Below are 72,089 nucleotides of genomic sequence, written 5' to 3' on the forward strand. Positions count from 1 at the left end.
CGTCAGGCTTGGTGGCAAGCACCTTTCCTTGCTAAGCCACCTCACTGGCCCTTATTTGTTTGTTTGTTTGTTTATTTATTTATTATAGCCACTGCCACCAATGGTGAGCTTCTAAACAACAAAAGTAAATATGTCCTTTTCATCTTCTACATCTTCAGTACCAGTAGACACATACATGACGTAATAGTCTAATATATTATGAGTGTCTTAAAAATGTCTCGAGACAGACTAAAGGATATATCCCGGGAGCCCTCAGAGATCCTGACCCTGTCCTAGAGGAGATACAGATTTCAAGGAGCCTATATCTGATAGAAGGGACACCGAAGACAAGAACAACCGCACAAGACATGGATAGGAACCCAGGCAGCTAATGCAGAAGAAGTAAGTACCAGAAGATCCAGAGTGGATCTGGTCTCACGCCAGCTCTGCTCAGGCAAGTGGTTTCATTCTTCTGAGTCTCACTTTCATCTCCAATGAAGGGACTGATGGTGGGAAGGCATCCCCCTGCCCCACCAGAGAGAGGCTCTGAGCAGATGGGAAGTAGTCCAGCACGCTTTCTGAACAATGTGATGGGTTTCAGGAGAAAGGAAGACATCATAGGCACTAGGAAGCCTTTGAATCTCAGTAGGACTGTACAACCATGCATCCTCCCACCATCTGTTTGAGATAGACTCTGGGGAAGAGCAGGCATGCAGGGAATGTCCACAGCATAAATTAATAAATTTGCCTTGAGTCTAGTGACCACAGAGATGATGGTGTTCACATGTATGGAATTCTCAAAGAAGAAATAATTTTTTTTTTGTAAAAATTATGGAATTCAGAGGCAACATATTGTTAAGAGTGTGGACATTGGAGCCAGAATCGCTGAGTTCAAACCTGAGCTTTCTTGGGCTAGCAAGATAGTTCAGCAAGCCTGGCGACCTGAGTTTGGTCATGTGGTGGGAAGAGAGACCCAACCTCTAAGCATGCTCTAACACATACTCACTCTCTCAATCTCAAACAAATAAATGTAATTTAAAGAAACCCCAGCTTGCTTTAAAATTAAAATGCTTTTATTAAAATAAATATGCAAGAACACCAGCCTTCTCTTTTTATCTGCTTTGTGGCTCTCTATGATCTAAATTGTTCTGCTCCTTCCCACCCCCACCTCTGCTGTGATGGACTGAGCCCTCCAAAACGGTGAGTCAAAACTGATTCTTCCTCCCTCAGGTTGTTTCTACTAGGTACTTGGTCACAGTGACCCAGGAACAACACATGGGAAATCGGTATGAGAGAAGTGAGATCACTGATGTGACTAAGCCTGGCCGCCAAATGCTTGTGAAGTCTTTGGAAGTAGTTCCAGAGAGGAATTTGCAGTGTATTGGTGTGTGGGCTGGAGAAACTATCAGATGCTGGAAGCGGAGCTAAGTGGCCAATTCTGATGGGTGCTCAGCAGCCAGAAAGCAAATGGAAACACAATGTGAAGACCAGGCTGCTGAGGTTTTAGAGGACAGGAAGACTGTATTAGAGAGTTGGACCTGAGTCCACTCATGCTATAGTCTGGAGAAGGATCTATATTTTGCCTGTGTCCTGAGACTTTGAATAAGGCTGAATTTAAAGGAGATAGACTAAGTAACTTGGTATAGATTTCTAGACAGCATAGCATGCAGGCTGTGGCATAGTAATTGCTAGTTGCTTTTAGCCAGGTTTATATTGAGTACAGGAACAAAAAAAAAAGCAATGTGCAGACTGGCTGGAAGGGAGGTTGATTTTGCACATACACAGAATTACAGAGTTTCGGGGCCATGAAGGCTTCCTTGGCAGGCCCACTGTGTTCCTGGCAACTCCAGCACCCTAGGGTCTCCAGTGTAGCTTAGACTTCACCCTCTCAGTTTTATATATTGCCCTCTTGGGGACTCCCTGCAAGAAAACCGATCCTGATATATATTGCCCAGTCTCACAGACCTTCCTTGAAAATCTTTGTAGAAGCCTCCATGACCCAGTAACTCTTGAATTCCACAAAGATTTTCAAGGAAGACATGTGAAGCTAGGTAATGTATAATAGGCTCAGATTTCTTGTAGTATATAGAGTCAGTCCAAGAGAGAGGCCAAAACGGCTTCAGACAGCAAGGTCATAAAAGTGGGGCTGCTGCTGGGCGTTGGTGGCGCACGCCTTTAATCTCAGCACTCAGGAGGCAGAGGCAGGCAGATCTCTGTGAGTTCAAGGCCAGCCTGGGCTACAGAGTGAGTTCCAGGACAGGCTCCAAAGCTACACAGAGAAGCTCTGTCTCAAAAAACCAAAAAAAAAAAAAAAAAAAAAAAAAGTGGGGCTGCTAAAGCCCGGTTTAGTGCGCATCAAGACATTGTAGACTTCTTATGCTGGACACGGAGTAATAGGATTTAGGGTTTCTTTGCTGGACTTTGGTCTTTTTTGCTCCAATCCTTCCTTGTTACTCTCTCATTCATTCCTTTTGGAATAAGAATGTTTATGCCATTGTATATTCAGGGTACGTCACTCTTTTGTTTTTTAATTGTATAGGTGTTTGCAGCAAATAGTTTGCTTTAAGTTTCAAAGAGCCTTTGAGTTTGGACTTTTGAATACTGTTGGAACTGTGAAGACTTTGAGGGCTCTTGTATTAAATGCATTTTGTAACATGAGAGGGCCATGAACTTTTGAGGGTCAAGAATGAAAGAGTTATGGGTTAAGGCAATGTATCTGGATATCAAGATGACAAGGGGTAGACTTGCAATAATTAATCTTCGTTGTCAATTTGATTGTATTTATAGTAATCAAGAATATTGGTGAAGTACACCTACCCATGTACCTATGAGAGACTTTCCAGGGAGTAGTAACTGGAGGTGAAAAACTCACCATGAAAGGTATCAACAGCACTCCATGGTAGGTTGGACAGAGATCAAGAGAAAAGAGAAAGTTCCTTTCTTGGCTTCTTAGGGCATCATGATATAAACTGTCCTACCACAGCCTTTCCACCAATGTTGGGCTGAACCCTATGATCCACAGTCAATTCTTCCCCCCTTAAGAAGATATGTATGTAATTAATAAGCCAGTTGTGGGTTGTGATTCAGTCTTTAGTAAGACTTCATTGTCTGGTATTGCCCAGAGGATATGGCCTGTATAATAACAAGTCAAAAGAATGAATATTGGAGATGAGTGTGAGGCTTAGTGGTAGGGTGTTTGCCTAGCATGCACACGGCTCTGAGTTTGATCATTCCCTACCCACCATCAATATTAGCACAATGAATAAGTCCCTTTATCTATAAGGCCATAAGGCAATGCTTACAGGAAATATAATTGTGTGGTCTCTAGCCATGTCTTACAAGCTGTATTCTAGAGAGGTACTTCACAGATTCCAGAAATGTTTAAGAGATTTCATTTAAAAATAATCTAAGGTATTAAAAATATGTAGTTCAGCAGGCATAGTGGCACATGCCTATAATCCCAGTCAGTATCTGGGAGGTTGTGAGAGGGGGATCACAAGTTCCAGGCCAGAATGGTCTACACAGTAAGACCCGGTCCCATACAAACAAAAACAACTGAACGTAAAGTAGGATCACAGAGCAAGGACGGAGGGTGGGCCCCACGAAGCCACCTCCTGAGCCAGACTCATCCCCTAGCTTTCATTAGCCTCTCAGCTTGGCTTTCTTCCCTCTTGGTCTGGCTCCCACTGTAACATTTTGTGTCATGGTGGAAACCCAATGTCTCTGTGAAAAGAAGGTGCCGAGAATCCTCAGGGAAGTGGCTGATTCTGTCCCTGGGGCAGGAGCCTCCAAGAGGACAGGCCGGGAGCCTCCCTGAAGTCCAGCAAGTAAGGGAACACTTGGAACCAAAGTAGCCAGAGCAGTGAGCATCGTAAGCCTCCCCGGTATTGACAGATTTTGAAGAGACACAGGAACCAGCAGCAGATGCTACAGTTGTGTGAGCCACAAAAATGAAGTAGCATTGGGTATAAATCAAGGGATGAAAATCAATAATGAGTCCAAGGAAGAGGAGCTTAACTCCCTGCTCCTAAGTGAATCCCATACACAGTGACTTCCTTCCACAAAAATGCAGTATAGAAAGAAGACAAGAGACCGCTGTCCAGTGAGTGCATCTGTCAAGTGCTATCACAGACAGCGATCGAGGTCAACATCATGTTGATATTGTGTACCTGTTATGGTCTGGATATAAAGTGCCGCCCGCCTTCCCAGGTCACATGTTTAAACACTTGGTCCTCAGCTGGTGGTGCAGTTTGGGAGATGTAGACCATCTTTAGGGTGGAGCCTGTCTGGAGGAATTGGCCCCTGGGTGGGCCTGGCCTGCTTCCTGTCCTGTCTGTTTCTTGATCTACTTAGATGTGAGCAAGCAGCCTCACCCTCCTGCTGCCATATCTGACAGCTGCCCCTACAACCATGCCTTCCCTGTCAGGAAGGAGTGGACCCCAAACTGGGAGCCCAGTTACTTTTATTTTGTTACAGTGACAGAGAGGTAACTGATACAGTACGCCTTGATGTGTGATGGAAATGGCACTTACCTCTGTGATGTGTACTTCAAACAGTGTCTGGAAAACAAGCAAACAAAAGCAAAGTGAAAACAACAGAAACTCAAGCACACTCTAATAGCGGGACCTCTTACATCATGACTGACCTGTACTCAGAAGTGCCAAGACCATGAGAAATAAGGAGAGTCTGACACACTGTCACAGCCAGAGCAGCCCAGAGTGACATAATGATGAGATGCACTGTGACTCCTGAATAGGATCCTGCACACGAAAAGGTCACTGGATAGAAACTGAATCTGGGACGGGAGAGATGGCTCAGAGGTTAAGAATACTTACTGTTCTTGCAGAGAACCTGGGTTCAATTCCTAATACTCTCACAGAGCTCACCACTGTCTGTAACTCCAGTTCCAGAATATCCAATGCTCTGACCTCCACAGGCATGCATGTGGTGTATATACATGCAGGCAAATCACTCATAAACATAAAATAAAAATAAGTAAATCTTAAAAAAAAAAGAAACTGAATCTGCACAAAAGGGGGGAAATCTAACTTAATGATAACGAAAGGAAATCTAAAGCATGGGACTTAGTTAACACTAGTGTATTTATTGATTCATTCTTTATAACAAGTGCACCAAAGGGATGATAATGGTAGGGGATACTGAGCATGGGGTGAGAGTATAGGGCATATAGTTATTGCTGTAATGTTCTTTCACTTCATATAAATAAACTGTTACCAGGCTGGTGAGATGGTTCAGTGGGTAAAGATGCTCACTGCCAAGTCTGATGACCTGAGTTCAAGCCCTGGGACCCACATAGTGGAAAGAGAGAATCTAATTCCTGCAAGTTTTCTTCTGATGTGTGCCTCTTATAAAGTACCTAGATATGTAATAAAAATTGTTATATAAAAAAGTTCATTAATAAAAGATGAGGGAAAGAGAGAAGGGGACAAAGGAGAGAAAGGTGGGACAAGAGGAGGGGAATGGAGGAGGAGCAGGGAGAGGAGGAGGAAGAAGAAAGGGAGAGAAAGGAGAATGGGGAGAGAGGAGAGAAGAAAAGCTTTCACTATTCCTGGTGCAGACAGTAACCGAACATTGGAATTCATTAGGATCTGGCACAATGCCCCTTTGAATGAATGGTGCTTTGGAAGAAAATGGCCCCCAAAGGGAGTGGCACTATTAGGAGGTGTGGCCTTCTTGGAGGAAGTGTGTCACTGTGGGGGCGGGCTTTGAGGTCCCTTTTGCTCAAGCTTCCCTCAGTGTGACATTCAGTTGACTTCCTGTTGCCTGCAAGCTGTAGGACTCCCAGCTCCTTCTCCAGCACCATGTCTGCCTGCATGCCGCCATGCTCCCCACCGTGATGATGATGGACTGAACCTCTGAAACTGTAAGCAAGCCACCCGATTAAATGTTTTCCTTATAAGAGTTGCCATGGTCATGGTGTCTCTTCACAGTACTAGAAACTCTAACTGAGACAGAACGCTCAAACTTCACTCCTTGCAGTATCCACTCCGTGGTAGTGTCTTTAGTGACACAGCCTTCCAAGTATCTTCCTTTCCCAGTGGATTGTCACTTTTCTCTCCTAGCCTCTCCATGCACTTTCCTCTACCCTCTCGTGTTCTGCAATAGAGAACCTCAAATTAAACTGACAGAAGACAGATTTCAAGAGAACAAATAGGTTTTTATTTACGCAAGAACACACGAGGTCACAGAAGAATGTGACTAGAAAGAGGCTATTAGAATTTAGGGCATATGTAACATCTTAACAGCAAAAGGCGGTACACTTATGGGGTAACAAATGGCTTTCAGGAAAGATAAGCAGGCCCTGAGGAGTATAATGGGAGATAGTCTTGTGACAGTGTGTGTCTCAAGAGCTTCTCCTGGGCCCAGACTTCTGTCTGGTAGCAAGACTCACTCATCTATGATTGTGAAATTCCAAGAGAGGGGAATCTGTGACTACAGAATTCCTTTGAGAGACTCCTGTTAGGTAGATAAAGATCATTAGCCAGGTAGGGAGACTCCAGGAGACATTGTCTATGGATGCTGGGTCTTTAAATGTCACCGAAATAACCTGTACTAACTGTGATAGGATTCCAGAAGGCATGAGCAGGTGGAAACTGGCCGGAACCTGGACATCTAAGACATCAGTGTGGAGGCAAGAGCAGCATTGGGTAATGCTCATGACACAATGGTTCAGGATATGTGGAAACAGTGTGGTGGGGATTTGGAATTCAAAACTTAAGGTTCACAGAGTCAACATGCCTTTTGGGAGGCCTTCTAATCAAGACAGTTTCTGCTAGCATCCACGGGAATAATAAAATCATGGAATGAAATATGGTGGTATCATAAAGCCACAGTGATGTTGAATGGCAAGTGAGAGCTCAGGTGGGTAGCTTTGACACTTGGCATTTAAAGCTGCTCATGTAAGATGGTCTCAGTGATAGTTTTCACTATAAAACTAAAAGAAAAAGATGGACACACAGTCTACTAAAATGAGGTTCATTCTCGGCTTTCCCTTTTAGTTAGCCATCATGGCTGCCCTTCCAAGCCCTGCATTCAGATCAGTTCCTTCCTTTCATGAAATAATTGTGGCAAAACACTGAAGCCCAGGTTTGCGCTGTGGTTTGCTGCCCTGTCTTTTCAGAGCCTCTGTGGAGCTGAGCTGGCAACTGGACAGTCTCAGGCTATTACTTCCACCATCTTTTTTTTTTTTTTTCTAAACAAAACCAGTAACTCTCTCCCAACAATTATGGCAACTTTCCCAAGAGGAAGAAAGTTCACCCTAGGCCCTCTTTCAGGTCCAGTTTGCAGGTCAGTTTGCACTTGGCTTCAAAGAGAGCTGCTTCCTTACTACTTTGGCTGGTCCAGGCTGCTGAGATCCCCTCTGGGGGTGTAGAAGTCTAGGATCAGGATGCTTGCGGCATCAAAACTTGGAAACTAGAGGCCACTTGGCCAGTACTATCAAAGTCAAGTGCTTGACTGAAAAGTCAGCCAAAGGGGATAGCTTTGAAGACACACACCTTCTCAGGGGTAGAATTCTCTGGAATTTGAAGGCAGTTGCTGAGCAGTCTTTTAAGTTTAATTCTCATATATATATATGAGAATTAAATATATATATATATATATCAGGCAAGACGATTCAGACATATAATCCTAGCACTTGAGAGGCTGATGCAGGCGGATTGTCACAAATTGGAGAATGGCCTGGGCCATATAGAGAGTTACAGGCCAGGCTGATTTACATAGTAAGACCCTGTCTCAAAAACCCAATTATCCAAACAGCCAACCGACCAACCCACCAACCAACCAGCTAACTATCCAAATAACCAACTAAACAAACAATCAACCAATTAGCCAACCAACCCACCAAGCAACCAATCAACAATAAACCAACATGGAGTTTCCTGATCTTACAGCTGCTCTCTGGACACTAGCGTGTTTTAGCCAATCTCGGTGTAAGCTCTGTCCCCCAGCATTCCCAATGGATATGGAGATACGCCCCTAGCACTTTCCAGAAAAAGATATGCCCCTAGACTTTTCAGTTCAACCACCAGCCCATTGCAGTTTCCAAATGGAAAACTTCATGGACCCTCCTGTTTCTGCCTTTCCAGCCCTCAGTTTGGTTCTCCCTCCCTTTATCCATTGGCAATCTTAAAAATGCCCCCCCCCCCACCCCGACAAGCCAGGGACACAATATCCCTCTCCAAAGCAGTAGGAGCAGCTGACAAGAGGAATGAGTAACTTTTTGGCCTTTCAGCTCCACATTGCATGTTTTGGGAGTAGTTGTGCACCTGTTGGGATAAACAGCATTCTCTATTCCATCAACCGGCCAAGAGGCTGAGCTAGGCACTCCACCCTCTCCCCTTTCTTTCAAGGGAATGCTAACAATTCTAACAAGGGGTGGGGAAAAGAGAAGCATTCCCTGACATTCCAGGTTGGCTACCTTGCTGTGCAACTCAGGCTGTGCCTGGCTGGGCTTGGCAGGGCAGATGCTATTTGGAAGGGGCTTTCCTGTCCTTGCTCTCTGGGGCTCTTTTGGCTTGTTTCTTGTTCGTTAAGCCTCTTTGTTTGACCCTGGCTACAAAGAGACTTCTCCAGGCAAAACAAATTCTGGCATAAGGAGAATAATACAGTGTGTCCATTTTTCCTGGAGTGAGTGTGTGGGTGTGAGCGTGTACATATGGCCTCTTCAAGTTTTCTTTCTAAAAGTCTGTTCATCCCATGCTGGTGGAAGGTGATCTCTGATAGGTTGGAGCTCTGTTTTGTCTGAACAGGTAGTACTTTGGGCTGCCTGATCATGCATAGAGCGAATGGATGGAGCGTATTGGCGGGGAAAGATAGTCTAGTATTCTGTCCCGTGAGCTTGTTTTGTGAGACACACTTTCACTGCCTAACTGAGTGTGTTCTCAAAATCACCATCTTCCTGTCACAGCCTCTTTTGAGATCTCAGGAGTTCAGCCCTCCGGCCAGCCCACTCAGTGTCCAAGGAAATACGCCCCTCCTCTGCCTCATCAGGCTCTCTACCTGGGACAAAGTCAATGTCCCAGAGGCCTTATGAACCTGACGTTCCTGTGAGATGCTGTGGCCTGCAGCAGCCAACGCATGCAGTGTGTGGAGGTGTTTGTGAGGGGCTGCAAGTTAGCAGCTCTCAGCCTTTCATATGGAGTGTCCCAGGTTGTTATTGCCTGCGAAGGGGACCAGGATGGGATACCACCAAGCATGCCACTTTGGTAATAGAAGTATTTTAGGCTGAAGGTATTTAAGTTGCTGGATCCTTTATTTGCCCGAAAGCTAAGCTTCCTAAAAGGCCTCTAATCGCTTCTGTTCCTTCACTGGAAGCAATCCAGTCCCTTCTCTCCTTAGGGGCCAGAGTCTCCAAGTCACCTAGACAGTGTCATAAGACTATTTTTCTCCAGGCCATTCGCCTAAGAAATCTGGGTTCTCTTTTCAAGTCCTTTATCTGGGGGTAAGTACCCTCTCTATCCTCCCTACCACTTTCTCCTGAGTTAGGTGTATAAACCTCCAGTTCTTTCCCACCGTTGACATTCTCATGTAGAGCTAGGAGTGGCTGTTCTAAGCAGGAGAGTCTTCCATGGAGATTCCATGCTGGCAGTTTGTCTTTTCTCCTGATAATCTGTCTTTTCTCAGTCTAGTTTACAGAGCTGCAGCCAAGGGACCTAGGAGGGGGGCAGGGGAAAGGTCTCTGTGTGCTTACTAAATCTCTCAACAGCATGGAAAACCTTCAAAGATGGGAGCCAGCACCTAGCAGAGCCCTAGTTCCCAGCACCTACACCAAAACTGGTGAACAGCTAACTGAATGTTAAGCTATGTGCTGCGGATGTAGAAACTGACCTAAAATTGAGATCCACAGTAAGGATAAGGATGATGGACTTTGGGGGAAAGTCAAGGGCATCTTGGAGGTCAAGGCAGGATCTGTGTGCGCAAGTCTTGAGCTGTCCCTTTAAGATGTGCTGTGGGCTGAGTAGACTTGCCTATTTACTAGGTTGGTAATTCTCGTGTACACACCTCACCCATTCAGTGATCAGAGTTGTGTCCTTTAGTCTGGTGCTTTGTGGGTCAGCGGGGCCCATGAGGGCTTTTCCTCACTCTCCACTGGACACAAGAGAATAGTTAGGTTGGAAGCCAAGTGCTCAGGTTTCCAGGGTTTGGCCATCCAGTTCCTCCTGGGATCCTGTAATTTGAATCTGATTCCTGACCGGGCCCCAAAGGGAGATTTTTATCTTCCGTTGACCACTTCTTACAGTTTTGTCTACCCTGTTGCCAGCCAGTTCCCACTCCTTGGTAATGTCTGCATTTTGGTATTTTACCACGTCTTTTACTCCCATCTACCCAGCTGATAGGTAACCAGTTGTGGTTTAGTGAAGAATGTCGTGAGAGGTGAGAACATTCCACCCCAACTTCTGTGACAGGATCTTGCCATGTAGCCTTGGCTAGCCTGGTACTTTCTATGCAGCCCAGGCTGACCTCAAACTTTTGGAGATCCTCCTGACCAGGATCATGAGAATGTATCACCATACCTTGCTTAGAAGGAGTCTTAATGGGAGATTTCTGGGGTCCAGAGCTGACTTGGTATTTGAAGAGCACATGGCACTCATTCTGATTTGCTCTTGGATTTTATAAGAAAGACAATGTTGTAGTGTTTTTATGCCCTCTTCTCTCAGTATTCGAGACAGACTGCTTTTCCTCAGAGGACAGTTCAGCATCTTTCTGCTTGGCAGCCCCTTGGGGGTGGGCCTAGGGGATGGGAGATGATCACAGGTGACCGTCACACATGACACTGAATACCATATTAGATGCTATATCAAGACAGCATTACCTTTCAATTCTTTTTTTTTTTTTTTTTCGAGACAGCGTTTCTCTGTGTAGCTTTGCGCCTTTCCTGGAACTCACTCTGTAGCCCAGGCTGGCCTTGCACTCACAGAGCTCCCCCTGGTTCTGCCTCCCGAGTGCTGGTTAAGTCAAAGAGTCTAAAGCTGGTTCTGAAAATTTTTTTATTTTGTCTTGTTTTTGGTCTTTTGAGACAGAGTTTCTATGTGTAGCCCAGGCTGGCCTGGAACTCACAGAGATCCTCCTGCCTCTGAGGGCTGGGATTAAAGGCATAAGCCACCACTGCCCTGCTTCTGAAAACGTTTTAAGTGTTTCTCTAATACTGATCGTCTCTATTTAAAACCATTTCTCCTCGTCTTCTTCCTTCTTCACCTTAAAAACATTTTTTTTGAGACCATCTTGCCATGTAGCTCAGGCCGGTCTCGAGGGAGCAAGCTCTGGGTTCCCAACTTTCAGCATTTTGCTGCGATTCACCCATGACACTTTCCTTCACTGTCTGGAATCTGTTTTCATAGTTGCTCTCTGTTTATGATAAACAACCTTGGGTTTTGATTCAGTATTTGTGTCAAGGATTTTAACATACGAATGAAGGTAAAAACTGAATTGATTTAAAGACAGTAAAGTATTTCGGGGGTGACCTGCTGATGTGCAGGGGGAGCATGGATTTGGGCTGGTCCTAATTCTTCTCTAGCCATGGCATCCCCTGGTCAGTACTACCTCATTTTTCCCCTCTCTCTCTCAAAGGGTATTTCCCGCTTTGCCCAGCTTGATTCACTGTCTGTTCCTCTTTTCTACTCTTCACCAATTTCTACTGCTGGGGATTTCCTTCTGTGACTTTATCCCTTTATGCTCTTCCTTTTGCAACCAGTGTTCACAGGTCCCCTCGTTTGTCGTGGAAAGCTAGAGTGAATGATGCTGATACAGCGGTGGGCCAGGCATGCTCTCTGCTTGGTCTGGCCATTTTAAACATTTCTTTTAGCTCCTGGTCTCGGTGTGGATCACTTTCTTTTCCTGTGTATAACTGTTTGATCCTCTCCGCTCATGGCCAGCTCGTCAGGGGTGGGCTCATTGCAGCATTTTGTATGGAATCCCGGCTATGGTGAGCACACAGATGCTTCCTAATGTTGCTCATAATCTGAGTAATGTGTCAGCCTCAGTATTGTCAGAATCATGTGAAAATTATGAACATCCATGAAGACACAGGTGGATCCAGGCCCTGGATTCAATCAATCAATCAATAGACCCAAGTGGAGTTATAGGTATACACACACACACACACACACACACACACACACACACACACACACACGCACACACACACACGCATTCTTCTAAATGTAAGAAAAACAAAAACAAAAAAACCTCTGTTTTGGTAATGCCATTCCAAGGTTTAATACCAGTATTATGAGAGAAGGGCTTACTTATTAACACCGGAATGCAAGATTTGGACAGTTGGTTGCTTTGTGCTAACTCTGCGGGCTGCCGGAGTCTGAAAGCTACACCCATCCCGTCTGACTTACCCCATACCAGCGTGTGTGCTCTTTCTCTGCCGTCCCGTATTTCTGCCTCCATTGACGGGCTTAAGAAAACATGCGCTTGTACGCTACGCATGACCAAGGCTGTCTCCTTTGAATCAGAGTCTCATAAAAAAGAGAAAAAAGGGGGTGGGTGGGGGAGCAAATGGGAAAGCCATGGAACATTCTCTATTTCTTTTAGACCAATGCTTATTTTCTTGGCAGGCAAATGCTTTTTTCTCACCTTTTGACATACTCCTAATGGTCCCATTAAAATACATTTAGCGTTTCCTCCCCCTCCATCTGCCAGCACCCTGTGTCATTTGGTGAACGTCAGACAGGTTTTAAGTTCCGAAAAGTAGGGAACAGGCTCGAGTTGGAACAGGATCATATGTCTTCCCCCGCCCCAAATGCACCCCTCCCTCACTGTATTGCTCGGAGTCCAGTTGCAGCTGGACCTGGAGGCTGGGACAACAGGAAGATGTCATTGCAGCATGATGCTGAGGAGGTATTCCCAAGGAGGCTGAGGAGACCTCTTCCATTAGGAGTCCACTGGAGCACATATCTTGACTGTTATTCTTAGACATTCCCATGTGGCCTTGTGTAGATGGTCGCCAACATTCTTTCCGTTTCTCTGAGTAGGTGATTTTCTGTCATGGCTGGGGGTTGCTGTGGAACCTCTCAAATTCCCTTCCCCGTCTCCCAGAGTGACACAAGATTCCTTCCAGGAAACTGCCTTTCTCTGCTTGTGGGGTTGAGTGCTGCATGGTGTGGTTTTGCGGCTCCTGGCTCCAGCAGCTAGGGAGGAGCTTAGAAGGTTGTTGGGCCAACAGTTGAGAACGGGTCCAATACCCTTTCTTGCTTCTGAAGAATCCTAGGGGGTAGGATTCGCAGATATTCAGAAGATGCCCATCATGGTGGCTATGGCGGTGACCTGCAGAAGCACCCCAAGAGAAGGCTGGTCCAGGGGAGAGCAAGAGGAAGCCTGGAGCCAGATGCTGCAGTACTGATGCCTCAGAGCAGAGGAGGGAGACACCCTACCCTCTAACGTCTGACAGAGTTGGCCTCTTGATGTTGTTTCTTAACTACAAGGGTCTGGGTCCCCAGAAAACACTCAAAATTAGGGTATTTCCTCTCAGCAAGTTGAATATCTCTAATTCGAAAACAGACCATCTCAATTTTATCTTTCCTTTTCTAGAAAGAGTCTTGTACAACTCATGTTGGCCTCAAACTCATCATGAGCTGAGGCTGGCCTTGAACTTCTGATCCTCCCGCCTCTATGTCTGGATAGTGTTGAGCTTTCCGGCAGGTACCACTCTGCAGTGCTGGGGATGGAGCCCAGAGCTCTGTGTGTGCTAGGTAAACACTCTGCCAACTGAGCAGCCTTTCCAGCCCCCTGACAATAAATCTGAAATGCTCCGAAATCTGAAAGTTTTTAAGAGCTGACATGATTCCACAAGTGGAAAATTCCATGCCTGACCCTATGTGACGGGCTGCAGTCAGAATGCAGGCATGCCAAAAACAATGTCAAAATTACCTTCAGGCTGTGTGTGTGAAGTGTATACGAAGCATTAATGTGTTTCGTGTTTAGACTTGAGTCCTAGCCCCATGATATCTCCATAGTACACGGATATTCTAAAGCCTCCGTCAGTCTGAAATGTATGACAGTACCAAATATTTGGGATAAGGGACACTGGAGGCATACTGCTGACATCTGGAACACCAAATTCACTGTGGTGGATGCCCGCACATGGTAGGTTGTTTAGCAGTCCTGGCTCTACCCCTACTCCCCCATGACAGTAGCATCTTCCATCTGACCGTGACAATCAAAAACATCTCCAGACATTTATAAACATCCTGTTTGGGCAGAATTAACCCCAATAGAGCAAAGTGCTGTATTCTGTGGAACATGATACACACTGCTTTCTTTCCCCACCCCCACTTCCACATTGATACATACCGTTTGGGAAGAGAGCAGGTGGAACATCAAATCATATGTTTTTAATATTTGAATTCCAGCCTCCTTTATTAGATTGAAGCTCACAGAGTTGTCATTCTTTTTGGATGTCAACATGGTTGAATAACAGCCATTTTGTATGGCTCAGCCTAATACGAGGCCATGAAATCAGATTTGTACAACCTCAGTCATGAGGGGCCTCAGGACAGGGTCATGCCCTTTGGTGTTTATTAAACACCCTAAGAAGCATCCCTATGCAAGGAATTGCATGATTTGAGGTGGGCAGGTTGGGGCGAGGGGAGGGAGAGCTAGAGAATGTGCTCGAATAAGTCTGAGAACAGAGCCGAATGGTTGAAGAGTACAGGGGGAGTGGGGGATAGTTTTACACTTTTCCCTGGCTGTGGGAAAGGAAAAACACAATCTCACTGGAGTTGTAGGGCAGGAGGCTCTTTGGGAGCAGAGGCGAAGCTGGAGACTATGGGATGCAAGAGGATGTGGAGGAGAGTGGGCTTACCCGAAGGGAGGCTGCATTCATGAGTCTTAGGGTGAGCACTAACTGGATTCTCCTTCCGACATACGGGGCCAGAGTAAAACACTGGCAGGACTCTGGAAACTCACACCAGCCTCTCTTGAATGTACTCTGAAAACAGAAGCAATGACCAAACCTGCCCTGGCCATCTTCCCTGGTCTTCCCAGAGCCTCTTCGTCTGACTCAATTGGAGTCACTGCAAAGTGTGAAGTACACGGGCAATGAAGATATAGAATTAACAAGTGTTAATAATTATAGTGGGCTGGGGATGAAATTCAGTCGGTAGAGTGTGTGCCTGGCAAGCGTGAGGCCGTGGGTGTGGTAGTGCACACACCTGCAATCTCAGCACCGGGGAGGTAGAGGCAGGAAGATCAGAAATTCAAGGTCATCCTCAGCCACATAGAGAGTTAGAGTTTAGCCTGGATTAAAGACTTTGCCTCAAAAAAATTATAATAACACACACACACACACACACACACACACACACACACACACACACACACGTTTACAGAGCTTGAGTTCCAGGTACACACATACCTATGTGTGCTAGTAAAAATACTTTTAATTAAAAAGGAGATGCCATGTGCCTTGCAGGCAGCTGTGGGCGCTTTCTCTCACCTGTGGCGTTGATTTAGGCTTTGGCTCCTTTGCTGGCTCCCTCTTTCCCTCCTCCTTTGCCTCTGCTCTCCCTTCCTCATTCCGAGCCTTTTCTCCTTTTCTCTTTCTTCCTTCCGGATCCAGCAGTCATGGTATCGCCAGGACAAGTTCCCCCCACAGAACAGCCCCCCCCCCCGCCCCCGTCCCCCATCCTTTCCTTTCCTGTTCTTGCAGGTCTGCCTGTGTCAGGTCTCCGAAGGCCCCTTTGAACCCTGGCACATCGCCCCCTGCTTCCCCATCTGGTAACAAAACTGCTGTTTGCAGTTGGATCCGGTAGCAGGCTGAAGAGAGACTGAGGAGGCAGTTGGAGGGCTGTGTGGGCTTGGAGGCCAAGGCTTGGGGACCGTAGAGGGATGAGATTACTCACACAACAGGACGGATCCCAAGAGGAGACCTGGTGTTCAGTGTGCAGACAGCGTCGTCTCCACCTTGGCTATGCCACTGGGCTCGAACTCGGCTCTTCCAAACTCATGGCCTAAGATGTGCCTTTTTCCTGAGTTCTCCCAGAACAATGGGCTGTAACTAATGACTGAAAAAGTCTAGGAGTCTTGGGTCAAAAACTTAATCTCCCATGTAGAAATGAGGAGTGGCCCCCACTTCCACTTTCCTTTTGCTTTCATAGGTCCTAATTTGGCACAATGTGCTGTATTCAGTGGGTTGCCTCCTCTAGTCAGGTACGGATTCCCCTCTCTCTCTCTCTCTCTCTTTTTTTTTTTCTTGGTTTTTTGAGACAGGGTTTCTCTGTGTAGTTTTGGTACCTGTCCTGGATCTCACTCCGTAGACCAGGCTGGCCTCGAACTCATAAAGATCTACCTGGCTCTGCCTCCCGAGTGCTGGGATTAAAGGCGTGCACCACCACCGGCCTGGCCCTTTTTTGTTTTTTTTAAGTTCTTGCCATGTAGCCCAGGCTGGCCCAGAACTCACTGTGTAACTCAGGCTGGCCTCCACCGCAAGATCCTCCTGCCTCTACTTCTTGACTGCTGGGATTATAGGTGAGTACAATACCCAGCAGGGCCAGGCTCATTTGCAGACCAGAAAACACATGTGGATTTATTAGAGCTTTCTTAGGATAGCAATCCCCAGTCCTGACTCAACATCTGAATCTACCCGTGCAGTGTCTAGGTTGGAGGAAGGACGCAAAATACAGAAGACAGATATTTAGAGGGCCACTCTGTTTGACTCATTGTGTGGTAGGAGTGGTCCCCGAGACCGGCTTTGTTTTCTGATCAGTTTGCCTGGGTCCTGATCAGGGGGCAAAAAGAAGAGAGTTTGTACACATCCAGAGGTCCAGACACAGACTTACTGGAAGCCGATGGAAGATAAGCTTGGAGACTCTTCACCTAATTTGCTTTTATAATTTTTAGATTCATTTTAAAAGGAGTGTGTGTGTGTGTGTGTGTGTGTGTGTGTGTGTGTGTGTGTGTGTGTGTGTGTGTTGGGGGGTATGTGCATGTGAGTGCAGGTACCAGTGGAGGTGAGCCCCTCTGAAGCTGGAGTTAGGGGTGATTGTGAGCCATCTAACATGGGTCCTCAAAATTGAACTCACATGCTCTGTAAGAGCTGCACACGCTCCTACCCACTCTCGAGTCTCTTGCATCTATAATCTTACATGTGCTTTATGTTTTTACAGTTGTGTAAATGTTGGGTCTTGCCTTGGTTGTCGTGCCTCATGCCTGTAATTCTAGCATTTAGACTTGGAGGAAGAAAGATGTCTATGAGTTTGAGACCAGCTTGAGCTACATAGTGAGTTTTAGGCCAACTTGGGATAGAGCTAGAACATGTCTCTTCAAAATAAACCAACCTCAAAAACCCTAACAACAACAGAGATAACAAAACAAAAAACCATTTTAGGTTTAGTGAAATGTGGGCTTACCCCCACATATCACAACACTACTTAGGTAAGTGTCTCTCGTGTTTTCAATAAACCAGGCAAAGGAGAAGAACGAGTCTTAGGAGAGTTCTAGGGGCCAGGAAGGTGGATGAAGAAGTGGAGTTTGTCCATCCAAAGAATCAAGGAGTTGGGGAGATGGCTCAGTGGAGAAGACCGCTTACTGTACAAGCGTAAGGACCTGAGTTTAGATGCTCAGAGCCCTTGTAACAAGTCAGATGTGCTTGCAAGCATGCCTGGAAGCCCAGTGCTGTGGGGTCAAAGAGGTGGATCACTGGGACATGACGACTGTCAGCCTAGCTTTGAGTTCAGTTAAAGACTCTTTCTCTCTAGGGAATAAAGGAGATAGAGATACAGAGAAGGAGGGAGGAAGAAGGAGAGGGGGGCAGAGGGAGGGAGGGAGGGGGAGGAGAGAGAGAGAGAGAGAGAGAGAGAGAGAGAGAGAGAGAGAGAGAGAGTCTCAACATTCAAGATAACTTCCCCTGACCTGTGTAGTATACACATACATGTCTCTCTCTCTCTCTCTCTCTCTCTCTCTCTCTCTCTCTCTCTCTCTCTCTCTCTCTCTCTCTCACACACACACACACACACACACACACACACATACATTAAAAAAAAAAAAAGAAAAGAAGCAAATCTGCATAGGACCCTGCTACCCCCAACTTCATTGAATCAAATGTACGTCAGCTCCTTTGTGAAATCTATTCAAATTCTGTTTTCTTCCTTTCAATAGTGACATAGAGGAGGGCGTTGTGGGCGGATGGATGATGCCGCTTTCTGTTACTGTATGAAAACATCCCTAGAAATTCTACTTTGGGCTCACGGCCCGTGGTCAGCTGGTCCTGCTGCTTTGGTCGTGTGTTGAGGCAGCACATTGTGGTGGGAAGGTGTGGAGTAAGATCCTTACCTTGAGGCAGCTGAGAAGCAAAGAGGTGGTCTTCAGAGACACATCCCCACTGACCCACCTCCTGATAACACACGGGCCTGAGAGCGAGCTTTCAACACTTGGGCCTTTGGGAGCACTTACCAAGACTCTCGCAGTGAGCGGGCATTTGAGAGCAGGGCTTAGGAAGGGGGTCCTGCTGTGCTGAGGTGCAAGCAGTTGAGGACATATGAACTATATTAACTACACACAATGGGGAGAGGAGGGAAATAACACACGAATTTTCCCCTGCAAGGGGACAAGCAAAGGACATCTTCAGGCCTACTAAAGCTATAAATGACCCAGACCAGCATGCTGCAGCTGCTGCAGGGCAGAAACTTTTATGTAACACCTAGTCTGTGCTCCAGTCGCTCTGGGCCCAACTGCCTCCCAGGGTGACAAAGGGCCAAGCTAGAACTGCCTGAGAGCAATTTTGCTGGCATTCACACCCACTTCCCTCTTACTGGTGTTCCCGTGTTTAGAGTAGCCACCCTGCTGGCCCATTCACGGGGAGAGCACGGACCCCTCACCGCCTCTGCTGTGGCTTTAAGTGATCAGTTCTTCTGACCCTCCTACCTTGAAAGTGCTGACTAGGGTCACTGGAAGGGTTGTGGGCTGCTGTGCCTCACCCTGGTGGCAAACAAGGCCACTGTAGACCCATCCATCAGCCTGGCTAGACAAATGCTTTGAGACTTGCCTAGGTGGCAAGTGGGTGTGGGCGTGGCCCCCACTTGTCCAGCCTCTAGATAGAATTTGTCCAGAGGCCCTGGTATCCTTAGGACAGTATGACCAGGTCATCCCCCCCCCCTCCCTTTCTCATTCATTCTTCACTAATTGTTTGCTGAAGCCTGGCAATCCTTCACTGTGGCCAGTTTCATGTCAACAGCTAAGATTCGGTGTGCGGATGTCAAAAAGATTGCTCAGCGGTAGAGAAAAGAAAGCATTCTTTTTCTCTGTACTCTTTGAGAGTGTTTAAGCTTTAATTTCTTTTCAATAGATGATGCTACATGGACCAGATGACTCCAACAAATAGTGAAGAAAAAAAAAAAAAAGAAGAGACCAGGAGAATTACAAGTGACTCTTTGCTTTATAAATGGGGAGCCTTAGGTTTCACTTAACGACTTCATTTCTGAAAAGGCAATACCGAGATGGGAAACCTTTGGTCTTCCTAAGGTATAGCCATCACTCCAGCAGTGGGTCTAGGGACATAGTTGTAGCTGTCCAACTCCTCTAACCCCTGTCCCTCTAGAGCAATGGTCCTCAACTTCCCTAATGCTGCCATCCTTTAACAGAGTTCTTCATGCTGTGGTGACCCCCAACCATAAAATTATTTTTGTTGCTACTTCATAACTGTAATTTTGCCACTGTCATGAATCGTAATGTAAATATCTGATCTACAGCCCCTGTGAGACGGTTGTCTGACCTCCTGAAGGGGTTGCGACCCACAGGTTGAGAACCACCTCTTTAGAGTCTACTGTATTTGGGTCTGTTCCCTGGAGAAGAGGTAGGAGAATATGGGTTTCAGGGAGGTGCTGTGCCCCGCCCCCGTTAGCCCCTGTCTGCACTGAGAACTGGGGCTGGGTGGAATGTATGAGCTCTGGATTTGGGGCAGGCTGTGACACTCAGTGGTTAGAGAGGCTAGAGGGAACTGAACAGGGCGGTGAACGAACAATTGTTTTCCAGTTGAGACGAGAGGCTGTTAAGGAGTAATGCATGTTGATAACAAAGGCTAGGTAATTCATGATCGCCTTCTGACACCGCCATCAAAAGAAATTAAAATGTGATCATGATCACGCAGTTAAAAAGGACATTAATTAACCAACAAGAAATCTGCATGGTTGAAAAGTTTCCTGATCTTTAGGAAGTGAAATTTGAGTACACATTCTAGCTTGTTCCTCCTCCTCAGATCCTGGGAGATAATAGATCTCTGGGCTGTAAAAATAGCCTAGTCTCCTCTTTGAGTTCCCACAGCTGCCACACTCTCTGAGATCAGTACTGGACCAGTATTATTAACACAGGGGCTCAAGGAGCTGGAGCCAGAGGCAGGACTCTGTGGCAACACACACACACAAACACACACACACACACACACACACACACACACACAGAGAGAGAGAGAGAGAGAGAGAGAGAGAGAGAGAGAGAGAGAGAGAGAGAGAGAGAGAGAGAGAGAGACTTCCAGCAGCTCCTTGTCGTCAGTAAAGGCACTGCTGAGTGCTCTGCACACCTCAGGGCTCAGCTTTCTGGCCCGGTTGCCCGGCTTCATTGCCACTGAAATAGTTTCCTTTGGGATGATGGATTGTGGATGTCTAAACAGGGGCCCTTTCCCTCCTGGGCTTGCCCTACCCTTTTCCCGGGGACACAGAGAGTGTTTGATTGAACCGGTGTGGCCGAGGGACAAACAGAATCCAGGCTCTGTGGGCTCAGCCTGGGCTAAGTAGCTCTTTCATTGGGGGGTCAACACCTTTTATTGTTGCAGACTCTTCAGGATTTCTCCGACATTAGCCTGCTTTGAGGTGGGTTGGAGAGGCAAGCATGTGCTCCAAACTGCTTCCAGAAGTGATGTAGGCTGAATACTGCTTCCTTTGGTTCCTTGTTCAGGGGATTTGCTAAAAACAAAAAAAAAAAAACAACCAGAAAGCTTGTTAGACTCAATTTTGGTGGTAAGCAGAATACGTAACCGGAGACAGTTAAAGCCTTTAGGAAGTTCCCACTTAACACATTTGCTTCTATGAATCTTCACATTTTTACATCCTGCCCTTGATTTTCGATTTCCTTTCTATGAAATTTTCATGAGGTGGTTCCTTTTGAAAAGAAAAATCTTAAATCACACGTAATTATGTTTACTCAGACTCTACTTAGTGTATGACCTCGAAGGAACCGAGAGGAGAAGCCTCAGAGTCAATGGAATGGTCCAGAATGGGCTGTGGGGGAGTGGGATGACTCTGGGGTCGGGGGTTGCTTTGAGTTCTGAAGATGCCCTCTGAGCTGGTTGTGTGATGCTTGGGTGGGCCAGTTAAGTTGGTAGATGGAGAACCCCATAGACCATCTTGTCTGCCTGCAAATTTCCTTCTTTTGCGAAAACTATTAACATTCTGCCTATATAAAGGAGTTCATACCATGTATGACACACTCAGAAGTTTGTTTTTTTTTTTGGTGGGGGGATGGGAGGGAGCGGGCACAGCAGACGGAGGGATTCTAGGAAGAATTTTGCTCACATAAATGCTTATGCTCGAACTTTCAAACTCCCATATTAACTTAGCTAATTCATTTTGAGCTAGGGTCTGGCTCTGGCTGGCTGTTGTGGCTCTGAGCCTCCCGCCCCCTCTTCCCCAGTGCCGGGCTTCCAGGTGTGCACCACTATGCCTGACTCTGCCTCCAGACATTTTGTTCAAACTCCAAAAAGCCTTTCACTGTTATGCCCATTGTGTTGCTAAGTTGGTAATGAAAACCAGCGAGGCCCTTTTAGTCTGCCCTGGCATCTTGTCTTGTGCAGAAGCCTGGGAAGACATTCGTGGTCTCATCCTTAAGAACCTGACCGTCTACTAGTCCTGATGAGAGTTATGGGTGAGTCAATTGGAGAACAGTGGTTGATGGATCTAATCTAGTTTCTAGCCCAGAGCTCTGCACATAGAAGGAGACCAGTGACATTGGGCCACTGAGGAAAGTGCTAAAGTCTGATCATCAGAAGATGACACAATTTAATCTCAGAATTGGGAGAGATGTAGGTTAATGTAATTGTTATGATCCATGTGCAGAAGGTGGGACACATGTCGGGACTTGAATGGAGGGCAGAAAGAAGTTGCCTGGATTAGAAAGAGGGTATTCTGGGTGACTATCACAGCAGAAACCCAGGGAACGAAACCTTGGTTGTTTTTGTTCAGCATGCGCTGACAGACGGCTGGTATGAGGGAAGAGATGAACTGCAGCAGGATTGAAACTTGGATAAAGGCAGCCTGATAAAACCATGAGGGAGCTGCTTCTCTTTTGGAGAGAGGCACATGCTGACTCCAGGTGAACATCTGTGATGGTTTTGATCGCCAGCTTCAGAGGTTCCAGAGTCGCCTTGGGAACATCCTGTGAGCAGATCTGTGTGAGATCTTCTAGATTACGTTAACTGAGGTTGGAGGACTGGTCATTAATGTGGGTGGCTGGTATCCTGTGGGCTGGTGTCCCAGGCTACAAAGAAAGGAGAAACTTACTTCTCATGATGCTGTCACCAAATCCCAGCAATTTAACTGATATCCTAACTAATATCCAAACATCAGAGGTCGGAAATCCTTCCCAGTCAACCCCTTTCTGAGCATCTACTTGGCGTCATGAGTGGAAACTTTTACACCTTACCTCAGGCTATCTGTCGTAGTCCAGGTGTAGGCACACTGAAAAAAAAAAACTGTATAAAATCTCCTACAGGCTATGTATAAGAGGTGTCTATAAACCTAAATGGCCAAGTGTGGTAGCACACACCTCAAGTGGCTGAGTCGGAAAAATATTTTCTGCCGTTCTGTAGGTTACTTTAAAAATTCTGTTCATTGGGTTCTTTGTGGGGGCACAATTCTTAACTTTGATTAATTTCAATTTGTCTTTTTTTTTTCTTTGCCTGTGTTTTGATGTCCTACCCAAGAAATCACAATCAAGTCCAGGTTTTGAAGAATGTCTTACTTTCTTCTAGGACTTGTATAGGTTTAGGTTTTTCTTACAAGTCTTTGATCTGTTTTGAGTTAATGTTTGCATATGGTGTCAAGGGTCCACTCCATCCTTTCTCTTGTGTATATTCAATTATCCTAAAATTCATGGTTGTCCTTTCTCTACGGTCTTAACATTTGGTTTATTTCTGGCTCCATCCTGTTTTATTGGCATGTCTTTATGTCCACACCATGATGTTCCGGTTACAGAATTGTGATAAAACTTCCATTCAGAAAGTTAGAAACCTCTAACTTTGTGCTCCTTTTTCAAGATCTTTTTGCTATTCACTGTGTCTTGAGAGTCTATATGAGTTTTAGGATGGATTTTCTGGTTTCTGAAAAACAAAAAGCCACTGGGATTTTGATGGAGATGGTGTTCAATCCATAGACCATTTTGGGTAGTGTGGCTAGCTTAATGATAATGATGTTACAATTCTTGAAAATGAGTGTTTGTCCATTTCTTCATGTGTTCTTTAGTTTCTTTTAGCAATGTCTAGTTGTTTTTATTTTGTACACTATTTTCCATTTTGGTTAAGGTCATTATTCTAAGTAGTTTATTCTTTTTGATATGATTGTGAATTGAATTGTTTCTGTAATCAAAGCAGATATTTTGGCCTTCCATGATGCCACGTTTCTCTTCTCCAGAGACTGGGTGATACTAATTCGGAAGGATGAGAGTCCAGGCCACCCAGAGGTTCCCCTTCGTCCTAAGAAGGGACTGCAATTCATAATCAGGTAGGAGTCAAGGCTCATTTAAAGCGCATTTGGAGTTGTTCAAGGTCTTTGAGCTTTACAGACACATTATTTAATATGTTTTTCTCAGAGCCCAAGGACAAACAGCTTCCTCCCAAATTCTACACGCACAGAGAAGAGAAATGTCACAGCTGTTGGGAGGTCATTAGCGTGGGTTGATTTTTGTCTGTTTTAAAATTTTATTTATTATTATTATTATTAGTGCGTGCATGTGAGCTTAAGAGTTCAAGGGCAACTCTGGAGCTGGTTCTCTCCTTCCGCCATGGGCTCTGGGAATCAAACTCAGATCCTTAACTTTGGCAGCAAATGCCTTTACCCCTAAGCAAAACCTGCAGGAGGGGCATAGTACAACCTCTGCTCTGGGATTTTCCTTCCTTTATCCTATTTCTAGGGATCTCCCTATCTTAGATCTTTCCCCAGAGTTCTCCGTCTTCTGCCTCCTACACAGAATGTACAGACTCCGCTGTAACTGCCTTGAGCTGTTGCTGAGCAAAGGCAAACTTGGGCTGAAAAAACATCTCACAAATCAAGAATAGGTCAACACAGTGACAAGATTGTAATCTGAGTTTGGTGACATGAACCAGTCTAATCCTAGTGACATCAAGAATTCCGAATTGCTGGGTGTGGTGGCGCATGCTTTTTAGTCCTGCACTCAGCAGGTAGAGGCAGTTAGATCTCTGAGTTCAAGGCCAGCCTGCTCTACGTATGCTGTGATTGTTTTTGAAACAGGGTCTCATTCTGTGTATCAGCTCGGCTTGGGATTCACTATGTAGCCAAGGTTGGCCTTGAACTGGTGGCAATCCTCCGACCTCAGCCTCTTGACTACCAGGGCTACAGGTATGAGTCATCAGGTGGTGGTTTTGCTTAAACCAGGGATTGATTTGACAGAAGACAGAGCAGGGACAAAAGAGGAACCCAGGAGTAGGTGGCATGGAAGCAAGGTGATTAGCTGGCCCTTACTTGAGGTGCCCAAGATGGAGAGTGCAGGCCTGCCTTGGTAGCTGCCTTGGTAGCAAAGGCTGCGGCTGACGTCATTCTATTGTTGACTGTTTCTAACCTTAGGACTTAGTGAGTTTGGAGTTAGAAGGGGCTTCTCCTGGGACAGCGTGGTTGTGACCCAGTAAATCTTTGTTGGCTTTGGAAACAAGGAAGATTTTTCTATATCTCTCTGCAGACCCAAGTCTAGAGGACCTTAGGCTGCTTGGACAGGGGATGACCAGGGGTGGGGTAATGTGAACATAATGCCTACAGGCCAACCTCATAGGCCATGCCTGTGGATCTCTGTCACAAGCCACCTGTATGACCACTACAGTGGGAATCCCACCCCCGTGATACACCTCTTCTACTCGGGAAGGTGTGGAAGGCACAGAAGGCGAGGGCCACACCATTCTTCAGCACCGTGGTGCATGAGGTGGGGCTTGGCAGCCTGAAGGACCTAGGGTTCTGCTTTGTGTCCCGCAGCTCCACAGAGCTGTCTGCAAGGAGAATTTGATACAAAGTCCACAAACATTGCCCTGCAAAAGGCACATTTTTATCTCCCTCTCCAGAACCTCTGAGAGCCAAGCTTGGTGGCCTGCCAAACAGACAGTACTCCTTCGTGTGATGTATAGTGAACACTGGGGGTGAGCATTCCGTGTGATGTACAGTGAGCACTGGGGGTGAACATCCCGTGTGATGTACAGTGAGCACAGGGGGTGAACATCCCGTGTGATGTACAGTGAGCACTGGGGGCGAGCATCTTCCTGTGGATCCCATGTGCACAGTTCTGGATGGCAAATGAGGGAACTCTGGGAAGGAGGATGTGCTAGAGGAGAAAGATTTGTCCAGCACCCATTAGACAATGGGCTAAGAACACAAACAGACTTAGAGCAGAGGAGAAAAGGAGAGGAAAAACAAAACAAAAACACAACCACCACCATAAAGCAAAGGTAAACAGTTTTCCTACTTCCTTTCTTCCTGTGTGCCTAATCTGTGTGGGCAGGGAGGCTGGGAGCTGATGAGTTTCGCGGCCTCGGATTATAAACCTGCATGTGGGAAGATTAGGGTCAAGGGACTCTGAAGTCACTAAACCCTCCTCCCTTCCTGTCACCTGCTCCTCTCTCCCTAGCCGTAAGGGCCAGAGTTCTCTTCTTTAATCTTTGTTGACTGTTAATCCCTGTTTCAGCGGTGGGAGGGGCTTGCTCTGAAAATTAAGGGTTGGGGACACAGTTCCTCAGTGCCCCGCCAGATCTTCCTCATGTGCTCTCACACCTAATATTTGTGCCGCACATCTGTCGCCTTTCATGCCCCCCGTGCACTGCTGGGTCTTTGCCCGCATGTGTGTGCCGTCTTCGACTTCATTGTCCCATTGAGTGAAACGAGCTCCTAGCCCACTGCCAATCAATCCCAGAATCCTCCCATTCTGAGCACTTTTAGCACTCTGACATCATCTTGCTGACTTCATCTTAATGTGCAACCAGACCCCCCCCCCAAGGGCATGGCAGGCACTCACACGAGGGTACTATCACCACCCACTAGAGGCATCAAAGTGGCTGTCTTAGGGGGTGCTGGCCAAGCATCCACATACCTCCTCACCCGATATCCACAGGCAGATGCTGCAAAGGCCACAGAGCCACCCAGACTGACAGGAGAGTCCAACTGCAAAGCTTTGACGTCAGGCTGAACAGAGGATGGGGCAGCTTCCACTTCCGGACCCAAGCCGACTGCGCTGCTGGGCCAGGCAACAGCTGTTTGGTATCATGGCGAGACTCTAGCTGGGGAGGGAGTATGGCTAGGCCTGCCATTTAGATGTAGGGACAACTTCCGTTGGTGGGGTAGACTCAGCCTCCACTCACAGGCTGTCTCAAGTCTAACGCAGGTGTTAAAATGATAGAGCTGGGGCAGGTGAGATGTCCCAGTGGGTAAAAAGCTCAGAACCCACAGTGGAAGGAGAGAACTGTGACCTCTGACCTTCACATATTCCTCCCACCCCTAATAATAAATAAACTAAATCAAAATGTTAGTGTAGGAAGAGAGCAGAGCATGATTCTAATTTTACAGGTGAGAGACATGGATGTTCTTGTGGGGAGTCAGATTTGCTTGGCACAGCTTAACAACCGTCACACACCATATGTACTTTCCGGTCTTTTTTGCTTCTGTCATAAATAGAAGGCAGGAAAGAAAAGATATATACGTGTATATATGTATGCATTAATACATGTGAATGTAGTAATTCACTGTGGTGTGAGGAATCACACCTAGTGCCTTGTGCATGGTGAACTTGTATTCTACCACCAACTTACTTCTTTGACTCCTATATTGGGCATTTCCGATATCAGTTTGTCTCGTTATTGGTGATTAGTTTTAATTATTTTCTTGGATTTCTCTACCAAATTTCTCTTTTGCAAAGCTGAGGTTTTCAACGGTTTGCCTAGAATGTGTGTGGCCTCGGGGTCAATCCTCAGCACCAAAACCATCATGTTTTTTATAATTGGTAGATATCATGTGGAGTCATACACTGCGGCACTATGGTTTGCAGTTTCTCTACAAACTTTTATCCTCTAGCTTTTTCATTTTTGTGTGGCTCTCGGGTTATTACTACAGTGAAAGTCAAGTGTTTATTTTCTGATTTTATTATTCACATTTATGGTCATCTTCCTGTTAGCATGAACCTTTTCTTCTCCCATTTGTTTATGTATTTATATCCGTATAGGCTTAGAAACTACTTTTCCTTCAGTGGGTTATAATCTGTTACTCCCGTTATTAATTCTGCTGTTTAAATTATCCCTTACTTGGTTGATAGAAATCCTTTCTGGATGGTTCCTGTTGAGCTTTCCTGAGTCTATAGATCTTGTTATAATTTACACACAGAAGAATCTACACTTCTGAAGGGAATGGCTGGCTGCTTTGACAAACATCTGTAGTTGTGTAACCCCCATAACCACGGCTAAGGCGGGGAATGATTCCATCATCTCAGAGGCTGCCTCCCTCTGAGCCTGTTTACAGTCAGCCCTTTCCCTGGAACCCGTGTTTTTTGGCTATCAGTGCTTTGATTTTTGTCTCCAGTTTTGCCCCTTCAGAATATTTTTGATTAATTTTGGGCTAGGGATGTAGCTCAGTGGTAGAGCACTTGCACAGCATGTTTGAAGAAAAGCACAGATTTGATCACTCCTTAGCACTGAGAAAAAGAGGAGGAGATAGAGAGGAGGAGAGGAGAGGAGAAGGGAGGAGATGAATTGGAGAGGGCGTGGGATCCAGGGTATGCTTACTAAACAAAAGTTTTCCAACGGAGCTATGACCCAGCCCCAGACTCTATCTTTTGTGTGTCTTCTTTATCTGGGTATATTTTGACACCCATCCATGTTGCATGTACCCGTAGTTCATTCGTTTGTATTGCTGAGTAGTATTCTGTGGTATGGATATTCTCCTGACTGCTATTTTTCTTCATTTGTTGACAAACATTTGAGTTATTCACAGGTTGTGTAGTTTTTGAAATAGGGTCTCACTTTCTGTAGCTGGCCTGGGATTTATTGTGTGGCCCAGACTGGACTCAAACTGATGGCAGTCCTCCTGTCTCAGCTTCCTGAGTGCTGGGTTTAAAGGTATGAGCCACCGTGTCTGGCAATTCCCAGTTTTTTGACATTAAAAAGAAAGGTGCTATGAACATTTGTGTCCCAGTCTTTGTATAGACAGATGTTTTCATTTATCTGAGTATACAGTGGTGACGATGGCCAGATAGTGTAGTAGGTGACTATTTAACTTTTAGAGAATGTTTTTCAAAGTGGTAGTACCATTTTTTTTTCTTCCATTGCTGCACTGGCATTCTAGCTGCACTGTGTCCTGTCAACATTTGTAGCCTCTGTTTTAGGCAATTTTAATAGGTGCATAGTGCTATTTCATTCTATCTTTAATTTTTCCTCATAATCTACAAGCATCATTTTACATCCTTATTTGCTATCCATATTTTCTTTCCCGGTGAAAAAATAAAGATTGAGTTAAAAATCTTTTGCTCCTCTGAAAATTGTGTTGTCTTCTGGATCCAAGCTCTTGATATTTTCTTGTGAGTAAAAATTATGTACTGGTCAGTGTGAGTGAAGATATAGGCCCAGGATCAGTGAACTTTTTCTGTAAAGGTTCATCTGGCAAATATTTAAGGCCCAGTGGGCTATGTGGTCTCTGTGCCAGCCAGTCAACTCTGCTCTCCAGTTTGAAAGCAGCCCTAGGCACTATACAAATGACTGAGTACATCTGGGTTTCAATAAAGCTTTATTTGTAAAGAGAGAAGAGTGTGTTTGTTCAATAGGCCCTGGTTTGCCAGCTCCTGGCTTTGGCCTTGATCACTAGCACTAGATAGAATGGACTGAATCCTGCTTGGTATGCGAGATCCAGACAGAAACTGCAAGTTCAGGAGTGTGATGATTGGGTGCTGAAGCCCACCACGCTTCATTTAAATGTCAGAACTGTACCATATACAGGTGGGGAGTTGCTGTAGCATGATGCTCATTCTCTGAGTTATGTTTTGGCTCCTCCTGTCTCTGGATGCCCTGTCACAGGAGACAGGCCAGTGGTGGGTGGGGGTGGGATGAGGGTGATGTTCTTCCCAGTTCTCAGTCCCCATTTCTGACGTGCATAAGCATTTGGTGGGACTTCCTAGCACATGCTTCTGGCCTCCACCTACTGCTTCAGAACCTCCAGGGTGGGCTGGATTGTCCTTTTCTAATTTTAAAGTGTTTTCTAGGTGTTGCAGATGAAGCTAGATGGGGATTACCACTATGGTGCTGAAAAGGGGTTGTCCAGATTTATCTTAATGAAGAGATGAGAACAATCTCAAATTGCTGCACTGATTTCCTGTAAATAGATGATTCTAAAGGGCTGACAATAGATTCAAAAGTTAAAAAGTAGCTAAAACACTCCTTTGTAAGCCCTCTCCCCAAACTTGATCACCCCTATGGAGTGTCTTCCTTTTTCTACTACTGTGTTTATCAAACTATTTTTTCATGCATACTGAAAAACAAACAAACAAAACAAAACAACAAACAAACTTCAGAATATCATCTACTAGATTAAAAAAATATTAATTACTAGACTCTAAATGAAAGAGTGAAATGTATTGTAGAAATTCAAGCCCTTACCATTATTCACAAGGACAAGAGGCTCAACCTAATCATACCTTTGATGGACTAAATGTCTTTAAACACATAGTTGGCTGTAATACTGGGGAATTCATATTTTTAAAAGGTTCTATTTTTGTAGAACTTTGACTGACATCTTTTGATAATCCCAGTTTTCCCCAGCAGTTGATGTAGCTCCTTTTTGGGAAATGTTGTTTTGTACTTTGCATTTTGACAGTGATGCTAGAATACAGACTATTCTGTTTGCAATGCAAAAGTATATTAGGCAACATTAGGAAACTGTAAAACAATGGCTTGAAAATTGCCTTAGAATTAAGACAGGTCCCTGAAGATATGTGTTTGTGATATGTTGATGTAAGACTGCACTATTTTTATATATTAAAAAAACACCTTCTAGTGGGGGAGAGGATCAGTTAGAACAAGGTGTGAGAATACCATAATGATACCCGTGACTTTTTATACTAATTTTAAAAACTCCTTTAAAATTTTTTTAAAAATAAAAAAAAAATCCTCCTATTATTTTCTTAGTCTTTTGGGATGGACAAATCAGAATATCTGAGAGTGGGGGATTTGTTTCCTTTATTCTTTAGTGTGAGTCTGTGTGTGTGTGTGTGTGTGTGTGTGTGTGTGTGTGTGTGTAGGGTAGAGACCAACTGTCAGAGTCATTCCTCAGGCACCATCCTCCTTGTTTTTTTGAGGCAGGGTCTCAGTGGCTTGGAGCTCAATGATTAGGCTAGGTTTGTCTCTGATTCCTTAGCACTGGGATTCTAAATGTGGGTTCTGGAGTTGAACTTGAAATCCTCATGCGTTCTTGGCAAGCACTTTCTTGACTGAGCCATTTCCCCAGCCCCAAACTGGGTGCTATATAATATCAGAGACTTGTTTCTCACTGCTCTGGAGGCTGGGAAGGCCAAGGCCTAGCATATCTGGTCTCTGATGAGGGTGCCTGGTTGCTGCACAGAGCTTTCTCCTCATAGGGCGAAAGAATGAAGGGCAGAATGAGCCTAGAAAAAGGATCCCTCTCTGCTCATGTGACCTCATCACTTCTTAAAGTGTCCCCCTACAATGAAGTTCAAACACAAGGATGCTACCAGTCAGACCATAACCCCTACTAGGAAACATGGTCTAAACTTTTGATGCCATCCTGGGGCCTTGTCTAGCAAACTCACCCAAAGGTTAATCATTTACATCATATGCTTTTCATATTGTTGATTACATTTCAGATGCCGTGAAGTAACATGTTCACATTTAGACTTTTGGTCATTAGAGATACAAATGGGGTTTGAATGGTGGAAAAGAGAACTCTGGTGAGTGCGCCTTCAGGATCCTTTGGACTCTTACCTAGTGTGATTTCTAACCGAGGTAACTAAACACACCTGCTTTGACAGGCCACACACTTTTGGACTTTGGATTCTCCTCGGAAACAGCTCTACCATTTTTACTGCTTCCTTTTGGATAAGTCCCATACATTTATTTAGTTAGTCATTTAGAGTCAAGGCTTTACTGTGCAGCCCCAGCTGGCCTCAAACTGGAGCTGTTCCAGCCTCCCCCTCCCCATGCTATCTTCATAGGCACATGTTGGTGTGTTAGCATGCCTGGCTCCCATAAACTTTAGAACACACTGTCTCCTGTCAAACGTTAGCTGTTTTTTTTTTTTTCCTCCTTAAACTTCTTGAAACTATATATCTTGCTTATTTCATCTTCAGTATCCAGGTAACCATGCTGGTTTTGTTTATAAGTGACTTTTGATCCTAGAGTTTATTTTTTGAGACAAGGTCTTTCTCAGTATACCACGCTGGCTTCCAGCTTGCAACCCACTTGCCTCCGCTTCCTGAGCGCTGGGATTATAGGCAGGCACCACCATGTCCAGCTTTTTGCTATTTCCTTACTGCAATTGTTAACCCTCTGAGTTAAATACTCCATCTCTCATATATGACCGGAGGTTTTCAAGCTGTTCTTGCTGTACGCACACTATTCTAATAATGTGTATAAGCACTTCTTATCTTACTTATGGTCCCCGTGATGAAATGGGGAAACTGAGGCACAGAAAATTTAACTAAGTTGCTAAAGGCTACCCCTGCAGTAAGTGGCAGAATGGGGTTCAAAAGTGACTGATCTGGAGCCAGGCTCTTAACCATGCTAACATATGTCTCTAATTGAGCCAACTCCCTGCCAGAGCGCTAACACACCCTGGGCAGGAGAACTGAGGGTGAAAATAGAGTGCTTTATTACTGGAAACGTAATAAACTCCCCAGGGAAAGTTTTCTCAGAGACTTGGCAGTAAGAACGAAGTCTTGGCAGCTTTTGAAGCCCCCCCTTTTACTATCGAAAGAGCCGGCCCTCTGGGTCACTAGGGGCTTCTCTGCACTGGATGCTGAGAGAGTGCAGGAGATCAACATGCATGGAACAGCGGACTTCAGGGAGGCAGGAGCAGCAGGTTGGAAGGATGCAGGGATGTCTGGGGTAAGAGATAGTACAGGTGCTTTTGCCTTAGTCCCACTGTAAAGTTCTGTAAGCTGAGCGCTTTTGTGGGCTTAGAAGGAAAGCAGGCAAACACTTCGACCCAGCAGCAAGATGGCACGCCCTCCTTCATCCTTTTAAGTCTTCTGTATCGAGGCATAAGGAAGGAAGGTGAAAATACACAAGCCTTAAGTGCATAACTCGATAAACACTGTACCTAACCCAGGAGCAGGACTGAGACTCATGGCGTAAGTCTGGGAGGACGGCTCAGCGGGTAAAGGTGCTTGCCACCAAGCCTGGGGATGAAGCTTGATTCCCGGAATGCGCGTGGTGAAAGGAGAGAACTGACTTCAGCAGGTTATCATCTGACCTCCACGTGCATGCCGTGGCATAGGAGCACTCCCCAACCCCAAAGAAGGAAATTTAAAAGAAAATATAGCAAAGTACTTTTAAGTATCCATCTTCCTGCCTTCCCGTCCTCCCTCCCTCAGGTCACCTCTACCTCGACAGCAAAGGCCTCTGGGTTTCCATCTGATTTTGACCTTTATAAATATGAACTCATTCTTGTTTTCCCTTTTCACTCTCAGAATCTCCTGTTCTGTTTTACTTTGTGGGAAGGTCTAACTGCGTAACACGAACTGGTCTTGAGCTCAGGACCCTCTTGCCTCAGCCTTGTGTAGGACGGGATTACAAATGTGTGCCACTATCCCCGAATCCCACTCTCTCTTACCTCTTGCATCTTTCGTAGTTTGAAGCTGAAGGTTTTTATCTCTACCCTTGTGGGGAGGTGGTGTTCCTTCATTCATTGTGGCATAATGTTTCCAAGAAATACATTGTTTTGTCATTGATAAGCACTGAGGTATTTTCCAGTTTGGGGGCTTCTCTCCTTCCAAGGACTCTTAGAAAGATAGAGGATAAGGAGAATTGAGAGCCTTCTGTTGGTGAGCCTAGGAACAAACGTTTATAGTTCTGGCCTTAGGATTCACAGCTATGGATTTTGAGAGCTCTTTGGAAAGACAGACCACTGGAAAGTGGGAACAAAATGCTGGACTAGCATTTGAGGGGCTGGTTGTAAATCTGCTTTTATTTCCACTCACTGCCTAGAGAGATCTGGGAGCTGTAGGTTAAGAGGTTTGGGAACAATATATGAAACACCTAACCTGGCACCACCCTGGCATTCAATAAGCGGAAAGCTAGCCACATCCCGAGTAGCCGTTAACTTTAAATTTATTTTATTTTTTTGTGTATTGTGGAGGCGGGGGTGGGGAGGTGCACATACTGTGGTGTGTGTCTGGAGTCAGAGGACGACTCTGTAGAGTCAGTTCTTTCCTACGATCACCTGGGTTCTGGGTCATCAGGCTTGGGCAGCAATCTCCTTACTGAGTCACCTTGCTGGCCCACTATTAGCTTTATGACTCAGTCTTTATATTCAACCAACCTGGAACATAATAACAAGAAAGAGGAAAAGCAGGGAACATCACCCAGAGCACAGCTGGGTGCTGTTAAGCATTCTTATTGGATACCAGAGGCCCTTATCTTAGTCCATTTGACTGTCGTAATGCACTACCACAGGTTGGGTGGCTTACAGAGAACAGAAACATGTATCTCACAGTTCTGGAAGCTAGGACACCAAGATCAAAATGCTAGCAGATTTGGTGTCTGGAAAGAACCTGCTTCGTAGTCTGTATGTGGCATTTCTTATGGTGTTCTCGTGGTGGAAGGAGTGAGAGAGCTCCCTTGGGCCTTTTTTTTTTAAGTACTAACCTTCCCTCATTCTCATGCCCTCATTACCTCAAAAATCTCTCCTTCTTGGTATTTATCACTTGGAGGAAAGGGTAGAAATTCAATATATGAATGTTGGGTTCAAATACTCAGACCACAGCAGGCCTTCAGCAGACATTCAAGCAGGGAAGAGAGCCAAAGAGAACCCTGGAGAAAGTTCCACCCACCCTCTTTGCTTTCAAGATACTTGTGTGGAAGCTTTAGGTTAGAGAGTCAGGACTAGGACTCCTAGTCAGAAAAGAGAAAATGATACCCCTCACCCAGGGACATCTCAGGGTACACATACCAAGTAAAAGGGTTGAGTGTTGAAACCAGGGTCTGGAATATTCCAGGACTTTCCATTTCTTAAAGTGGGTTCCCTTCTTAGATGACTTTGTTCACCAGGTTGGAAGCAGAGCTGCATGTGACTCCGGCATCTCAGGTCACCACTAGAAAGGGACCATCTTTTATCTGTTAGTCCGGAAAACCCAGGGGAGACTGACTCCCATTCAAATGGTGGGCCTGTACACTTCCTCTTGACTTGAGAAGGGGTAGTTCTAATCTTCTTTAGAATACATTTCTCTTTTGAGTCAGGGGAACAGTTGGAGAGAGAGAGAGAGAGAGAGAGAGAGAGAGAGAGAGAGAGAGAGAGAGAGAGAGAGAGAGAGAGTTCTCAAAGAGGAAAACAGAACCACAGAAATTACTAGGTATCCACTGTTTGTGCACACATCCTGGGTTGTGAGTAACATACCCAGCCTTAAACTAATATAAACAATAAAGGCAAATTGCTGATCATAGCACTGAAAAATTCAAGGTGCGTTTTGGTTTCAGGAGCATTTGATCTGGGTTCAAGTTCCTTTCCCCTGTGATCTCCTTGGGGACATTTCCTGTTGGTACGCTGTTTTCATTCTCAAGCTACTTCACGTCTTCTGGGGACATTCTGAGATTCATTCTGACTGATTTGAACTGGGTGGGGTCCAAGCCGAACTGTGGGGGCAGACCTCTCTCCTTGTGGCCCAGGTCTTTGGGAATAAGGATTTCAAAAGGAGAAGCCACTGTGAGCCTCATCCTTGGCAGTTTTCACCATGGCAGGACACAGAGTCAAACCCAAAGTCAGGGTGGTGGGGATCTGGCAAAAGTTCCAGAAAGGAAAGAACAGGTCAGGGGGCTCCTCAGGGCACTCAGGGCATAGGAATATGTAGTCAAAGTTGGCCTTGAATTCCTGATACGCCTGCCTTAGCCTCCTGACCAGAAGTCTCTTTTTAAACTGTTTCCTCCTCCTCCTTGTCCTCCTCTTTTTTTCTCTCTCTGTGTGTCTTGTGTGCGCAGGTACACTTGGAGACTCAGGAGAACTTTGAGTGTTATTCCTCAAATGCTATCCACACTGTTTTTTGAGACTAGCCTGGAATTTGCCAGGCTGTATCCACTGTTTCTGTCTCCTCGCTCTAGGGTTACAGGCATTCACCATCATGCCTGGTTTTGTGGATTGTTTTGTTTTGAGACAGGGTCTCATCATGAAGCTCTGGCTGCTCTGAAACTCCCTTTTCAGACTAGACTGGCCTTGAACTCTCAGAGATTGTACTGCCTCTGCCTTCTGAATGCTGGATTAAAGGCACGAGACAAGTCCAGCTATTTTATTATTATTTTTGAATGTGAGCTCTGGACCTTGAACTCAGGTTAGCACTCTACCAACTGATCTCCCTAGTCCCTGATTTTTTCTTCTTTGAAGGAAATTACAGTTCACAATTAGTTCCGCTGGATTCAGTGTCTCGGGAGGGGTCTCATCCATGGCGGATCTAGGGAGCTGTGAGGATGCCCAGCTGCATGACTGTTACTCTAGTTTACTCTAGTGGGGTCTGCTGGATAAGGCAACTGTAGGTTTCATAACTGCTTGGTTTTCAAAAACCATCCCAGACGCACACTTTGTAGCACAGGATTTTCTTTTTAAACCTAGGCGAAGATGATGGTTTGACTTGGTTTCCCCTTTGGGAATGTTACATATTTGAAGTCATAGCAAGATACCATGTCTTTTATCATTTTCTAGACACCCAAAGCATCTGTTTGCTTTTGGGCATTCTGCTGGGCATGGGGGGAGATACCACACGAAACCACTGCTGTGATCTCATCTAAGGCTCTCTGTGTTGTTGCTGGTAAATGTCTAATTCTTGCTTTCCAAAGGATCGGGGTGATCTGTTATTGTTGTCTGTTTGTGGAGATCCTTTTCCGTCCTGTCGGTAAATTTAGCTGCTTTAAAATTAGCATCTTTTTCTTATAACATGTATCACCTTTGTTCTTTTTCTTTTTTCCTCTCCTGAGAAACCAATGTGAATACACCCGGGTTTCAAGGCCTCAAGGTTTAGAAATGTCAAACCCAACATCCTTTCTTCTTCTTTTTTTAAAAATTTTATTTTGTTTTATGTATATGAGTGTTTTGCCTGCATGTATATGTCTCAGATCCCCTGGAGTTGGACTTACAGACAGCTGTGAGCTGTCATATGGATGCTGGGAATTGAACCCAGGTCCTTTAGAAGAGTAGCCAGTGCTCTTAACCACTGAGCTCATTTTCCAGCCCCCACCCAACATTCTTAACAGTCATCTCAATTTGCTTGAGGGGTGTGAGAGCTTTTGTTTTTATTTTTGGTTTTCTGTAGCCCAACAGTTGGCTCTACACAACTCCACATATGAATGTTGTTCAAGATCAGTATGTTTACTATTGCCCACCTTATACTCCAACTACTAGTCTGGGCTATGCTCTGATTTCCTGTCTTCTAGCTTGGCATTTTGGAGAGAGTTTGTCCTGGGGCTGTGTCCACTCCACTTCAGCTATTTTTCTGATTCTCATTTCATGGCTCATAAACAAGAAAAAAAAATTTCAGAGCATGTTGTGCCTGTTAAGTCTTTGTGATAAATGTGTGTGTGCAGATATACTTAGTGGCCAGAGGACAACTGTGGTGTCACTCCTCAGGTGCTATCCATGCTGGTTTATTGTCTTTTTTGTTTTGTTTTGTTTGTTTTGAGACTGACCTAGAACTTGCCAGTTCCAAGTGATAACTGTTTACAAACAGTAAGTCAAATCTCTGTCTTCATCTAGAAAATATAAGCTTGGGACTGCTCCCTCTTGGAGCTACTGGAGTTGAGAGGATGTCAGGGCATTTCTGGTAGCATTTGGCATCTCTAGGTTGGCTTTGCACAGTAGATTTCCTAAAGACTCCTAAAGAGTGTGGAGTACTGGGACTCCAATTTCCCATCAGTCTCACTGAGGTTGTTTGCTTTGGGCTCAGAGAGGTTGAGAGCCACTGGATAAGAGAAATCAGTGACAATGTGAGATAATTTAAGGTCCTTAGCGATGGATGGGTGTTGCAAACTCATGGAACATAGGCTCTCTTAGGACTGAAAGGATTTGAGAGTTCAAGTCCATTGGCTGGTCCTTCTCCGTGAAGTATGATTCTTCCATGGTCTAAAACTGTTGCCATAAACAGTGTCCAACTGTGTTGGGGTTTAACCACCCCTTCTGAATGCCTATGCCTAGTTCTACACAATAAGGTTCACTAAAGGGCCATATTGGCCTATTCTGGTTACTCCATTTTTCTTGAACCTGGGACAGTTGCCTTTGGGTGGCTTGTATTCCCACGAGGATGGTAGTTGTCTGTCCCAACCATCTACATTGGGTGTAGAGAGCCATGGGGCTGAGATCTGGCCAATGGAAGGTGGTCCAAGTGATGAGACAATTGCAGCTCTGCCCTGGACCTCCTACATGATTCTGTACATTTTCCCCTCTTCAGGGACGTTGGCTGAGGTGGCAGTTGCTGGCCATTGCTGCCATCTTGGGAACAGTCCCACTGGGAGTTGTCAGGGTACACGGAATAGTTACATTCACTGAGACTTCTCATTGGTTTAGGCTGGTCTTGAACCGCAGGAGTATAAATGATGACTATCTTTCAGTTTCGTTTCTCCATTCCCTGAACTGAAGCCATATTCTCTCTAACCTGGGCCTAAAACAAATCCCCACCTTGTGACCACCTGCTGTTCTCTGTGTGTAAGTGACAGGCATTTAGTAAGTCCCTGGCACCTGTCTCTCTTTGGGCTGAGACGGAGACAATGAAGGACAGTTTCTCTTCCCTAAGGCTTTGTAAATTGAGGAACAAGAGATCGTAACCAATATCAAATAGAGGATCTAACTCCTCCTGTAAACAGACTCTGGGAATTTAGCAAAGGGGAGATTTGTGTGTCTTTGATAGGTGAGAGAGGCGACTTGGAGGCTAAGTGTTCTACCTGGCCTTGGAGGGAGTGTGAGCACCAGAGTAAGACAAGGCTCCATTCAAAGCCACCAAGCCCAAAAGAGCTTGTCCCTTTCTCTTTGGAGCAGGGGAGTTAGCTTTGATCCAATGAGGCTGAGGTTCTGGGGGGGGGGGGGGAGGGCGGAGTCAAGAACAGTAAGAAAGAGTGACACCAGGGTGGGCGGGTGGGGGGTGGGAGGGGTGGGAGGTTGGGAGGCCTGAAAGGTAGGGGAGTGTGGGGTTAGGGGGTCGGGGGATGTAGAGAGAATTTGGGCTGTGGGATGGCTTCCCTTCTTCCAGGCTTCTGGAGGGGGTGCTACTTTTCTGGAAAGCTCTGCCCGCACAGATTCTTATCCATCCATAGAGTGCTGGAGCTAACTCACATGGCTAAAGAGTCAACTGGTATGTTTTCAGGAATTTTGTGATCTGGCTATTAAACATATCTATCATTATAGATCAAATTCTAAAAGCCTTATATGATCTTATAATTTGCTTTCATTTGGATAAATGGCCCCCAAAGGCCCGTATATTAAAGGCTTGGTCCTCAAGGTTGAGGCAGACAGGGAATCCCTGGAGCTTGCTAGTCAGACTAGCTGAAAAGGAGAGCTGGAGTTCAGCAAGAGACTCTGACAAAATGTACGGTGTTGTTCTTGGGCCCAACACACACCTTTCTACACACACATACACACACACACACACACACACACACACACACACACACACACACACACTATGAAGAGTTTAGACACTGAGAAAGACATATGTGGTCAGAATGCTAAGTGAAGGAGAAGAAGCAAGAGGTTGGGGAATTCAGAAGGACCCATAAGTCCAAGAATATTATTAGCCAACCACCAGGAGCTATGAGAGATCCATAGAAGAGTGCATTGTGGTGTGTGACACCCCCAGGAAATGCCTGGCTGTCCATCTCCGTCCCTCACTCCGCGTCTAGTTATTTCCCATTGTTGATGGATTTGAATAGCCACAGTGGCTGATCTGTAAACAAACGCTATATAACAGGGCTTGATTTATTGCTCTGTTGAGTGTTCCGACAAGGGATTGGCAAGTTTCAGCCTAGGAACCAACTCTGGGCTCCTGCCTGTATTCGTAAAAGTTTTATTAGGCCATAGCTATGGACAGTCTTTCGTTTAACTGATGTTTGTGGCTGATTTCTCACTATGGTGGCAAAGTTGAATGCTTGTGATTCAACTGCTGCATGGCTGCGTGGCTGCATGGCTGCATGGTTGCATGGCTCACAAAGTTAATGATTCTCTCTCTGCTCCTTTAGAGTCAAAGCTTGTTGAATCCTTACTCTAGAGTTAAAGCATGGGACAATCTGCAGAGCCTACAGAGTAAGAGAAAAACCTTTGCCCACCAGACTAATAGCTAGAATCTGTAAACAGCTCTAAAAATTAACTGGCCAAATCGTCATCATCACGTCAACAAATGGGCAAACGAGTTTGACAGGTAACTCTCCAAAGAAGAAATACAAACAGTCAGTGAACACTCGACAAACACTTCAATAGTCTCAGCCATCAGGAGCTACAAATGAAAACTGCACTGAAATTTGATCTTCCCCGGTCAGAGGGAACAGTCTCCCCATCATCAAGGGAATAAATGACAAGTCCTGGTGAGAATGGGGAGAGGAACATTTATACAGTGCTCATGGGAATGTGAATTGCTGTAATTACTATGGAAATCAGTGCAGAGGTTCTACAACAACCTGAAAGTACAACTACTCTGTGATCCAGGATCATCTTAGGGACTCTAAGTTAGCTCACTACAGAGACCCTTGCACATCCATGTTTATTGCCGCTTTATTCACAATAGCCAGGGAATGGAACCAGGACTAGATGTCCATCAACAGATGAGTGAATAAAGAAAATGTGGTGCAAGAGAATTTTATTCAGCCACAGATAAGAAAGAAATTCACTGGAAATGGCAGAGAGAAGAATGCCTTTTTACTGGGAAAATGGATGGATCTGGTGATCATCATTTTTTTTTAGATTTATTTATTTATTATGTATACAGAAGAGGGTGCCAGATCTCATTACAGATGGTTGTGAGCCACCATGTGGGTGCTGGGAATTGAACTCAGGACCTCTGGAAGAGCAGTCGGTGCTCTTAACCTCTGAGCCATATCTCCAGCCCCGCGATCATCATGTTAAGCAAAAGAAGCCAAATGCAGACAGACAAATATATAATGTAAGCCTTCTCTCTCTCTCTCTCTCTCTCTCTCTCTCTCTCTCTCTCTCTCTCTCTCTCTCTCTTTCTCCTTCTCTCCCTCTTTCTTCTGGAGGAAGGAGGAAGAGAACTGGAGGAAAGAGGAAGGGGAATAATAGAGGCTATTCAAGGGAAGAAATAAAAAATCTTGTTTTTTATCATATGAATCTAAATTTTAAAGTATGTATACACACATATATGAAAGCAGAAGGAAGGCTATTAGCAGGTAGGAAGGGAACCAGTGAGAGAGTAGGAAAGGGGAGAAGGGGCTGAGTGAAGCAAGGTATAATGATACGTATGTATAAAAGTGCCTTATGAGGCCAGCCAGATGGCCCAGTGACTAAAAGCTGTACCATCTTGAGCACTTGAGTCTGAATTTCCAGAACTCTCATAAAGCCAGGGGAGGTGAGGAGCGACTGCAAGCCCAGCCTTCCTGCTTGAGATGGGAGGTGGAGGCAGGGGAGTCCTGGAGGCCTGTGGGCTAGCCTGCCTGGTGTAGAACAAGATACTCTAGCTCAAGGTGAGAGGTAGGGAGTGACTCTCGAGGTGGAAGGTGAGGACCAGCACCCAAGGTTGTCCTCTGATCTCCACAAATCTGCTGTAGTTCATGCCTGCTACACACACACACACACACACACACACACACACACACACACACACACACACACACCGCACGCACGCACGCACGCACGCACAGGAAATAATCTAGTATTTGAAAACTGGTCTCTAATTCAGCAGAAGTTGGGATTGTCATTAACAGATGAGTGAAGTGCTGACATGGATCTTCGTTTTGTTTTCTTGCAGCTCACATAAATGTAGCTCTCAGGGCTGGGGTATGGTTCAGTGGTAGAAACATGTTAGCAAGTGTGAGTCCCTGGGTTCTCTCCCTACTACTGAAAAAAGAGAAAACGAAAATGTCAATCGATGGCCATATTGAAGCTACACTTGTTCATTCATTGACACTGTGGGCTGGCCACAGATGGAATCTGTCAAAAGCCAATGTGAGCTTATGTAACAGTCAGTGGCTGCATGGACTTTCCAGATTGTGTGTATTAGGAACAGCAACACATATAATTAACACATATGTGCATATGCCCACACTCCCCTCTCAGGGTGCACACCACTCCCCTCAATGTCCATGTAACAAACACCCACAGCTGGTCAGAGAAAGTCGGCCGAGTTCATGGGGATGCTGCTGTATGCCCTTGACCTTGGTTTGGTTTCAGCATCATGTAGATTTGGATGGTCTAGGGACGTAGTCTCAGTAGGAGCAAGGTCACTGGAAAAATCCAGGGCACCAGGGAGCTGGACTTGCCTCTGGGTGATGGGGCAGCTCACACAGACCTTTCGCCTGTGGAGGAGGCTGGCACAAAGAGGCTTGAATACAAACCCAGTTTGGACTTGTTCCCACCAGCCGCGGAAGCCCGTGAGTAGAGTAAGGGAGCAACCGAGCGAAATCACTCTTTTAAGAAGAGGGGTTTGGTAACCATGGGGAGGACAGATTGGACAGGAACACCCAGCTCTTGGCTGTTGCAATCTGTGCTTTAGAAAACAGTGTTCAGAAAGTCCATGGCTCTGCCCTAGGCCTGCTGTCTGGTATTCTGAGGAAGTCTTGCAAAATGTGCAGGCCCTGATCTCTGCTTGATTATGGAGGTCTCCAGGGAACCCCAGAGCCTACAAAACAGGAAAATAGAAGAGCAGTCTGAGAAGCTTTGCCAAACGGCTGCCATGGTGTCCCAACATCCCTCTGTCACTTTCTAGATGTCTCTTTGAAATGAAGACAGTTTTTGGTCACCGCGTGCGTGTGTGTGTGTGTGTGTGTGTGTGTGTGTGTGTGTGTGTGTGTGTGTACACGTGTGTTCCGGAGTCAGAAGACAGTCTCACGTGTAATTCCTCAGATGCTGTCCGCCTTTTTCTTGAGATGAGGTTCCTCACTGGCCTTTAACTTGTCAAGCAGGCTATGCTGGCTGGCCAGTGAGGCCCTGGGATCTGTCCACCTCCAGCTCCTTGGCAGTACCAGGATTACAAGTGTGCACTACCACGCCTGTGTTTTTTGGTTTTGTTTTTTAATGGTTTCCTGAAATCAAACTCAGGTCCGTGCGCTTGCCAGGCAAACCCTTGACTGACTGAGCGATCTCTCCAGCCTGTTTTTGATCACCTTTTCATGACAGCAAGCAGATGCAAGCGGAGGGTCTCACTCTGAAAGCAAGGTCATGGGTGCCTTTGAAGTCAGTTGAGAAGTCCACGATTCTGTAGGTTCTTCTGGGGTAGAGCCTCCTGTATTTCCTGGCCTGGAGGGATAGATGCCAGGCCAGTTCCCCACTGTGTAGCAAAAGGTCACCGGCTGCCTGTGGCATTGTTGGTCCCTCATCACCCAATAAGGCAGCAACTTGCATCAGTATTTTCCCGGACCAGTAGCCTTTTCTTCTCAGGAACTCTCCGCAGGCTGCTGCTTCCTCCCAGGCCACATCTGGCCGTAGGAGGGAAATTTTGTGGAATTCTAATGTGATACTCTGGCCAACAGCCCCAGTAAGGCCAGCTAGGGTGAGTGCCTTTATTTTTCCCATACAGGGTAGGACAACTCTGTCCCTGGGGTCCCTACTCACTTGCAGACCTCTGACAACTGGATACAGATCTTCATACAAGCCCTGTGACCTATAGTAACGAACCCCCATTCCTAGCTCCCAGCCCACTAGGCTTATAACCTGCTAACAGACACCCCTGTTAGGATAGCAGCCTATTGCTGTCTCCCCACATTTCCCAGTGTTTTAATTAGGGTTTCCATTGCTGTGATGAAACATCATGGCCAAACTCAGCTTGGAGAGGAAAGGGTTTATTTGGCTTACACTTCTCCATCATAGTCTATCATTGAAGGACATCAGGATAGGAACTCAAACAGGCAGGAACGTGGAGGCAGGAGCTGAGGCAGAGGCCATGGAGGGATGCTGCTTACTGGCTTGCTTCCAGTTTCAGAGGCTTAGTCCATGGCAGCAAGCATGGTAGCAGGCATGTGTGGTACTAGAGAAGTAACAGAGATACATTCTGATCCACAAGCAGAGAGTGAGAGGGGACACACAGACACACAGACACACACACACACACACACACACACACACACACACACACACAGACACACACACACGCACACACAGACACACACACACACACAGACACACAGACACACACACACACACACACACAGAGACATACAGAGACACACACACACACACACACACACACACACACACACACACACACACCCGTTGGGCCTGGAGTGGGCTTTTAAAACCTCAAAGCCCATTCCAGGAACACACTTCCTCTAACAAGGCCACACCTCCTAATCCAATTCAAATAGTGCCACTCCCTGCTGACTGAGCATTCAAATACATGAGCCAATGGGGGTCATTCCTATTCAAACCACCACACCGGGCAAGGCTTGTTGCTGGACTTTCCTCTTATTCATTCTTCATTGGACTTCAGCTGTGTAGTGGGAAAGACAAGCACTTAGAAGTCAGTCAGCCAGACGAGATTCAGTACTATGCTTTGTCATGAGGGAGCTATGCAGTTTATCCAAGGATAGGTAAAGTAGCTTACATCTGTAATCCCAGCCCTGGGAAGGTAGGCAGGAGGATCAGGAGTTCAAGGTCATTTTTGGCATTCAACAAATTCAAGGCCGTCCTGGGCTATTTGAAACCCTGTCTCCAAAACAAAGAAACAAACAAACAAACTTTGGTGAGTAATAGGTTTAAAAACTTTTTTCTTTGTTGCCGAGATTTGATGTCCCCAGACTTATTTATGAAAAGTTTGACCCCTAGCTTGTGGTGACATGGGGAGGTGATTGAACTTTTAGGAGGTCCGGCTTAAGTGAAAGGAAGTGAGGTCATGGGGGCGTGGCCCTGAAGTGGCTACTGGGATGTTGACCCTTTCGTCTTTCCTGACTGCCATGAGGTGAGCATACTTCCTCTAACACGTGCGCTCATAGCCATGGCGTGCCCTGTTGGCTCAGCTTCAAAGCAGCTGTTTTAAGTGGCCACAAACTACAGCCTCTAGAACCATAAGCACAAAGCCCTCATTTTCCCCTCTGAAGTTGATTCTCTTGGTATTTTATTACAGTGGTAGAGGTCTGATACATATGTAATAAGAAGTCAGAATCCTCATGCTGGTTCTTATAGTAGATATATTAATTGGTACAGATATTAGATAGCCTTCATGAATTGAGTCTACATTACTCATAGGATGCTGTTCAAATGCACATTCTGAATCCATCACTGGTACGGGGCCTAGATGCTGCATGTTTAACAAGCCTCCAGGTGATACTGATGCTGGACCCTGACCACACACTGTACAGAGAGCTATGCCATCCATGTTTATCTTCCACATGCCTGTAACCTCCAAACCCTGCTTATCCCAGAGGGAGACTCTGCCTTCAGACCAGAGAGACCCATGTATAGTCCTTTGCCTGCTCCTTCATCTAGCCTTGTTAGGCAATGATTTCCATACCCCCAGAGAACAAATGTCAGGGGAGGAAGGGATGAAGTGTGACTGTGCGTGGCAGGGAACTGAAAATGAGAGCAGTGAGCAGGATAGACGTGGTCAGGTCACAGGTGTGTGGTCACAGGTCTGCGCAGGGACAAGTGAGTACAGTGGCCTTGATTCAAAATGTCCTAAGGACTTTAGTGGCTGTTTGACAATTAGAATTCATGCACTCCAGACAGCTAACATGGGTGGGAGGAAACTGCAGGGAGGTCAAGGTTTGTCCTGGAGCTGATACAAAGTATGGAAGGAAGGAAGGCCCAAACCAACATGGATGCTTCTGGGGGACTTGGCTGTGAATCCCTCCGGAGCCCAGATGCCCCCATTGCCAAGTTGTCCTTGTGGCCCTAGGTTAATCCACTGGTAACGCACGCGTAGGAGATTTTTCTACTCCACCCTTGGTTCACTATAAAAAGGTATATTCCTCTCTGTCTCCTGCATTGCCTTCCCAACGCATTTTGCCTTCTGCCGGTCTTTCCCTCTGAGTGGAGAAACAAGGACCACTGGAGTGTGCAGCAGAGGGTGACAGTAGTGACAGTGATGCCTCGTAGCTACCTAGGAGAGACCTGAAGCTTGCTTGGCTTCTCTGATTGGTATTCTATCTGCACCAAGGAGTTTTCATGAATGAGGAGCTGCAAAAGAGTTTTTATGAACAAGGAGTTATACAGTTCTTTTTACACATTTTCTCTTCTTCAGTTTTTAAAATTGAATTCTTTGAGAATTTCATATGATGTATTTTGTATTTTGATCATATTCAGCCTGACTCCTCCCAGATTCACCTACCTGCCTACCTACACACTCTTTGTGTTCTCTCTCTTTTTAATGTAATTAAATTAAAGCCCACACTGACTCCAGCTTGTGTTGTCCACATAGTTCTGATTGTGGAGCCATCTATTGGAGCATAGGCCAACCTGTCAGGAGCCATAACTTTAAAGCAAACAGACCCTCCCTCCCCCAGAAACCATCAACTGTCCATAGCTCCTCAGTTAGAGGTGGAGACTCATGAGCTCCTTCCCACTCCCGGCTAGAATTTCATTTGGCTTCATCTCATGCAGGTCTTGTGCAGGCGATCGAAGCTGCCATATGTAGCTAGAGTTTTCCTGCCTGGCCCACAGTCAGGACAAATCTCTCTCACCTGCCAGTCCCACAGTCGCTCAAACCCGACCAAGTAAACACAGAGACTTATATTGCTTACAAACTGTATGGCCATGGCAGGCTTCTTGCTGACTGTTCTTACAGCTTAAATTAATCCATTTCCATTAATCTATACCTTGCCACATGGCTCGTGGCTTACCGGCATCTTCACATGCTGCTTGTCATGGCGGTGGCTGGCAGTGTCTCTCTGATTCAGCCTTCCACTTCCCAGCTTTATTCTCCTCCTTGTCCCGCCTACACTTCCTGCCTAGCCAATGGCCAATCAGTGTTTTATTTATTGACTAATCAGCAACACATTTGCCATACAGAACATCCCACAGCAGCCATAAGTTCACGAGTCCAGTTATCCTGTCATGTTCGGAAGGACTTTTTCTTTGGTCCTTCCTGACTTCTGGCTCACACAGTCTTTCTGCTCCCTTCTCCTCCATGATCCCTGAGCCTTGAGGAAGGCTGTGATACAGATGTCCCATTTGTAGCTGAGCCCACCTCTGTCAATAATCTTTGCACTTTGACCAGTTGTGAGTTTTTGCATTAACTATCACCACCATCTACGGCACAAAGTAAGTTCTCTGATGAGGTCTGAGAGCTGCACTAAACTACCAGGAAGAGAAATATCAATTTAGAAGCAATTTGATATTATACCCATTTAGCAAAATAGTAGTAATAGAATTACCACTGGGGGCTGTGAACTCCCCAACCATGGGTTTTTGGTCAGATTTGCAGTTCCAGGCATGTGTTGCTGAGCCTGTGGAGCAGGCTTTAAATCTTGTCAGAAAGTGGTTGGTTACCCCTGTAACATTCATGAGACTATTATACCCATGGGCATATCTTGTCATGCCAGGCATTACTGCAGGATCTGCCTGGCTCTTGTTCTACTCTGCCAAGCTCAGCATAAGGGTAGATGGTGGTGAGGGATTATGAATCTCTCTCCCCATCACAGGCCACCCTGTGCATTTAGACAATGGTGGGGCTTCTGATTTGGATTTTAGTCCATCTTGCTCTTCACAGGAAGCTGGAAGTAGTCCAAAAGGAGCTGGCTGGAAGAGTATATTTTGCAAGCTGGCTGTAGTGATACATGCCTGTAATCCAGCACTCAGGAAGATTGCTGTGAGTTTGAAGCTATCCTGGGCTACATACTAAGTACCAGGTCAGCCAGGAATACAGAACAAGGCCTTGCCTCAAGACAACAGCAGCAACAACGACAACAGAAAGTGTATCTTCCAGCCCTGGGCTTTGTATCATGGTGACCTGGTTTATTGTCAAGGATCTTATGAAGTGACTTATCAGTATCTAAATGGAAAGTTCTGCCTGCTCTCCCCGTACTCTACATATACCCTCTGCACACTTGAAATCATGGCTAGGCACTCTAGGACACTTCTAAACGCAGATCCCCTGAAAATGGTTGTTATAGTGTATTGTTTGGGGGATCATGACAAAGAGAGAAGTCTCTGCATGTTCAGCACAGGCGCCTTTCCCCCCAGGTGTTTTCTGTCAGTGGTTGATGGAGGCCATGGGTTTGGAGCCTGTGGCTAAGGAGGACTGACTGTTTTCAGTGGGCAGGGGAATTCAGCATGCTTCTGGACCATGTCAGTCTCATGAAGTCAGATTCTTTTAGAGGTTGATTTTCATGTCTCTATCTCATTGCAACTCTCGAATCCTTTTGTGTTGTGATGGGCAGGCTCGCCATTTGCTGTATCCCATAGATCCCAGGAATGTTTATCTTCAAGTCACTTCATAACCAAAAGCCATTTAGTTTAATATCTGTGAATTTAGCTGGATACTCATTTTAACACTCTTCAAGCACGATAATGGATATTCCATGTTTTCTTCACTTTGGGAAGAAACCAAGACCAGGTTTAAAACTGGCTTATCTGTTGGGTTACTGGCTCCAGCATTACAGTAATTCACAAGGGATGGGGTGCAAACCATGTGGTGATCTCTGCAGGACCAAGGCACCAGGGAGAAGCTTCTGTATCCAAATGACAGGGACCCTAAAATTGTCCTGTACTCTGTTGTGTGACATTTTGTGTTCTGACAAATAAAGCTTGCCTGGAGACCAGAGGGCTGAGGTAGCCACTAGTTAACCATAGGGGCCAGGTGGTAGTGGCACACACCTTTAATCCCAGCCCTTGGGAGGCTCACACCTCCCATCACTCGGGAGACAGAGAGAGGAAGTGGTGAGGTGGGGTGGAGACAGGATCTCAGCCCTTTTGGTCGGAGGATTCGGAGAGGTAAGAAGTCACTGGTGGCTGCTGCTCTGCTTCTCTGATCTTTCAGGTTATTACCTGATATCTGACTCCTAGTTTTTATTGATAAAACTAATTAGGTTCATGCTTCAGTATTCTGCTGTGGGTGGGGTGGGGTGGGGGTACTGCTGGCTTGCTGGAGAATGCATGGCTATCTGTGATCTCCTTCTCTACCTCTGAAATTTCACTTTGATGAAGTTCGGGTAGCAGGTAGAATTGCAGGCTCTGGTTACATGTGACATTGCTGTAGCAGTATTGGGATCATAGTTTTCCCTTGGTGCCTCTCAGATCCTTTCATTTTAATTAATTATTTAAGCTTTTGGAGATATCATCTAGGTTAGCCCAAAGTGGACTTCAACTTACTATGTAGCACAGGCTGGTCTTGAACTTATAGCATAATCTTCCCAACTCATTTTCTCAAGTGCTGGGATTATAGGCATGTACCACCATGCCTGAAGACTAAGGATGTAATGGGCCTGTGGTTATTTGTGTCAGTTACTTAAATCTTTGGCCTCCAACACTTAATAAACACAACCTTATGTTGTGGAGTAGAAAAAGATTTTTTAAAATCTTTCTGAATTTGCAGGCTAATTTTGCTGAGCAACCTATTTTATTAGGTTCAAGGGCAGCTCAGTTTCACGAGGAGTAGAGAAGCTTCACGAGGAGTAGAGAAATAGAAGCAAATTTCCCATCAGTGCCTCCTGGATTCCATAGCCACCTCAGAATTCATGCTTCTTATTGATTTTCATTCCTAAGGCTAGAGTTTCATAGTAATATTATTTCAGATCGGGGCACTGAGTGATGAGATTCTTTTGGGAGTCCATCCATTTATGGACTAATGTTGACTAGATACCTACTATGTGTCATGTGCCCTGTGCTGGGACCATAGACTTAACAATGCTTCTTAGTGTGTGTGTGTGTGTGTGTGTGTGTGCGTGTGCGTGTGCGTGTGCGTGTGCGTGTGCGTGTGCGTGTGCGTGTGCGTGTGCGTGTGCGTGTGCGTGTGTGTGTGTGTGTGTGTGTGTGTGAAGTTCAGGGTCCTGGGAGGGAGACAGTAATACAATCTGCAGATTGTCATGCAATGTGGGAAGTATGGTGGTTCCATTTGTAATGGGGATGTTTCTAGGCCTTGGCAGCCTGTGGGTACGCAGGGGTCAAATGCACTGTTAGAAATTAAACTTTACCAGCCTGTATCCCCCCTTTTATAGGGCTCCAGCCAGCTATTTCCCAGGGTCCCCTGGAGTTATGTGCTGGTTAGTTTCATGTCAACTTGACACAGGCTGGAGTCATCTGAGAGGAGGGAGCCTCAGTTGCAAAAATGCTTTTATAAGATTGGGCTGTGGGGGCATTTTCTTAATTAGTGATTGATGGGGAGAGGGGCTGGGAGCAGCTCATGGTGGGTGGTGCCATCCCTGGGTTGGTAGTCCTGAGTTCTATAAGAAAGTAGACTGAGCAAGTCATGATGAACAAGCCAGTAAGCAGCAACCCCCCATGGCCTCTGCATCAGGTCCTGCCTCTAGGTTCCTGCCCTGCTTGAGTTCCTATCCTGACTTTCTTCAGTGATGGACTAGGATGTGGGAGAATAAGCCAAATCAACCCTTTCCTCCCCAACTTGCTTTTGGTCATGGTGTTTCATCACAGCAATAGTGACCCTAAATAGAACAAGTCATTTTTGTGTGTGTATGCTTTAGTTCCAGGACTCAACGCTGTGTTTTGCTCTGAGATCCACTCCTGGACTTTGTTCCCTTGCATGACCCCGGGCTTCTACTAGAGGCTACCCCAGGGATGCTCCCCAGGCTGGTGGGTGTCTCAGTTCTCGATATCCCCGGGCTGAGTCACTCTCTATCTTGGATGTGAGAGGAGAGAGCCAACTCACCTTACTTTGGGTTACATGGGTATAAGACCATGTGCCATGGTCTTGAGAAAACATCATCCTCTTGGCTTCTGCCCACAGCTCCTCTTCCTGAATTCCTTGGGTTGGGTCTCAGATCCCACACTTCCAGCAAACACAGTCAGCAACCCCCTGTTGATAGCACACCTTTGAACGGCTTTGAGACTTCTCGAATTTTCTCTGCCTCACATCTTGGGCAGATGCCTTCTGTGCTAGCCACTGGTCAGTTTGTCAGCCCTGCTCAGACTTAAGACCTCTGTGTCCTCTTCCTCCTGCTGGTACCATTTTATTTCAGGTCCTCCCAACCTTACTTGAACAGTTGCCATAGTTTTGTAACTGTCCTGAGATTTCTTGTCACTGTCTCCTGCTGTGAGATGTCTTTCTGTAGGCTATGAATATGTGTTGCTCTGATTGGTTGATAAATAAAGCTCCATTGGCCTATGGCAGGGCAGGATGGAGCCAGGCGGGAAAATCCAAGAGAGATAGTGAAAGGTGAAAGGAGAGTAAGGAGAGATGCCAAACCACCATCTAAGGATCAACATGTAATGTGATGCAGGTAAAGCCACGGAAACACATGGTGATACACAGATTAATAGAAATGGGTTAATTTAAGATGAAAGAGCTAGCTAGCAAGAAGCTTTCCAGTTGATAATTAATATAAACCTCTGAATGATTATTTTATAGGTGGCTGAGGGACCTCAGGGCTGGGCAAGACACAAGAAAACTTCCGGCTACAGTCTCCCTCTACCCTGGACTTAGAGTCACCATCCTTGGATGGGTTCTAGTTTAAATCTTACTTGTACAGTATTCCTTTGCCAGCTAAGATGTTAGCATGTTAGGGTCTCATTAAAATGAAATTACTTCTTATTGGCTTTTCTGTTTTTAAAGATAGGAATGTATGTATCCCAGTATGGCTTTGAACTCAATCTATAACTGAGGATGACCTTAAATTTTGGATCCTCCTGCCTCTTATCTCCTTGGTGAAGGGATTACGTATACTACCCTGCCCCAGTTCTATACTGTGCTGGGAATCCAATCCAGGGCTTCATGTATGTTAGGTAAACTCTCTTAGTAAGGGAGCTACGTCCCTGGCTCAGTTTCATCACTTTATACTTACCGTCCTTAGTAGTAACGTAAAGACTGTCTCGAGAGATCCCAGTGGGCTGGGTCAGGTAAGGAAATCTCTGTGATAGAAAAGGAAATTGCTTGTCTCTAACAACTGGACAGGATTTAGACAGCCAGTGGCAAGCTTGTTCTCAGTGGGGGAAAGTGCAGTGGAGCTGGGAACGAGACTGATGGATTCCTCAGACAGGAGGTCAGGAGCCTTGCTATGGAAGAGGCTACGTGTCAGGAAATAGGAGGAACGGAAGCATCTAAGCCGAGGAGGGCTTCATTATGAAGGGCTATGAAAAGCCAGAAAGGAGGTCTAGATTTAACTCTGCAGGAAGCTGGAAGCCATGGAAACTTTTTCAATGGGAATGAGGATAATGAAAGAGAGGGAAAGCCTGACTTTCTTTGACGTGTGTGTGTGTGTGTGTGTGTGTGTGTGTGTGTGTGTGTGTGTGTGTGTGTGTGTGTGTTATACTTTGAGGTATAAAGGGCAACCCAGGGGAATTGTGGTTTTACTGAAAAGGGGTATGTGCAAGTGATAACCTTTACAAGTGAAAAAAAAAAAAAAGAAAGAGAGAGAGAGAAGGAAAGGAAGGAAGAAGGAAAGAAAAAGACACTGGGTCTTGGGTTGGAGCTTGCTTAGCATTCAAGAGGCCTTGGGTTTGATCCCCAGCATAGCATAAAACTGGGAATGGTGGTGCATGCCTATAATGCCAGCACTGAGGAGGTGGAGGCAGGCTGATCAGAAGTTCAAGGTCATCTTCTGTTGCCTAGCAAGGCCAGGCTGGGCTATAGGAGACATTGTCTCAAAAAAAAAAAAAAAAGTTGAAGCATGGAAATGGATTTCTTACAGGAAGGGAAAAGAGAATGATGTTGAAAACAGCACCAAGGATTGGGTCCATTAAGACTAGCCCTGCCAAGGAGGTGAGAAAGGGTTGTGGAGGGAGGGTGGGCTGTGAGTTCGGCTTTGGGCCTTTGAGACTAGTGAGACACTCAGGTGGCGCTCAGAGGTAGAGTTGCTGTCTGAGGCCCTGGGGGAAAGCTCTCCCCAGAGCTGAGGACAGACACGCATCCTCTTGGAGAGTGTGAAGAAAGAAGGGCTCAGATTCAGGGATGGGCCTTGGGCTCTAAATTGAAGGGGAGACATATCCAGCCACGGACACCCTGGTCCTGCAGCCCCTGGCTGGGGTGTAGTATCTCTTCTTACCGTGGCAGGGCCAGTGCCGGCTCCCGTTGGCTGCCGAACGTAGCCGTGCAGGGCTGGAAGGGAGGAGGATTCAGGCGTGCTCCTCGTCTGGCTTCAGTGTGTAACTCAGGCTGTGAGGTCAGACACGGCCCCTCCGCCAGCTGAGGAGCCATGATATCAGTTTCTTAAGCTGATGCTTAGGAGTTATCAGATTCTATTTTTTAGTATTATGTTTGTATTTATTTACTTATTTGGGTGTGTGTGTGTGTGTGTGTGTGTGTGTGTGTGTGTGTGTCTGTCTGTCTGTCTGTCTGTCTGTCAGTGTGCGCCAGAGTTGGCCTCTCAGTCTGCATTAACACACACATACTTATATTAAAGTATGTTACTGGTTCTCCAAAATTCAAGTTTATCTGTCATTTGGTATTTTATTAGATGATTCTGTCATCTGCTGAGTTTTCTGACTCAAGGCCAAAATCATGTCTTGTGTGTGTGTGTGTGTGTGTGTGTGTGTGTACATGCTCATATGCAGATACATGTGAAAGGGGACACATGTACGCATGTGAGGGCGAGGCCTAGGTCAGGCGGGTTCCTCTATTTTCCACTTTTTGTTCCGTTTTTGAGACAAGGTCTCTCACTGACCCTGGACCTTACCATTTAACTATACTGGCTGGTCTGTGGGTCCCAGGGTCTCGTCTCTGCCTCCCGTCACTCGGGTTACAGGCACATGTTACCACACCCAGCTTTCTTTTTTTATAGCAATCCTTCACTGACTGAACCATTTCACTAGCCCTTCCTCTGAAACAGAATCTCACTTTATAGACCAGGCTGGCCTGGAACTTGTTATGTAGCCTCAAATACCAGCTATCTCAGACACCTCAGGGCGGGCATCACCTGTGTGCGCCACCACACCAGGCTGTGATCATGTCTTGCCTCAGCTGAGAGGCCTCTTCCTAAGAAACACTCTTTTCTCCCTTTCCCGTTCCTCTCATTGACTCAAATGGTGCTATTTAGATCCAAGAGGCAATTGTTCCACACCTACCATATGCTTGACGGGACACAAAGCATTTCACACATGCAGTATCAGCGGCTTGCAGCTTGTTCTGGGGGGCAGAGCACTTGAAATAAGGTGCTTTTGGCAGAATGTCATGAATTTGAAATAATTTTGCCAACAATCTAAACAGTATGGTTGCATTTTCAGGCGTGCAATAAAACAGTGTGGTGGAAAACCACAGACAGCCAAAGGAGAACCTTTATGGTAAGTCATTTCATTGCTATTTTTGAGGGGAAAACTATTGAATGCTTACTTTTATTCTTTTTGTTGCATTTCTACCTTCCCCATGTGGGGAAAACCAAGTCTTTGTGTTCCAGGGACAAAGCGCAAGTTGTTGGTACCCAGAAGATAAGCCCTCCTGATGCTTTGTTTAAAGGATCCTTTGGGTAGGGCTTAGCTTGTCGTTCGGAAGAGGAAAGGCATGAAGGAAAATCCGTGCTCTGAAAAAAGTTGAATTGGTCTGGTGTCGTCGGCTGGTGAGTGGGCAATTGGAGATTCTGTAGAGCTGAGAGGAGCGGCAGGCTCTCCGCTTTCCAAGCATGGGCGGACCGGCTGCGAAAGAGTCTAGAAAAAGCCACGGTGATATACAAAAGTTATTTTGAGCTGAAGGCATTTGGATTCCCATAATGTCTTATCTGCCTAAAAGCAGAGCACCCTCCCACCCCCCACCGCCCAGTCGTCGCAAATCCCTGCCCTAGAAGCAATTCTAATCTCTTTTCGGAGACCAGAAATCAGCACCACACTCCGATATGATCACAAACACGTTACATCTGCCATCTATTCTCCTAAGGGTCCACTTATCTTCCCAAAAGGTCTTGTGCTTTTCTCTAAGTGTTCCCCCCTTCTCCCCTTTCTTACAGAAGTGCCCCTCTTCCTAGCCCCTATTAAGATGGTAAATAAACCCAGATTCTAACTATCCCCCCGGGACACAGTTCTTTGTGAATTCCAGCACATTTATACCTAATTAAATCAGTCCCTTACTCCTCTGGGCTAATCTAGCATTTGCCAGGTGAATTCGCACACCCCAATTATTGAACCTGGGGACAGAGGAAGGGTTTCCCTCCCTGGCAGCCCCTCTTGTGCCCAGTGCCTTCTGAAGATCACAGTAAGTTGCTTATGGCATAGGGGATCAGGGACCCATGGGTGGCCTGGAGACCCAGAGGCCACAGAGGCAGGGGAAAGAGGAACCCTGACCTCCCATAGCTCAGCCTCTTGCCTTCTTCCTTCTGTCTGCTTTTCTATAACCAAGTACTTCGGGGATGGGACAGAGGCCCCAGTAGTGATTGACCGCTAGACAGGAAGGGACTAGGAACAAAGTAATTTTAAAGGGAAAAAAAATGAGAATTCTTCCTCTCCCTGTTCCTTGTTCCTTAGAACTTCTCTTCCTCCTCCTCCTCCTCCTCCCAGTCTTCCCCCTCCTAGTTTTCTACCTCTTTATCCCCTTCCTCTTGTTTTTTTGGAACAAGGTCTCATGTAGCCCAAGCTAGCCTTGAACTTGCTATGTAGCCAAGGCTGGCTTCAAACTCCTAACCCTCTTGCCTCCATCTCCAGAGTGCTGGGATTATAGGTGTGTGCTATATGCCTGACTCCATTCCTGCTTCTTTGTGTCACAGACTAACTCTTCTTAGCTGCCCCCCTCTTTTTCTGTCCCCCCACCCCCACTCACTCAGAACATTCTTTTAGTCTAAGAGGTGTCAGGGCTCAGAAAATGCTGCCCCAAAGTGCTTTGGATTGGATGAGACCCAGAGGATTCAGAAACAAGGAGGCCATGCTAGCTTCCCCTGTCTTTCAATCTTGAAGATGGTGTCAGAGAAATGCTGATCTACTTTGGCTGAAAGAGGATCACAAGCCTCACTGGAGCTGACTCCGGCTGCACGCCTGGAAGAACAGACCAGGAGGGGCTGTGTGGGGCCAGTCTGTCACCAGGACACCCGAGCCTTTTGTCCAGTTGTGTGTCTACGATGTCGTCCACGCTTCAAAACAGCTTTCCTTGAGTCTTCTGAAATGACATAAAACTTCAATGAATTAAATTGGGCCCACATTTCTCTTATTAGCCTTTTTGTTGTTCTCGTTGTTGTCATTGTTTGGAGACAGAGTATGACTATGTAGCCCTGGCTGGCTTAGAACTTGCTGTGTAGACCAGGCTGGCTTTGAACACAGAGTTCCTTCTGCCTCTGCCTCCCAAATTTGAGTGCTTGGATTAAAGGTGTGTGCCATCATGCCTTTAATTACTGGGGCCTCTGTCCCACTCCTGAAGGTGCCAAAAGTCTGGCTATGACTTTTTTTTTTTCTGAAACAGGGTTTCTCTGTGTAACAGCTCTAGTTACACTAGTCCTAGAACTCACTTTGTAGACCAAGCTGGCCTCTAACTCACCAGAGATCTGCCTGCCTCTGCCTCTTGAATGCTGGGATTAAAGGTGTGTGCCACCACTACCTGGCCATTTTTAAAAAATGTGCATTGATATTTTGCTTGCATATATGTCTGTGTGAGGATGTCTGGTCCCTGGGAATTGGAGTTACAGACCATTGTGAGCTGCCATGAGGGTGCTGGGAATTGAACCTCGGTCTTCTGGAAGAGCAGCTGGTGCCCTTAGCCACTGAACCATCTCCAGCATCAATGGTTGTGACTTTATAGGAGCAAGAAGTATCAAACCTTTCTACTACAGAAGTCCCAAGGACTACAACATTAAGAGAAATCTGGAGTAAACCTAGACCCAAGAACATTCTAATATAGTTTCACCTTTCCTTCCCAGGGTTATGAAAACGTCACCATTTAAAACTTCAGGAGAGGCCCACCTCAGTTCAATGTCAGGAAAATGGATGATATGTCATACTGTAGGGCGGGGCACAGGATACCAACTTTCAAAAACCCAGCACATAATAACATTATTTATAGACCAAAAAAATGCAATATATAGGGAGAAATAAAAAGAAGGAAGGGGCGAGTCATGGAAATATGAAGTTGAATGCAGGAGGAAACACCTAGTACAAATCTAAGCTACTCAGAGCTTTTTTAGCAGCACGCTATGATGACTCACCACATCCTGTGGCCCTTGTACTGAGATTCTATTTAAACCTCCCAGATTTCTAAAGCCCTGATTTGTATATAAAAAAAAAAAATTACACAGCCTATCAAAGAATGACTGTGCCCTCTTTTCTTCATATCTATATTTTCAAAGAGCACAACATGATTATTTTAAATGTCTAATTTGACAGGGGCCTCTCTAAAAGGATTTTATCCTAAAGGCTATAACCACTTGAGGGGAGTGTCCCACTGTGGCTGAGGGTCCCCTGTGAGGGAGGGTACACTGTGAAGGGACTACCCAGAGGAGACAACATCTCCTGAGGAAAGGACTCAATATGAGGGGAGGGCACCTTCGAAGGGGAGGGATTCACGTGGGGAGAAATCATCACAGGGAGAGAGGACATTACACGGAGACAGTGCTCCATGTGAGGGCAAGGTGATCCACGAAGTCAGAGTGCTACATGAAAGGGGAGCCCCACATGAGGAGAGGGTACTATCGAAGGGAGTCTCCCTAGAAGAGGGGATTGCTTCACATGAGGAGAGTGCTCCACATGAGAAGGTACCATGTGATATCCCTGTGTGAGGGGAGTGCTCCACAGGAGAGTGCTCCACAGGAGAAGGTACCATGGGGAGGACTCTGCATGATGAGAGTGTCTGCGTTAAGCTTGCCATTTACTTATTTATTTTGAAGACTTCTTTCTTTCTTCTTTCTTTCTTTCTTTCTTTCTTTCTTTCTTTCTTTCTTTCTTTCTTTCTTTCTTCCTTCCTGTACACTGGGGTTTTTCCTGCGTGTTTGTCTGTGTGAGGGTGCCAGGTCCCCTGGAAGTGGAGTTACAGACAGTTGTGAGCGGCTCTGTGGATGCTGGGAATCGAACCCCAGTCCTTTGGAAGAGCAGCCAGTGCTCTTAACCATTGAGCCATCTCTCCAGGCCTATTTATTTACTTTCTATATCTCCCTTGAGGATCCTAGAGAAGGAAACCTGTGTGAGAGTTCCTGGACTTGTAGAAGTGTCTGCGAGAGATTCTCCTCTGTTTCCTAGCTCATCCTTTCCTAACGGCCGCTCACTGGGCCTTCTACCCCCTTCCTGCATGGGCCTCCATTTCTCTTTTACCACAAACCATTAGGAATTTTTGAACATTTATTTTCTCTCTTCCTCTCTTCTTTCTCTTTCTCTCTGTGTGCACCATAAAGTATGTGTGTGTGTGTGGAGGTCAGAGGACAATTTATGGGAGTCAGTTCTGTCTTCCGCCACGTGGGTCCTGGGGATTGAACTCTGATGGTCAGACTTGGTGACAAGCACCTTTACCAGCTAACCCACCCTCGTGGTTTGTTTAATGCTGAAGCGGACTATCCCAGCACCCCATGCCCATTTCCCATTCAGGATGGCTGCGATGCTCAGAGGAGGGATGCAGGAGCGGTACAGGCATGTGGTCCCCTCATGGAGTTCAGTGCTCTGGGTTCGAGGTGAGATGACATCATTTAGAAATGAGCCTCTGCTTGGTTTTCACGTCTTTGGTCATTATGACTTGCATTTAGAAGACAAATTAAAAAAAAAATCAATCTCAACTGGATTTTCTTCACCTAAGCTTTCACGACACCTCAGGAGACTGGATATCACAGAAATCAAACTTGGAATTCACTTGGAAGAGGAAAATGAGATGAACGTATGTCTGCTAAATTCGTGTGAGCAGCAGCAGCAGCAGCAGCAGCAGCAACGGACTCCCCGTTACTCCCCAACCTGACAAATAGTTTACATTGCTTTCCTTTCCTGGACACCTGCGTGTTCGCCAGCGGAACACCGAGAACTGGTCCCCGGGCCATTCCTGTGAGGTTATTGCTTAGAAGTCTTCGACGGCTTCAACTTCTGGTAAAAGACCTCAGGTGAATAAAGAAAGACTTCTGCCTGAATTTAAGGGGCTTTCCTGGGAGGTGGTATGTTCTGGGGCCCGACACTTCATCACTTAGCCTGTAGATCTGGTTTTCTTTGAAAACAAACCGTGTGTCTGGAACTTTCCATGCTCAGTCCACGTCAGCCTCAAGGTTTCCTAAGACGCGACTGAGTGAAAACAGTACCCACTATGAATGTTTTCTGCCGTTCTTTCTCACAGGTGAGGCTGGGCATGGCAAGGATGCAGCGGCCTTTTCAAACAGTTTCCCTGCAGCTCAATTGTTTGCGTCAGAATCATTATTGTCCAACAAGGTGTGAGGGGGCGTCTTCTATGGAAAACACTGGTGCGGTCTGACTGCTCTCCAGTCATCTTGTAGTATTTACTGACTTCCCTGAGCCAGGCCAGAGGGACAAGAGTGCCCCGATGCTTCTCAATGGACTGTACAAATAAAAACAAGCCGGCCAGCTCTAGAAATTTCCAAAGATTCTTACCCTGGAGAATGGTCTCAGACTATTTTTACCATCCCCTGCTGCCTCCACCCAAAGCTAGTGCCTGAGATGGAGGGAAGGAAGCCTGGGTGCAGCTGGATGCCTTGTGACTGTGTCCTTCAAACGGCCTCTTGTTCACTCCAGTGTCCCGGGACCAGCAGCACAAAAATCACCCACCTTCTCTATGCTTTGGTTTTCTGACTTAAGTGTGGTAATTAGCACATAGTAGGAGAAAGAAAGGTCTGGGGATTTCAAAGCAGAGGTGGAAGGCTCATGGCGACAAGGAAATTTCTTCCCTAGCTCAGCTCTCCGGGCTCAGTCTCCCTCAGTGGTTATGGCTCTGGAGCCTCCCTGGAGTTTTACATCAGTGCTTGGTTCAGCCCTAAAAGAAGTTGCATCAGGCATGGCAACTTTTGCCTGCTTGCTTGTATTCTCTGTGGTGAGTGAAGTATTAATAAACAGCTCCCCGGGGAAGCCTCTGAAACTCACACTAGAAAACAAATTGATATGTAGAACTCTTGGAATGGTGTAGACATGATGTCTTGTCCACTGGTAGATGTCTGCTTTCCTCCCACCATTTCAGAAGCAAACCAGGGAAAATGGGGCTTGGCGTAATTCCTTTCCCCCCATGTCCTGTGCTCCCTGCTTTCAAAGAGCTGGTGAAGCCACAGGTAGACACTTTAGCGAGTAGATGGGTCTCTCTCCAGAGAACACAGCCCAGTCAAAAGAATTGATCATTGTCTGAGATGGCAAAGATGAGGGAAGTTATTATACAGGTCTCTTCCCCTGCTCTTAGTCACTGCTATAGGAGACCAGGCTAGACCACTGAAACATGAAGGGTTCCTGAGCTGAGGCCCTCCTTCTATTTGCCTGAAAGCAAGAGCTCCCCTGCCCTCAGGTCTCCCAGCCACCAAAGGTGACTTTGCATCTTTGTGGCTTGGAGGTGATCCTAGAGAGATTCCCATCACGAAGCTTTATTAATGAGCTACACCCGTCACTCCTTTGCCTGTCTTCACTTGCGATTTTCCTTTGTACTGTCACTGCCCTGAAAGTTGGCTGCCCTTCCTTGAAGGTGCTGCAGAAGCTGAGGCTGAAAGCGACCTGCTCGAGAGCTAGCTAGCTGCTCATCCACTGAGAGCCTGCCATGCAAATGGGAAAGACGTTCTCATAATATCAACCTGTGTTTGCTTTCTCGGCTTATTTTGTCTTTTGTTGCAGGAATCTGTTCCAACCAAGGCGCATGCTTCTTTCCTTATAGTTAGTGCCTCTCATCCCATTGAGCTGCTGTTTTTTTTTTTTTTAATCGAGAGAGAGAGAGAGAGAGAGAGAGAGAGAGAGAGAGAGAGAGAGAGAGAGAGAGAGAGACTGTGTAGTTGTGTGTAGAGGCCAACGGACAAGGTTGGGTGTCTCCCTCCATTGCTTTCCACTTATTTTGCACACGGGCTCTCTCACTGATCCCCGTGCTTACTGATTGATTGGTTAGACTTGCTGGTCAGCAAGCTGCAGGCACCCCCCGGTCTCCGCCTCCTAGTACTGGAATTGTGAGCACACATGACTACAGCTAGCTTTTTACACGGGAACTGGAGATCCGAACTCAGGTCCTTATGTTTGTGTGGCAAACACTTTGTTGACTGGCTCATCTTCCAAGTCCCATCTACCAGCTTTTAGTTGAGAAGGCAGGATGGCCTTCCATGAGTGCCTCAACCTCAGAACAGACACAGGCAGACCCTGGAGTAGTAGTAGCCTTTGACTCCTTCACTTCTCAGGGCTTCAAAGTGTGTAACAGACAGATGTGGAAGTAGGACGTTAACCAATACCTTGATGTAAGACTTCACCCTAGTGTTTTCCTCTTAAACATGTGTGTTACCTGGAGACTTTTTCTTAAGCAGTCTGCTCTGAGCAGGAGCTTGTGGGAGGGAGAAATGACTTTGAGATCTGCTCCATTTTATTGATTACCATCTGGTCTTATTCCCAAATTGTTGTTGGAGGCACGTGTAATTAACTCTGTCTCAGTTTGCTGTGGACCCAACTCCAAGTGTTCTGCAGTTTCATTGATGATCTTGGCATATCCAGAAATTGAAGACTGATCTAAGTCCTTACTGCTAAGCAAAGAGCCTCCAGGTAGCAGCTTGTGTGGGAAGACTTCTCCTTGAGGAGCAGAAACATCGTACAGTTAAAGCATTACCAGGGGAGCTGGCTGTGTGTTCAATAATTTTGGCTTTCAGGAGGACACACTAAACTACGGAACAAGGAATGTGAAAAGCAGCAGATGGCCACTCTCCCCTTCCCACTCCGTGCCTCAAACAGGACATAGATTAGGAAGGATTCTTGACTTCCCCCTGAAGCAAGTGAACAGACCCTCAGAGTGGTGTCCCTAGTCAGAGGGAAGGAACAGCCTTTTGTCAGAATACAAAAGGACATAGTGGGAATCCTAACACAGCCTTGCTAAGTTACCCCGGTTTATTAACTTGAGTTCACCATGGAGAGGTGTGATCACACAAGGCAGGTGTGACCTGACAGATATAAATATTAAACATAATTATTAAAAAGTAAAACACAGACTTGCCTCTTTCTTTGAGCTTTTATTTTTGGCTCCCATGTCACCCAAAACTTAAATTTCTCTCTCTCCTCACTCTTTCTTCTTCTTCCTTCTCTCCCTCCACCTTTTTCTCTCCCTCTTTCTCAAAATTGTCTTACTCTGTAGCCCAAGCTGGCCTGAAACTCCTGGTGATCCTCGGCCTCAGCTCCCAAGCACTGGAATTACAGGTGAATGCTACCACACCCAACCTTGCACTTCTCTTATTAATCTGCCTTTTGATGCGTGGGTTTCGGTCATGAACCCAGAAATGGGTGATAATGGGAATAGCTTCCCACTGTGACCTAACAGTCACCAAGTGTTCTCTGGGGTCCTGGGCTCCCCCGCCATGTTATTCATCAAGGAACACGGCAGATCTAAAGTGAGCAGGAGGAAGGACAAGAAGCCATAACACTCAGTGTATATGGTCAGTTGGAGCTAGCTTGTCTCAAGCTGTTAGGAGATCTCAGAATTGGTACCCAGGGGCTGCACCTGTTCATTTATGGGCTATGATGGGTGGTGTTTTGAGGATGCCCCTCATCCCTAAATATATTGAAGTGTTCTAGTCTTGATGACCAGTTGCAGGTACCCTAGAAGATGCTTGCATCCCAGGGCTACGAAGGCTATCAGGGCAGGTGAAGGCTGCTGAAGCTGGCGATTCAGCCTCCCTTTTCTCCAGATTGTGAATTTATTTTCCTTCCATCATTTCTCTAGTCTTTGTCACACAAAAAGATCTGCTTTGTGGTGCAATGGGGACTTTCAGAAGTTTACAAACCTGTCCTCTATTTCTCTTTCATCCCTTGTGGTTAAAATGTGGGGTGTTTTTTTTTCTCTTCTTTTAAGACTATGGAGTGGAGAAGCAATAAGGGGAAATGTCACCAGGAAAAAAACAAAACAAAACACAAACCAAAAACCCTAAAGGTTTGGTTCCCTGCCCCGCCAGCATCTCTAGAAGGAATGTTCCCACAGAGCTCCGGTAACATAAGTTGGCAGACAGCTGACGTGTGTTCTCAGCAGTCTCCTTCACTGGGCAGCCTCGGTGATCATTATATTTCTCTCTCCAGGACACTTGACTCATTTACCACCTCATTCCTGGTGACGAAAGCAGTTAAGTGTTAGTGTAGGGTGAGGTGCCGGGGGTGGCGTGGGAGGAACTGAGAGGCCATTTCCCTGCCCGTGGTATTTGTTTTCAGGGAAAGGGACAATGCTGAGCATTTGCACAGGATCCATGCAAGGCTCCCAGGGAGGAGCTGGTGGACAGATGGCAAAATAGACTCACAGTCCCATTGTCCACAGGGGTCTCCTACAGCCAGAGCGTCTGTGCTCAGGGTGCTATGAACACATCACTTGGTGTTATCTTCATCCTTGTCTACCCAGTGGTAACTCCTGATTGTTTTCTCTCCTTGTGTCTCTACAGACGTAGCCCAGTTTTGAGAAAACCAAGGAATGTTCCATCCCTTTAGGCTTCAGCTGGCTTCTTGGTCTTCTTGGCTCTTTTTGTTCCTGCTCACAAGCCTCTCATCTCAAGACTGAGTCTAGGCCTGGGGGGGTTGATTTTGAAGAAGATTTGATGTTTCTAGGATACAGCTCCTCTGTCAGTACCCTTCACATCTTCTTTCAACGTTCTTCACTTGTCTTTGGCCTGCTTTTACCCACGTAGAGCCGACACTGGTTGACAAGACGGACTCCTCCAGTGAGAAGTCGCATTTCCCCCTTTCTCCTCTCACATGTCAGGAAGTTTGGGCTCCTGTGACGAATGAGACGATGAGGGAATTCCCCACAACTTCCTCCGTCGGTAGTGTAAGAAGCGTATTTTCCTCTGTCCTTTGTGAGTTGGAGTGGACTTGTGCGGTAAAGTCAGCTTGTTAAGAGAAACAGACCTCGTGTGCGTGTGTGCGCGTGCGCGAGCGCAGGTGCACATGTGGGTGTGGAAACGCAAAGGCCAAAGTAAGATTGCCTTGCTCAGCTGCTCTCTGCCTTATTTTTGGGGATAGTCTCTCACTGAGCCTGGAGCTGACCTACTTGGCTGGCCAGGGCTCCTCTTGTCTTCATGTCCTCAGCAGTGGGATTCGAGGCTTGCACTACCAGGCTCAGCTTTTTAAATACGAGTTTTGGGATCAGACTCAGGGTCTCATAGTTGTGTGGCATCTCCCTAGCTCCTGAAGTGTCTTAATGCGTGTTTTTCATACAGCCGTGGCTGACACCTAGGGACTCAGCAGTTCTCAGTGAAGTATTTTATATACTGTTTTCAATTAAAACAACAAACAAGCAAACTGCATTTTCAGAGAGGTGATGAGATAAGGGAGAAGAGCTGGACAGGGTACCAGAAGTCTACCAGGTAAAGGCTGTCTAGTGGCACTTATTAACGGAGACTTCTGGTACCCTCTCCAGCTGATAAGAGTCCACAATGGTCTTCAGTGGCTCAGCTATGTTCTCCCTAAAATAAAAAGGTTCCCAGAAGCCTTTTGATTTGAGGCAAACAGAGGGAGGGCAGAGAGGTTTCCTGTATCTTCTGCCTTCAGTGCAATGACCTCCTGTGGATGTGTATGTGTGTGTTCACGTATGTGCGGGATGCTTACATATTCTCTCATGCGTGTGGAGGCCAGAGAACAACCTCACCTGTCCTTCTGCAGATGCTGACCAACTGTTTGGTCTTCAATATCTCCTTGGGTTGGAACTTGCCAGGTATAGGCCAGCAGGTTGGCCAGTGAGCCCAGGAATCCACCGGTCAGTCTTCCCAACTCTAGACTTACAAGCATGCAGCACCATGTCTGTATTTGTTAAAGAAGCAGACTTCTGGGGGCCTTGAACTCTGGTCCTCATGCTCACAAGGCAAGCACATTACTGACAGCCACTCCCAGCCCTCGTTCAATAATCTTCAGTATTCGTGGGTGGCAGACTCTAGTCTCTCCTAAGCACTTGGTCCTAGAGATAGAGGAGGCAGGCTTGTTATGTTTTGGAGAGTGGTATTTATACGTGTGTAACAAAGAACATATTTTGCTAACTATTTTTGCCATGTGAACAGGTGGCCTTGCTGTGGGGGCACTTCCTCAAGTCTCCAATCATTGATCGCATATGAAAATGTCTGGGTAGCTGACAGAACCAGAGCCAGCAGCATTTACAGAGCTGAGACAGCCTGAACAAACAGATATGCTGCGTGAAAAATGATTGGTGTGCACAGAGCTCTAGGGAAAGCGAGGAGAAGGGGGGCCCGGAAGAGCTCTGAGGCAGATTGCGAGGGCTTAGAAACCATGCAGAGAAGCTCGTCCTTTTTTTTTTTTTTTTTTTTTTTTTTTTCCTTTTTGGCTGAAGGGGAACCTCTGAAAGATTTAATTTTGGATTGACCAGACTAGATGTGTATTTAAGAACGATCATGTGGAGTCATAGTGAGTAATGAGCAGCAGAGGTGATGGACAGTTGGTCTATTTGGGATGCAACTGAGCAGAAATGCAGACGGTCTGAACTGGGCACGCTGGGAGGTTGGATCAGACAGATATTAAAAACGTAGACTGAATGGCACTGATTACTGTCTTGCCTTCCAATTAGTCGTTCTCTTGTTTCTGTTAATGAACAGGCCTTATATGTTATTGGGAGGAGTGGAGGGACCACCTAAAGGTTTAAATTTCTGCGGCCCCCGTGAAGGATTACTAATGAGATATGGGCCAAATGATGGTAGGTGCTCATGGAGGACTCTTAAGGGAGGCTTGCTCAGATGGAGGTGCCCTTGTGGCCGCTCCTCTTTTTTTGTTCCTGAAAATTGGAAACTGTCAACTCTTATCTCTGTGATGTGCTCTAAACAGTGGAAGCCTTTGGAAAACATGGCAGAGAAGTAGGACCGGAATACAGGGGCTGAGGGTGTGGTGAGCCTGTCAGCCAACCTTGGAACCCTACACTAGGTGAGACACAGTGTATTCCCCCTTGAACACCCTGTGATTTCCGTCTCTTTCTGTCTAGCAGCCAAACTCAATTCTTGATGGAGATGGATGTTGACCAGCTGTATATAGTAAGCAAACAGAAGGATCTGAGCATGAACTCAAATTTACTGCTTGAATGATGGGTAGATGAGGATGCTGAACAATAATAAGGCACAGAAGGAATATTTAAGACTAGGGCTGATGTACTTTGCTTTATATGTGTTGACTGTGAGGGTTCCACACACAGCCAGTCTATGGAGCCATCAACAGAACATAGGCCAAGACTAGAGACACACATCTGAGACTATCTCCATGCAGATAGCCATTTAACTCAGGACCATGGGCTGTGTCTTGTGCCTCTGAAGTCAATGAGAGGTGTTTAATGTTTCCAGGAGAGAATTTTAGACAAGGCTGGGTACAGAGCCTGGGGAGAACAGTGCTCAGGAGTGATTTACCTGTGAGTAGGACAACGAAAGAGTATCCAGAGAACCAGAAAACGAGTCTGGAGAGGAAGGTGCCAGGAGCATCCAGGGCAGTTATAGGACAGAGTGCTCACAAACGCTGTGGGAAAGGAGGACTTTGGAAAGAGAGAAGTCACGAGAAGGAAGCAGGCCAAAGGACTCATCTATTCCACCAGACAGACCGCTCTCAGAATGATCTGCACAGAGCAGGGAGCCCTGGTGCGATTTGATGCCAGGACACTGGAGATTCTCCCAGACTTCTGTATAACCTGGTACTTGTCTAATTATTTTTTTAAAAAACCATTCTCTTCTTCAACAACAGATCTATCTCCTCAAATATGTCAAGTGATAGATTTTGTTTAAGATCAAAGTGAGCTCACAGGAGTTCACAGTCATTTTAAGTAATTTCTTTGTAATGAGTTTTCAAGGGTCCCCATTGTACATGGAGGTAAAGCACAGCTGAGGTTGGATTCTGAGCTCTGCTAATTAAACACGTTGTTAGAGAGTCTCTACGAAGGATTCTGATGTCAGAGGGGAAAAAGCCTTTTACAGGAGGCTTTAAAACTAAACAAAAGACAAGGCAGAGGACAAAAATGCTTTGGTGTGCCCTGCGTGCTCATGGCAGGGTGCCCACAAAGGGCTTGGGTCTTCCGGAGTGGAACCCATGTGTCCGTGGGTGCTTTGTTGGTTCCTGGATGCTGAGCTGGGCTATCATGGGCTCAGTCTGTCTCTCATCTCTGAAAAACAGTAAGGTTCAGGCTTGTTTTCCTAAACTTTTTAATTTCTTATCTTGAGCTAAGACATGAGGAGTATGTCTACTGGGGAATGTGCTCAGGTTGCATCAGGTAGGAGCCATTGGGCCTACCTCTCCCCCTGGTCCGCATCCCTCAAGGATGCCCTGGGAACCTGTTTTGGCTCCAGGCAACTTCCGGCTGGGGATGATGAAAATAATTGTTTTCCCATTTAAAGGGCAGCAGAGTGGGAAAGCTGTGAGGCAAGTGCATTGCTTTTAGCTCTTGAGCAGCCAGTGCTCTCCCTGGGGAATACGTCATGGTCTTCATCTGGAACATTTTAATTGGGAAGAGCTCTTACTTGGTATCTTCAAGAAGGACCCCAGGCACCACTTGGATAAGAAGTGCCTTGTCACTTAGGAGCTGTGGTTGTTCTGTGGCCCATTAGCCAGCTCCAGGAGAACCAGCAGCAACAGGAATGTTAACGGACAGTGAATACTTACTGAGAACAAAGTCCTCAAGATGCCACACAGTGACAAGCCAGAGAGATGATACCTGCTCTTGAGTTGCTTAAGCTCTCAACTTGGATGAAGGCTAGAGCAGAGAGACAGTCTAGTTTGTACTCATCACTTGTAGGCTAGATGTCTATAAGCATATACATATGTTATACACGAACATGTAACATTTCACATGTGTGGAGATACTGCAAATGTTCAGGATACCAGCTCAGTTATACAGAAAAGCTGGAGTCTTTCAGCTATGATTCTATAGCTTATGTGGACATACAAGTGTAAATCTGTATAAACATGTGTGTATAAACATGTGTCTGTATAAACACACACACACACACACACACACACACACACACACACACACACGTATAGTTTTTGAGAAAGTCTGGCTTCAAAGTCGAGATCCTCCTGCCTCAGCCTCTGAAGTTCTGGGATTATAGCCACACTTAGCTCAGTTCATGCATTTTTTTGTTCTATTCCAATTTCGTTTTCTAGTACTTGGGAGGTGGAGGCAGGAGGATGAAGAGTTCAAGGACAACTCTATTTACATAGTGAGCTTGGGGCCAAACTGAGATATAGGAAATCCTGTCTCTGAATAAATGAATAAATGAATAAATAAATAAATATAAAATGCAAATACAGGACTGCAGAGGTGTCTCAGTGCATAAGAGCACTCGTTGTTTTTGAAGAGGACCTGGATTCAGTTCCCAGCATCCACGTGGTGACTCACTGCCATCGCTAACTCCATTTCCAGGGGATCTGATGCTGTCTTCTGAACTTCATGGCCACCATTCACATACATGGTACACATATGTATATGTAGGCAAACACTCACACACATAAATAAATCAACAAAAACAAAACCCACCGACAAAAATGAAAACAAAAGAATGTCTCCAACTTTCGTTTATTGATCCTAAGCATCTCACAGCCTCAGCTCTTTTAAGCTCCTGTGATCGCAGCACAGGATGATGCAAGTTCTGCTCTCCAGCCTGGGCCTAGGAGGTCTCCGATACCTGTAGAGACATGTGGGAAGAAACATGGAAGAGAGAACAGAAGTCTCATAGATATTGTTCATAAAAACTGCTGGAAAAAGAGGTTGTACTCTGCTATTAACTGGTGAGAGATCAAACTGTAAACTTCGTGTTTAATACGTGACATTTTAACGAACTCTGTATAGATGGCTTCCTAGAAAGCCCGAAAAGAGGTACATAAACATTGGCCAAGCATGATGGTGCACACTCTTAGTTAGTTCTTGAGAAGAAGAGGCAGGCAGAGCTCTGTGAGTTCGAGGCCAGCCTGATCTACATGGTGAGTTCTAACACAGCTAGGGTTACACAGAGAGATCCTGTCACAGACTGACCAACCAAGCAACCAACCAACTAAAAAATCCCCAAACATTAGCAGTGGTTACTTTTTGGATGGGAAAACATGCACGCCCCTTTCATAAGGAGCATATAGGTTTTCTAATTAAAAACAAAGCAAAGTTATTCTTTTATTAATCTTATTTTTTTGAAGTAAGTACATCTGCAAGACTTTATTGTCTTCATATTAAAACAGAAGATGAAACTGAAAACTAGATGTCTTGCCCCTTTCTCTCCTATCCCGTTCCGGTTCTGGATGGTTCTAGCTCTCAATTGTTCGAGTTCTCTCATATCTGCAGTTGGTCTCATCCCCCTCCAGACTCATCCATTGGCCTAGTCTATCCACCAAAGCCCTCTGCTCCGTCCTGAAGCTCTTCTCTCTGCACAAGTCTCTTGGTGCTTCTCACACTGCATTATGCATGTGTGCGTGTGCGTGTGTGTGTGTGCATGTGCGTGTGCGTGTGTGCGTGTGTGTGCGTGTGCGGGTGTGTGTGTGTGTGCGGGTGTGCGTGCGCGTGCGTGTGCGTGTGTGTGTGTGTGTGTGTGTGCGCTTGGCACACTTCTTACAGGACTTAGGACCATCCATCATGTTTGGAATGGATAAGCAGGCTTTCTCGGACCACCAGCCCCAAATCACGATACCAAGACTTAGTATTAGTTATGAATGCTCGGCCTTAGCTTAGGCTTGCTTCTGGCTAGCTTTTAAAACTAATTTTAACCTGTTTCCCTTCATCAACGTTTTGCCTTGGGGCTTTTTACCTTTCATTCTGTAATCCTACTTTCCTGCTTCCTCCATGTCTAGCTGGCAGCTCCCTCTCGCTCTCCCTCCTTTTCTCCTCCTACTTATTCTCTCTGCCTGCCAGCCCCGCCTGTCCCTCTCCTGCCTAGCTACTGGCCATCCAGCTTTTTATTAGACCAATCAGGTGCCTTAGGAGGCAAGGTAAAACAAATGCAACACATCTTTACATAGTTAAACAAATGTAACACATCTTTACATAGTTAAACAAATACTCTATTCCACAACGTAAGCAAAGTTCTTCTTTTTAAACAGTATGCCCCAAATGATGCCATGAACCAATACAAATGTTTTTCGATTTTGTTCATTCCTTCCTGTGATGGTTAGGATTGTCAACTTGACAGGGCCTGGATCACTGAGCAGCCAAACCTCTGGGCAGGTCTGTAAGGGAGTTTCTAGAGTGGGTTAATTGAACTGGAAAGACTCGCCTTAAATGTGTGTGACACCATTTCATTGCCTGAGGTCCCAGGCTCAATAAAAAAGGAGAAAGTGGGGTGAGCACCAGCGTTCACTGTTCTCTGCTTCCTGACTGCAGAGGCAACATGACCAGCCACTCCAGGCTCCTGCTGCTGTGACAAGTCGCCATGATGGACTGTCCCCTCAAACTGTGAGGACAAACACACCCCTCCTTAAGTTGCCTTCGTCAGTTCTTTTCTTGCAGCAATTAGAGAAGTAGCTGGTGCAGTCTCTGCTTAGGAAGGTAGACAGAGAAGAAGCCATGTTAGCAAGATCCATCTTACAAGTCTGTGCGATGCATTCAGATATAAATTCTCTACCTGTAAACGAGACCCATGCCTACCTATTTCTTAACCCATGGGATGAATGTCTTTTTTTAGTTATTTGCTTTTATTTGTGTAAAAATCTTTGTCTTGTAGCACAGTGTTCATCACACGGTAAATAAATGCTCAATAAATATTGGTTGTGTGAATTAAGTAGTGATGTGCTCAGAGGCAGAACTTTAACTTTCTAGAAAAATCTGCTTGTGCCTCTAAATGGTTAGGACAAAGAGAATAATTTTTAAAACTATTAACACAGACCAAATCCATAGTCGAAGGATGGCAGACATGAGCAGATGTCAAATCCGTACTCAGCAAACAAAGGGGAGCTTCATAGACTGACTTAGACTTCAGCGGGATTTGGAGAAATCAATCGCAACTCTATGGAAAGGAATGAGGATGTTCCCAGCACACGGGTTAGCTGGTGCCAAGATCTGATGGCTGAAGAAAGGCAAGTGTTGAAGGTGGCCAGGTGGTTAATGGGAGCAGATGTTGTGGGGGAGGAGCTCCTGGCAGGCATGCTGTTAGAAAGAGCAGGCCTAAGGCAAGAAGCTTATCACAAGGAAGGTTAGGCTTTGGATGTTTGTAAATCAGCTCCTTTGCAAGGTCTGGGGGATGAGTTCCTAAAGATGCTCTCTCGTCCTTCATTCCAGAGCAAGGAAAGAGAGTCTTTACCCAGGGAGGACGCTGGACTTTCCCAAGTGACTGTCCCCATTTTGCTTTGTCACTCAGCGTCCCAGGCAGTCTTAGAAGAGTGGAATGTGGTAGGACAAGTTTGAATGAGGAACCTTCCAGTATTATAAAGCTGTAGTGCAGCCTGGAGCTCTATCCACGCAAGGGGAGGGAGACCGGCATCCTCTGAGCTTAGCTGAGCAATCTCCTTCCTTAGCTTGTATGTCTCCTGGTCTCAACTGGACCCCCCCACCTCATCCCCACCCAGTGGATCTCAGTTTTGTTTTGTATGTTCGTGGCTCAGTTTCTCTGCTCTGGCTCCTTGGTCTCTGTCAGCACTGGCAGTGTGCCTGTGTCAGCTGCTGGTCTGGTCCACCATTGCAGGGAAGGCATGAGGTAGCTGTCCCTGGTCAGAAAGCAGAGAGATGAATGCTCAGCTTGGTTTTTCCTTTTCACCCTGCCTGGGAGCACACCCCATGGTATGGTACCACCCACATTTAGGGCGGATCTTCCCACCTCTGTAACATCCCCATCAACACACCCAGGGGCCCAGTCAAGTGGACCATGAATATTAACCATCACAGGTCCCCTAGCCTCACCTTCAGTTCTATATAGATAATGGCCAAGTCTGTCTACACCTGACTTCTCCCCTGAGTTTCAGCTCTTACTTCCAGGTACCTACAAGACACATCTGCTGCTGTTAGACTGAAAAGACCCCGTGCTAAAGGTTTGGTCCTCTGCTTTGGTTCTTTAAGGGGTGGAGCTTATTGGGAAGCTTTAGACTATTGGAAGTGTGCTCTCAAAGAGGATCCTGGGATGGCTGTCTCTTCCTCCCTTTCTCTCGTCACTTCCTGGCTCTACCCTGGTCATGCTGTGCTTCCACAGGTTTGAAAGCAATAGGGCTGACGAATCATGTGGACTGAAAAGTCAAGCAGAGTTTCCTTTTAAACAAGTTTATTATCTAGGGTCTTTAGTTATACTAACAAAAAGCTGTTTGTTGTCCCAGGCAACTTCACCACCTCAGGCCTCAAACCAAATCCATTTTCTTTTTTCCACAAATGCATGTCTCTTTTGTTTTGCTTATGGACCCTGTTCAGGCAGAACATCCATTTGGTCAGCTCCTTCTCACGAGACACACCCTGTGTCTTAACGATTC

This window comes from Peromyscus californicus, unplaced genomic scaffold, assembly GCF_007827085.1.
Source record: "Peromyscus californicus insignis strain IS unplaced genomic scaffold, ASM782708v3 Scaffold_8__1_contigs__length_139910024, whole genome shotgun sequence".
In the NCBI taxonomy this organism is placed as follows: domain Eukaryota; kingdom Metazoa; phylum Chordata; class Mammalia; order Rodentia; family Cricetidae; genus Peromyscus; species Peromyscus californicus.